A 60,948-nucleotide genomic window follows, 5' to 3' on the forward strand; every position below is an offset into this window, starting at 1 on the left:
AGACTCATATGAAGTTCCTGCAGTCCCAAAGAGCTAAACTGAGTCGGTATCTCTCTAAGTTATGGTGCATTTAGCACAAATTTAACTATTTTCCTTCCTGGTTACCCATAACTCTATATGGCTAGTTCAGGTTAGCCAAACAGCTACGTAGTTCAGGTTAGCCATACGTTATAAGCATGTGCAGTTATGGGCATTTTATGCATGTATTTTACCACTACACAGCAGTTGGGTGCAAAAAAAACATGTAACATGGGGTATTCTAGGAATCTTAACAATTAAAATTGATTGCCATTTTTCAAAATCGATCAATTAAAATGCACAGAAACAATGATCGTTCCATAAATAATGCTTACCAGAGAAATTAGCAGAAAGTCATTTTTATTGAACAAATTAAAATGATTGAAACTAGCTAACTGTAACTGCTAAGTAACTGTTAATGCCAGCTGCATCCTCCACTTCCACTGCATGGCACTGTTGGCAGTACTTATTTTTTCCATACTAAAAATGACTGCAAAATCATACAGATTTTTTTGGTAATTAATTTAACAAAGCTGCACAATATGTCCACAAATTCCCTTCTTATTATCTGGGTTTGCTAGTGTAGCTGTAGGTTATGTTTAGAACGAATGAGACCTATTGACAGGATTGAGCTTTGAGTTCCAGCAGTGCCATGAAGTCCTTAACACTGAACTCCCACCACTCTGGCACCATGCAAGCAGTCAGATCAATCAGTGTTCTCTTTCAAGCAAATTAAAGTATTTCATAGCTTAAAAATCTTGATCTTCATAGCTTAAATTTTTTTTTTTACTTTACCTATTTAATAGTTCTTGGATTAGCATTCTACTGGAAAATGAGGCAAACATTGTATTAAAACAATGTGAAATCATTGAATGAATTTCAAATCCATTCCTTATTGTTCATATGTATTCAATTAGATTGACCACATGTCATAATACACTAATAAATAAAATCTTCTATATTTTTTTCATTATTCTGTGAAAGCCTGTGGCCTCCTGTGTGCAGAAGGTAAAGGTGGATTCTTTGGCAACAAAGGCTGGAGAGAGAGAGAGTGAGAGAGAGAGAGAGAGAGAGAGAGAGAGAGAGAGAGAGACTGCCCAATAGGCATCTAATCCCTTCTGGACCACTCTGGTCTGACATCTGCATCTCACGTTGCCATGGGGACCATGTTGCTATGAGATCAATCTATTTGTGCCACCGTGGATGGCACTGAGTGCCTTTGTGAAAGCAGTGGGTGGCAGTGAGTCTGGTTAGTGGTACTTCGTTTTATTCTCTTTCATTTTTAAAATTTTCAGATGTACCCATATTTATCATGGTGGATTATATAAAGAATTATGCCATGACTTATGGTCGTATTTAGGGAAATTTTTACAGTTTGTAGCACTTTACAGTTATGTAAGTATGTTCTGGTTTTATATGAGACAATGATAAATAATAATACTCCCCACAATGTTTTCCCTTTTCTTTCTTTCTTTCTTTTTTTTTTTTTTAATGTGCGTCATAGAAGCATTTTGAGATTTTGGTCCAGAATTTCTGATTGAAGTTGTTTGTCAGCCATCTATGGTCACAAAGGTGATTATTCAGTCAGATTATAAGCAATCTGAGTCTAATTTTAAAGCACAAAACAAACTCTTTCTGGATTTTTATCTATTATTACATGAAGAACCATCTAGCCTAGTAAGCTTCATCAGGAATACACATACTTTACACACTAAAAGTTGAGAAGCTACTTTAATAGGTTATCCGTTTAAATGCATTTAAAGATATGATAGGAAATATTTCAGCTATAATGTATATATAGCCATGTTATCTATCTTATTGTATCTTAGTGATTTTTGTAGTATATATTAGTGAGCACTATAGGCTTATCCAGCACAATATTACATAACCTTGTAAATTATATTCCAAACAATGCTTGGCACAGTGCAGGCAGAACCCGTATTACTTTGAGCTTCTTTGCCATTGGCACGATTTCTTTACTGTGCTCTGGCTGTAGAACTCCTCATTAAAGCAACACTATGCCGTGAAATTAGGCAGGTTTGCCTTGAACCCAAGTATGTCCTTAATTATTCTACTTTTTCATACAGCTTCCTTTAGGTTGCTAGAATTACAGTTCATTTATGCATGTTGCTATTAAAATGTGTTTGCACTTTCAGTTCTGAAATTCAGGGTAGTGGGGTCACATATGTCAGCTGTCACATTTTTCAAAGGTATGCTTTTATGGTCCCTGATTTGTTTTTCTTATTATTTTTGTTGTTTTTATTGTTGTTTTTACACAGTTTTACACATGTAATGTTCCTGTTAATATCAAAGGATATTAAAGTAAATCAATGTTTCAATTTAATTCAACATGATTTATGCTAATTTAATTCAATATTTCTGGAAATTTCTAACTTTATGTGCACAATATTTAAACAAATCATTGGCAATCAGACGGTATCAGATCTGAAGAAACTGATCAGTAATCCAATTTACAACAGATTCATATACTGTAACTGATATAATTTCTTTAACATTATCCTTGTTACAGGTAAAAAAAGAACATTAATTTTAAGTATAATATTTTGTTTGATTATGACATTTCTTTATTATGTTTCATTAACCCTTAGGAGTCTGACTTGCCGCCGGCGGAAAAAATGCATTTTTTTCTGGTAACCGTGAAAAGAGTTTAAAATGCTCCGTCATGATTAATCATACACATTAGTGTAGTACATCATTTGAATCTGTAAAGGGTCTACTTTTTTTCATGTATACTCACAATATCCACAAAACATTGTGCTTTTGTAAAATAAAGAAAATAAACAGGGTGCGTTTTCATCCGTCTCAGTCTCCGTGAAAATCTTTTTGAAACACGTCACTAAAATGAACTGAAACTCCGCGAATACTGCACAGACAGACATGAGACATATATCTATAGAAAGCTTAAAGGGTCTACTTTTAAATGATGCAATTCACATTGAAAACAAATATTCTCAGTTTATGTAATCCGTATGAAACCAAGGAGAGGCACAGAATTTCTGTCGCACTTCATTATCTGCTAATGACCCGAGGCAGGACACGCCCACACGCCATTCACACGGAGATCAGTCCCGGGGTAATCTACATACGAGGCCACGCCCCCCGGGTAACGGCACGAAAACACACACAGACAGACAGGCTAAAAAAACACTCAGATTTAGTGAGTTTTCTGCACGTTTGGAAGATGGCACGCGCTGTACAGCAGAGGAAACTCTTCAGATGATTTTGGGCAGTGAGGAGGAGTTTGCATTTACCTCAGGAGAAGACTGTGTGACTCCGAGGACGAACGGGAGCATTTTGAGGAAAGAACAGATCCAGCAGTGGACATTGAAGCAAACTGCTGTGACACTGGGTAAGTTATTAAGTCTTATATAACTCTTATTCTGATAATATTAAACTAATTTTAGTAAATATTTCCCTCACTTCAGCTAGCTCTTGTCTGTTGTGTGACACATTGGCTTTCAATGCCATTTATATAGTTTAGTGTAGCATGTAGATAACACTGCTAACATGCTGCCTTATGTAGCAAACATGATATTTCCCGGTGGCTAAGCTAATGTCTTATGGAGTTTACAGATGTTTATAAATGTTCTAATGTATTTCACCTCGTTTTAAATAGCTTTAGATTATGGTTGCTAATATATATTTGTATCCGTTTTGGTTAGCTTATAACACTGCTATCGGTAATGTTATTTAGCACAAACAAGCTAGCTCCAGTTGACTAAATACTGCCTTATGTAGCTAAGAGACATAATGAATTTATGAATGTTTATAAATATTTCTGTGGTGTAAATGTTCATAATGCCTTTTGTTAAGCTTGTATTTACAAATACCTGTTTGGAATGTGTTAAATATGTGTGTAAAGCATGTCAGGTGGATGGTGTTTGCTAATGCCTCAGGTGTAAATGTTTAAGATGCACTAGACTTGTCTAGTCTATTGTCCATCAACAGACACAGAGGGGCACAAAATGTATACACTTCATACCTATTAAGCGTCCATACCTATTAATTGCACATCCATTTACTATGAACAGTATAGGCTAACTTTTTTATTTATTTATTTGTTTGTTTTTAGGAATGTGTCTGCATCACCCTTGCCTTTACCAGCACCTCACATCAGGACACCACATCAGGTTTGCACCATTTTACCATGAATGTTGTTTGCACTTTTTGCACTTTTTATTTATTTGGAACTGTTTCTGGAATTTTTGCAAGTGAATCTTAAGTTATTCTAAATAAACCACAAACAAAGTAATATGTTTCTGTCTTCTAATTATTTTCTTGTAACACTTTCCTCTGTGTAACACTTTCACATGAAAGGGGTAATTATACAGCTCATTATGCGAACCGCATAATGAGCTGTATAATTACCCCTTTCATGTGAACTTTGTTTGTCTTCTCTGGCGTGAATTACAGCATTATTCATGATCATTCACGCCTCCTCGCATACTGCCTTTCTAAACAAAAAGTGTCTTACAAAATTTAAATTAATGTATTGTTTTCTGTAAATGAGTAAGGAAGGTGATTGTCACATCATTTTGAAGTAAAAACTCTACATTATAAGCTCCAGGTCACAAAAGTCTTGTGCACAAATGTTATGAATGTGTTTTGTGGTCTTATTTCAGTGAGTTGTTTTTTTGTTGTTTTCAAAAATCACGCATAACATTTTTTTTCTCCAATATACAAACTTGTACATGCATGCTGCTCATATATTATTCTTGCCCAGTTTGTGCTGAATAAAATGATATCAGACTTTAGACATTTATAAGTTTATAAGTAACTGAAAAATACACAAATGTCAGGACATGTCAGAATCTCTTCAGAGCTCCAAAACACCCTCAGACTCCTAAGGGTTAAGATTATACCATAACTTTAAGTTGGAGCTAGTTTTATTGAAAAGTTAGCTTTATTTTTATCACAACATTGCTAATTGTTTAATCCTGATTTTTGCGGAGGTTTTTTAAAAAGTGTTTTGATGCTTTTACTTACAGATGTGTAAAAGCAGAACAAACAGAACAAACACAGAAGATTCTTTAGTAACAGACACCTGTTTTTTGCCATTTTAAAATCCACCAGCTGTGCATTTAAAAATACTTTTCTGTTCTACACAGGTGAAACGAGTAGTTATCTAAGTTAGCTTGCGAGTCAGTTCAGTTTAACTAGACTTCCCATTCTTTTCCAAAGCCTCTCATCATCAATGCATTTCTACCCACAGAAATGCTGCTCGGTTAATGTTTTTTTTTTCCACCATCTGTGTAAAATCTAGATATTGTTGAGTGAAAATCCTAGAGCGTAATCGGTTACTGAACAAACTAAATCATTCTTGCCACAAAATGATCAAAGTCACTCAGATTATGTCTGACCACTTTGATGCTTTTCCATAAAACTCATATTAATCTATAAGATACATGGATTGTTTACTGCAAAGTTCCAAACAATTTAAACTGTGTTATACTTTACTGCAAGTCCTTACATCATCCTGTAGGACAAATAAACAGACCTACAGTGATTTAGTATTATTTTGTCCTTTAGAAAGTAGCTTGCACCAAACATGTTGCATACTTTGTTTAGGAAATAGTTTAATTTGTATATACTGTATGTAGGTACTTAAGTTTGTCTTTAAATTTCAAGGTTACTTTATCCTCCCTATATTTGTTCTCATGACTGTGGGAGAGTTTTAGCAATGCCATTCATGAACAAGTTTAGCTTAGCGTACATACCCTGGACTTGATCCTGTGCTTTAAACTGTGGCTGGTCTTCTTATTTAAATGTCCAGCTGCCTAAAACACAGTATGACTGAAAAAACACCCTGCTATCGGTTATCACCCAAATGAGGATAGTTTCCTTTTGAGTCCGGTTCCTCTCAAGGTTTCCTTCTTCTGCCATCTCAGGGAGCTTTTCCTTGCCACTGTCACCCTCGGCTTGCTCATCAGGGACAATCTAATCATTTTGATTTGGATACATTTTTCACATTTCATACACATTATAGAATTTTCTTTTGATTCTGTAAAGCTCCTTTGCAACAAAATAAAATTTATTTGGATTAAAATGAACTGAATTTTTCTCAGCTAAGGATAATCCACCACTTTCTTATAGTAAAATATCCCTAGATTCCATAAACCTCACTTATACACTTTTATTGATGCTTTTCTTGTATTAAAATAACAACACATCAATACTTTATGTGAATAATAGTAATCGGTCACTGAGGAACACAAGGAAAATGTGCTTCTGTGCCACACCTATTGTAAAACTATAATAAAATGATAATTATTTCAAAATAATGTTACTTACAATAACTTACATCATACAGCCATCTTTCCCTGAAACCTTCTTGCTGAATCAACTATGGTCACAAATAACAAGGAACCCTGGTGGTTAGAGATTAGCATTGCACTCACACAACTGACAGGGGTGATGGTATCCTTGTAGGATGTTATCCTTGTCTAAATAATGACCAGAAAGTAGGATTGCTACACATGCGGTCGAATTGCTTGTCATGCTAGGGGTTTGAGGCTTGTATTTCGATATGCTATGGTAAAATTTCCCACTATTCAGACAGCCTCCCTCTGTTTAAACAAGAAAGCCTCATATTTTTCGTCCATGGCTGCATCTTGCAAAGCCTCATAAGTTAAGTTAAATTAAGCCCTAATGAAGGGCACAGTTGTGATTATGCCGCTTCCACCAAGACTCCTTGACCCCTTTTAACTTTTTTCTATTGTCAAAACCATGGTTTTGTAACAAAGCAATAATTTCGTTGCGATTTCAATAAGGTATTTAGTCAAGATAAGCCTGCATACCAGCTGTAACACTGTGGTCAGTGTGGCTATGCTGATGTAATGTTTCATCTGGTAAGACCACTAGTGACATGACACAGACATCAACAGCAAGCATATTGCCGTCGCTGTCTTACATGTGATTCATCACATTAGACAAAATACGTACCACAGACTGCGGGTGAGCTGGGGCCTGCAGACATAGTATCTGCTTCTGATAAGGAAATGAAAGAGATTACGTTAATCCAAATGTATGAATAAAAGAACAGAAATGATTGTTTAAATCTGTTATTCATACATTCTCTTACACAAACTGCAGATCTGCCTTTATTTCTTGGTGGCCTCTAAATTTGCCTCTCAAATGAAAAACATCTGTTGTCCTTTTAAAGATAGAAATTAATTGTTAGGATATAAAAAAGTGAGAAAGTAAGCGGATGAAGACTGTGCATATAATGATGAGGTATTTGGCTTATTGTGCTTGTCGTTAATCATTTCTCCTTCTCAAGGCAAACAGAATAACAATAAGGACGTTATAAGGATAAGTGTGAAGCCATCTTGGTCCCCAGGAATATTAGGAAGTACTTCCAAAAATAACTGTGTTGACCTGCTCTGTTGTTGTTCAGTAAGACTGAGTGTACAAAGTCTCTGTGTCCTCAATACACCTTTTACTTGGCCTAAGTTGACTGCTCAAACCTCTCCTGCTGATTGGATTAGTGAAGAAGAAACCGATGGAGCTTCAGTATTATTCCCTTTCCTAGCTTGTCTATAGTTAGCCATTCCTGATCTCAGCTGGATCATCAACAAGCTGGATTATCTGACCATGAAACGGCTTTCACAATGAAAAAGGTACTCCTGGGATTGAAGTTTAAGACATGGTTGACCAATAAAACAGATCTCTAACTGAGAATTAAACAGATCACAAGATATATCAGATTGAAAAAATAGTTTTTAGCACAGACACACACACACACACAGTCGTCTTGTACCTACAGGGTCGAGGGGTCGATTCCTGTCCCGGGTCTGCGTGCATCGAGTTTGCATCTGGTTTCCTCCCACATTCCAAAGACATGCAGGTTAGGCTAATTGGCGTTCCCAAATTGCCCGTAGTGTGTGAATGAGTGAGTATGTGTATGTGTATGGCCTGGATGGATTGGCATGCACCCCATCCACAATGTACTCGGCCTCATGCCCTATGCCCCAGGCTCCAGGCCCTCCTAAACAGGATAAAGTGTTATAGATGATGAGAGGACAATGAGGGCAGTATAATTAACCCTGAATAAATTTGATCAGTTCATCATCAAAACAGACATTATAACTATACTTTATAGTCATTTTCTTACTTTGCATATTTTATAATTGTTTTCATTTCAAAAGACCATACTCCCTCTACATAGAAAGTGTGCATACAGGTCAATTATATTTAATAATTCTATAAAATGTAGATAACTGAATTCTCTTGATAAAAAAAAAAATATCTACACCAGAAAGATATGGTCCAGCTTAATGGCAGTTTAAAACATTTTCATGCAAGAATTATATAATATATAAATAGCATTAAATAATTGTCTTAAAACTTTACATCATCGAAAGAGATTTATTTTTATAAATGCATCTAACTTTAAAAACCTTGGCTAATTTTTGTATTTAAATGATTTGACATAACTGAAACTGACAAATGTGCCCTGAATTAGAGGCTTATCATGAGGAAAGAAACAGGGTGGTGTGTGGGAGTCCAGTCTGCTAGCTGTTGTGTCCTGCAGGTTTTCTGGTTAAGAATAACTTTGCAGCTTTTTGCTATGGTTATTGTAAATATGGGTGCCATTTCATATTCATCTGATTCATTTCCTATATTCACATCCAGATGATCTTGGCTACAGGCAGAAATAGCAGAAAATTAGCAGGAAAAAAATTATCTTTCTGGTTACCTTACAACAAATAATGAGAATAGTCAAAGTGAATAATAAAACTGTGAGTAATAAAGATGATTTCGAGATAAAACTGCAGAAATAATCAAATATTAAACATTATGTTGGATATCAAAGATAAAATATCTGCACAACACTTTGTGAGTCGATGAGAGAATACTGTGGCAGCAGCGTGTCGGCTTGCTCTTTCAGGAAAAAAGTCACTTGCTTTCTTCTTTTCCCTCTCCCTCCTCCTTCCCTCGCTGCGTTCACCTCAGAAGAACTGCGTCAGTCTCGGGCCCAAATAACCAAATCTGGGAGCCTTTTACATAAGCAACAAGCAGAAAGTAGGCCAGCATGAACTGAACTGGAAATAAGGCACATGGTCTGGTGGAAGAGCAGCTGCTGGTAGCTGTGTAGGTCCGGACCTTGTGGGATTGGTGTGTGTGTGTGTGAAGAGACAAGGAGAGATGAAAATGATGATGGGGTAGGGATATGACCATGCTGGTGAAGTCTAGCCATCCCCAGGGCTAGTGTGACTCAGAATCCCTTTGCTCACTCTCTTCCGCTCATCGCCTCTCTATTCTCCTACTCTGCCTTTCCCTCTCGGGGGAGTGGAAACCCTCCCTCCACTTCTCCCTACCCTTTCTGTTTCATCCGGATGTGGAGTGCAAGAAGCTGAGTCACAGAATGGTGGGGGTGGATCTCAGTAAGAGAGTGAGACAAAGAGAAAGAGAGAGAGAGAGAGAGAAAGAGACAAACAGCTGATATGTGTTGGTGGATTTTGTTTTTGCTTCAAAATGATTGGACGCGTTCATAGTGAGGTTGAAGCTTAAAAGTTCTGAAGCTTGTTACCATGGAAATAAGAGCTGACACCATCCTTTTCTGGTGTTTTTTGGATCCAGGGGACATGAGGCTTTTGGTTGCAATACCACTGAAGCAGACGTGGGGGGAGATAATAATAATAATAATAATAATAAAGCATATACAGTATCTGTGTTGAAAATGCACCAGAATGTGCTTTAACAAACAAATGGGTCGGGTTAAGTGACATGTTGAACAAGAGAGGATTCTTTAAAAAAAAAAAAAAAGAAAGAAAAAGAAAAGACTGAGACAGAATCATACAGATAAAAGAGAATGGAAGACTATAAAAATACACACTTCAACTCATATGACCTCGTTCTCACTCACTCACTCTCGCTCTCTTTCTCTTACTCACTCTTGCTTGCTCTCTATTTCTCTCCATGCATCCATTTTTTTGGTCACAAAAAGCATGTCTTTATTCTCAACACCATTATGTGTAATGCAATTTATTGAGAACAAATACTTAAAAGAAGTCAATTCATTATGATTAATCTGTTTATGCAAAAGAACTTCTTTTTAAACAACTCGCTTGTCTGGATTGTTATTTTCTTTTATCCTAATTGGTTCCTCGTATAAAAAGATATCTCTTCTGATTATAACTGTGAAGATGTCTTCTAATGCACTTTTACGCTTTCTATTAAAAAAAGAGCTTGGCTCTGGATTCATCATGAGCTGGACCTGCTTACATATCTTCTAAATCAACAGTGCAAAAGACTAGATGAGCAGCAGATGGGAAAATAAGCTTGAAATGAAGCTTGAAATCTTGTTCTTTGGGCAGATAATTGTTTCAGACGTTTATATTTAGAAAGAAAAGAAAGTATCTCCCTTTAGAACAGGACAGTTTTAAATTTGAAAATCTTCAGACATAGGCCTAATTAATTTATTGCAATCTTATAATGAAATATATGAAGAATATTCAATTCAACCCGGGACTTTTGATTGTGCAGAATACCAGAAAACTGTCACGAGAGTAAAAACTAACACAATTTCTCTATATAATCCTGTGTCACACTAATGCACCTTTTAATAAAAAAGCATTTTATTAGTGCTTAAATACCATCAAGGTAGAATGTTTTCTCAGAAGTCCTGATTAAACTGCCTGCCTTATGTCTGAAACTCTGGCTTCCCAGGAACCCACACATGTGAAAATGTCTTGGAGCGAGGATTATCTGTTTTGGTTGAAATTCCCTTTAAAAATCTTTTCATAAAGGGAAAGATTTTTTTTTAAATATAAGATTATTCAACAAGGTTAAAGGATTCTTTTTACACACAAAGCTTTAAATGATTTTATTCTTTATAGAAATTTTAATTTAATTACATTATCTATGTCAAGCTTGAAATAAAACCACATGGAAAGGAAAAATGTCTAATCTATTTAAAAAACCTTATACATGAGTATCTATATTTCTAATGATAAATAACATACATAGATATAACCATGTTAAGGATATTTTCACTTGTAGAGATCTAATTATTTTGTAATGCTCAGACTTCACTGGGTAATCCAATTACTATATGACTGAAATTTAGCAAGACAGCATTTGTCATACAGTTAGAGAATTTATATTATATAGAGTATTTGTAACAGTTGTAAAATAAACAAATGTTCTGTGTTACAAGTGACTAACTAGAGCAATCCTTTTCCAATTAAATCTATATAATTCTTTTTTTTTTAATAAAATAAAAAGTCACAAACTTTTCTGTCACCTTTGGTCCTTAGATTGTCTAACACTAGAGTATTAACCATTTGACTGGCAATGTGTAAACCTCTATACAGATAATTTATCAAAAAATATATTTAGCTGAGAATAAGATGGCATAAATGTAATTATCCACATAATAGATGTGACCTGGCTTTGATTGCTCTGGATTCTCCAGTTAACGTGCCAGTTGCTAGACCAGCTTCTCTACATTGCCTCTATGAAAAAATGTGTGTGTGTGTAAGTGTGCATTTGCATAGAGCTCTATGATTGACTGTTGTTCTATTCAGGGGAATATTCCAGCCTTACCCCCAATTTAGGGCAGACTAGTGTATTTGATCACCAGTACAAACAAGCCTCCACACTGAGATCTTGTTATTGTGTAGCAGAAGGCGGCAATTCTGGTCTATATTTAAATCTAGTGGGATCTTTCATGTTTAATCATACAGTACATAGAATTCACAAAGGATGCAAACCTCAATAAAATTTTTAATGAAGGGATTTTGCATCAACACACTTCTTTTGACATTAAAAAAGAGTCAAGATTTCGAATCCGATAAATTCCCTTTTAAAACTTTACCCTAAGTGAACTGAACTAAAGCTCAAATGCTTGTGTTTTCAAATCTACCCCCCCCCCCCCCCAACCACCCACCTACAGCATGAGTCCACGGTTGTTTATTATCCTGATGCAATTACTGTATGTCACAACTAACATAAAATCTTCCCAAATGCATTCTATTTATTTTCTTAATATCTTCAAATTAATGATTTATCTCCATGGATTGTATTGCAGAAGATTTACCATGGCAGTTTAAAAACAATAAAAATAAAAATAAGAATTCTTAAGCATGTACTTAAAGAAGAATAATGATGAGCACAAGATGGCAGCATAGAGCCAAACATATTATGCACATCACACTGAACCATCATTATGGGCATATCTTTTGAGTCTTCAGTGATTAGTGTTTCTATCTTCTGTATGTAGTATACAAGATGTAGCAGAGACAAAACATACCTCATTAAATGATGATCATGCCTATAACTACATTAGTATAAAGAAACAAATGCATTTAGAATATTCTGTGTAATAATATAAAGTAATGTAAGCCTTTAAGATCAGCCGTGCGATCTGATGCTGTTCGACATTACAGATGTTCTTACATTATTTATGGAGAGTTCGACTGCAGTAACACCCTGAGCGCTCTCACTCTGAGTGAAGGTGCATGTTCATGTCTGTGTAGGTGATTTCTCTTTTGTTGAGGTTCCTTATTGCTTAAAGGTGTGTACATTTTTGTGTTTGGCTCTCAGTGTGTCGTTGAGTGTGTGGATTTGAGTGTGCTTTCTTTTTATAGCTCTTTTGTGTTGCCCTTATATCAATCTGATACTGGTTTCTTACAGCAGATGTGTAACTGTATAGTCAGACCAGACAATGTTTGTATCTTTCATCAGTCCTCTTTAACAAAAAATTTTAAGGAAATTAAGCAGTCTTAAGCATTCCAAGCAGACAGTTGGCAGATTAAACTCTAAGTCACTCCAAGGCTTTTCAGAGGGATTAAGGTCAGAGTTTTGACGTCTGGCTACTCAAGCACATGTACGTTGCGGAGATGTGCTGCTGGCGCTGTAGTGCGGTTCTTAAGGTCACTCCTGGGATCATTTAAGTTTCACAGACGTTATACAGCATCTACAGCTGCTTTTTAAGTATGTTATTTACTTTGGTTTTTCTTTTACTTAATAATTTTTTTGCTTCTATTTCAAAATAAATCTCATTTTACTTAGCCTATTACATTCTTATCTCACCTCTCTATAAATCCACAGTGAGACTTTAGTATCACATTCATATAATGAATTTAACTCCTAACCTTAATTTTAACTGAAGGGACAGCAAGAATGAGTGCCAATACTACTTCTTATTGTGAACTCTCTGTGACCTCTAAAGGTATCCTGCTTGCTAACATTTGAGAGATTAGGAATAAAGCTGTTGTTAGTTAGCATTTCAACATGTTTCTTGGTCGAAGAAACAATAATTTGTACCAGAATCAATGCGGAATAAGTTTTCCTTCAAGATTATATATTTTATACATGTAATGCCTTTGCAGTGTTGAATATGTGAACCAAGCAGTTGCTGTATGGTATATTCAGTGCCTTGTAACCATCTTCAGCGCTTTTACAAGCTTCCCAAACAGAAACTCGTTCACAGAGGTATGCTACTGGCATGACATGTCCCATGACCCAAAAAAAAATATATATATATTTTTGGATTTTTTTTTTTAAAGCTAAACAAATGGCTCAAAGGCTTATGGCTGTTTAGCATTAAACCAGATCTAGTCTGCTAACTATGAGTGAGTACTGGAATGGATCAAATCTTAAACATATACTTCAGTTGTTGATAGGCTGATATGCCAGTGCCAGTCAAATATTGTGTAACAAGTGTGATGTTTCTTGCAATGATGCTCGTTCCATCCAATTTTATGCCACAATGACTTCTGCAGGTCAGGATCTTTGGTTTAGATAGATTTTGCATGTTCAATGTAAGGATTTTTTTTTTTTATTAAACAGCCTAAAATGTAGTTCTTCTTTTCTAAAAAAAAAAAAATCATCATATATCTACAGGTAGGGTGCCATGCAGATAGCATTATAGGGGATGCTTTCACTGCCACCAATTCTGGTCCTTCCAGACATGTGCTGACAATTGCTGCGACTTCTACTTTGTTTGGATCAGCTCCCAAGTATAGCCAGTTTATCGGCTGGTTACAATGATAATGTCATATAAATCTTACATTCATTCAACAGTGGTATTAGAGAAAACATGCTTACAGGTGAACATCCACCACCTTGAAGTGAAGGCACAATTAACAGAGGTGGCAAAGGTATCCAAGATTATCTAGAAAGGGATGGGGTGGGTGGAGGATTTAATTCCAACCAAGCAGAAGCCACACCTTTCTACTGAAAGTCTAGCGAAAATCAAGATCAACTGACAGACAGGTGGAAACACGTACAACCTCTGATGGATTGAAACGAAAACCTGCAACCGTGCTAACCCTTTGAAGATAAGATCGAGCACCTGCGAGTTCATTGGCAAACATACTTGCTGCATTAAACTGGCAAAAAAAAAAAAAAAAAAAAAAAAAGTGTCCTCTAATAGATTTCTGCACTACAAGAGATCACTCATTTTCTCACACAGGCACAAACGGAACATTGACAAAAGGTATAAATAATTACATTTGGTCTCTGCATGAAAATATAAAACTCACCAATTTTCTTTATTTACTATAGATGTACACCAGTTGAGAATGGTTAAGAGCACACACGAAGGCTAACGTATGACAGATCGCATCACAGATGACAGAATTCGGAAATAAAAAGTTCTGAATTACAAATTGATAAAAATAGCATTTAAACTCTAAACATTTCTAATGCAAATAGCAACATGTACAGATGTTTGTGCCACTTTATCGACTGTATGTACTGTAGTTGCTAATAACGTTTTCATCTGTACATGAGAATTTGTACAAAGTAAGAGATCTACCATTTAATAATAGATAGAAGATAAAATAATAGTACATAATATGTACAATATTAAATGAAGCCATGGAGCAGGGGTGCATACTAAAGGACACTTTACAATGGTGGTTTCATCAAGAGAAAAAGCCTCCAGAGATGTTCATTTAAAGCCATTTAATGCTGAAAACAAGCTCTGGTGTGCAGAGGAAAGGATGACGCACACACACACACACACACTGTAGTAGTGCTCTAATACACTACTTACCTCTTGCAGAGCACTAGAATATAGATGGTTGAGGGGGGAAAATGCATTAGCCTTTAGAAACGGCTGAACATACCAGAAATATGGAACAAATAATTGGTGATTGCTATTTTGACAATTAAAAAGACTGATCACTGTAGTCCTATTTACAAACTTGCACATTCAATTCGAACAAGCTAATGCAAGCAAAAAAGAAAAAACAAAAATACTTTGTCATTATAGAACAATTCCCAAAGACATACAAGACCCCCAGAATGTTATGAGCCTCTCCTCAGCACCTAATGGAAGTTCAAACAATGGCCCAGGTTTTTAACCTAACTTAAAAAAGAAGAAGAAAAAAAAAAAGGAAACGCATCAAAGTCTTTTGAACTCACAATATAGACCACACTAGGCAAACGTGGCCTGGTCGCCACAGTTCATTAGATTATCGCCCAACTCAGAGTCACATAGTGACTCCTTCAGCCACTGGTCAGGTGGCCTAATTCGACCCACAGTGCACATTTTACCAAAGGTCACTGGATATTACTCTTAATTAACTAATCTCCATTAACTAATCTGGAGATATTTTGTAACAGAAAATCTTAAATTAGAAAACATTTGGCCTTAATATTTGCTTATCTTACATTATTTCACCAAGGTTGTCAATCAGCTACAAGGCACTCGGTGTAAATAAACACTTCGTTTGACTTTTTTTTTTTTTTTTTTTTTAACAAGTGGTGTTTCTACATATCCATAAACTGTAAGTCAGTGGATATGAACGCACGGGCTGTTTCAGGTCAATTAGAGTAAACACTTAGTTACGACCTAGCAAAATGGATAATGCAAAATAAAAGAAATCAGCCAAAATACTGTACAACACTGTGTAGAATAAAAGCCTAGGAGCTTTCTCACCATGAAGACAGTTCCAGGCAGTTCTTTCATTGTAAGGTACTCCTTGAAACCGCCATCACAGTCGATGAAACATGGAAGCAAAACAATTATTTACCATTGTTTGAACATCCATACAGGCTGGGTGAACCTATAGCCAGGTGTACTGAATAGCATCTAAAAATATATTACAACAAAATAAATTGGCACAAGACCTAATTTCTACAGTGGAATCTTTTCCTTTAGATATCCATCAAGGTTAGGTGCTTCCAATAGTCTGGCAAACTGATTTTAACATTAAAATATATAACGTGAATCTTGCTCCTTTTGCCGAACAGTGACACTTGGCTGACAGTCCCCATTGCTGGACCAGATAACACACAAAACAAACATCACACATAAACTGACAAACAACCAGTCTGAGGCACAAAGCTGGAGGCAATAGCAGCTATGTCCTAGCATCTGAGAGAAAAAAAAAGTTAAAGATGTATACACATTTTCATTTAGAATCTGCACTCTCCCATCTTCATGTGGGGCGAAAGGCTTTGCTCAATTAAAACACAAATGGTCAGCAGTCAAACTGCAAGTGCTCCTGTGCTGAAAATGACCCGTTCATGGTTTATTTTTTTTTGCCCTAGCACCTACTCTTTTAATGACGATTAATGGTAAGTGATGGGTAGGGGGAAAGTCAGTGCAGATGTATGTAACAAGAAAGGGAGAGATTTGTGGAAAAAAAAAAAACCCACAAAAATAACGAAAAAGTACACCTGAGAAGGTCTAAAATAAAAACTCCAGCGTAGGGGCACTGGCCGAGGGAGGGTCACTGTGGCTCTTTATGGGAGCAGAGCTAAGTGTGTGTCCAGGTTTCCGAGTCACACCAGGCCATCCTGTGCTGCTGCTGCCTCTGCTGCTGTGCACTGGGCGCGCTGTTCTCGGCCTTTGCCTCTGAGCTGCTTTGCTCCTTTAGTGGCCATCCCGGGTGGTTATCATGTCCTCCGCACGCCGGTGGCCTTCCAGGGCCTTTACTGTGGACATATCATGAGGAAGCTCCGATTTACGACGCATTAGTGGCCGTTCTTTTCGCTGCTCCCTCTGGATCTACAGTATAAACATAAGCAGGTTAGTTGAGGTAACAAAAAAAGTGGCTTCTCTGTGTGTATAATGGTTATGTTCGGCCTGACATCACTATTTAACACTATAATTCATATGGGTTATTAACTACAAACTCCAGAATACAGTCAACCTCCAAAATTACTGTGTTACATTTCTAGAGCACCCGCTAATTGTGAAAAACAGAAAGTTTCTTTGGTATGCGCAGTAAATTTCTTTGGTATGAGTAATGTAGGGTAAACACAGAAATAATTCATTATCCCAATCTGTGTTTTTTTTCTCTACAGTACTAAAAAATGTATACAGTATTCAATTTTATATAGAAAAAGTGCTAAATTTACATGAATATGTATGATAAACAAATTTGTAAATTATATTGTTCTTAATACTTTAGCATTAAAACGCATGAAAACATTTAGGCCTATTGCTGCAAAAACAAGCCACTGAATGTTTTAACCTTTCAGGTAAGTACAGCAGGATGCACTAAAACTGTGTGTAAAAATGTTTTAACATACAGGTTTACATAAAAAAAATAATTGTAACCATACCCAAGATTTCCATTTACACTCAACAGCAATCATTAGTCAGGCAATTAAAATAATAATAATAATAATAATAATAATAATAATAAATAATAACTGATTATTATTATCATCACCACATGTACCTTGCAGCACAGTGACCCCCCAAAATAGTAATTGTGCCCATTATTATTATTATTATTATTATTAATGATAACAATAATATATATATATATATATATATATATATATATATATATATATATATATATATATATATATATAATAATTTCATAATATTTACCTGTACAGCTTCTTCTTCTACCGTCTTTTTGAGTACTGAAACATCATCCATTCCTACGCCATCTGTTTCAATCTCCATTGGGCTACTCAAGCTGGTTGAGTCAATATACAGGAGGAACTGCATTAAAAATAAATAAATAAATAAATAAATTGACACAAACAGAAATAAACTAAACAGCAGCTAAATCCTACACATTTATGAGGCCTAATTTTCAGTGATCTCTCACTAGTGTGGGATTGGCAAGCATGCTTGTGTTAGACAGACACATCAAAATACACCCACACCCCAAGTACTAGTTGAGGGCGTGGAGTGACACTCGTGCCACACTCAATCTGTTTAAGCCATATCTGTTCACGCCATATATTAAAGCTGATATGTTACAATACATTTCCTAGGAAATTTTTTTATTAAGCAAATACTTGTTCCAAAGAATCAAGAAACGATGTGACTGTCACCAATGTTTAAAAAAAAGACTGCTTTGTCACTTACAGCTTAAGGAGGTCTTTCAAACTTTAGGAGCAAAACTGAGCTTTGCTTAGTACCTTAGTGAGAAACCACATCAGGTTGCTATCAACCACTGCTATCCATTTTAATTTTACAAATGAAAAACATAAGGAGAAGCCACTGACCTGGGGGTTTGACTTGGCGAGGTTTTCTATCTTTATCCAGGCTTCCTCACGCTCTTTCCACTTTAGCTTCTCTCTAGAAAAAGAAAGGAAAAAAAAAAAAGATTTGAGTGCAAATAGCAAAACAAGTCCAAATGAGAACATTTAATGAACACTTTCATACTTGTTTTTCTCTGCTCTGAACTGCTGTGTGCAATCATCAAAGAGTTTTTGATTCATCTCCATAAAGAGCTTTAAAGCATTGTAGATTAAACCATGGATTGTCCTGGAAGAAAAGAAAGGTGAAAGAATTTAATGTCTGTCCAAGTTTAAGGTCTAATATGAAAAAAAAAAAAAAAAAAAAAAACACTGTAAAGAAAAAGAAACAATCATGCATAAATTATTAGAAAATGCAGCTTAGCCACTGTATATTTACTAAAAAACTATTTGTTTAAAAATATTTTCAAAAGTAAATTCTAAGTAAGTACATTTTCATAGGATGTGCTTATTTTTCGCTATGAAGAAAGGTTTCAAAGCAAACGTTTTTTTCCCACCTCCTGAAATGACTTTGAAACTTCTTACATAATTCATTTCAGAATTTTAAGAGCCCAAAAAAACGTCTACTGTAACAGAACGTGACTCACTTGTTCCAGTGGGTTTTGGAATTGCGGTAGAGAGACGGAAACATGATGGGCAGGATTCTGGCTGCATTGTCACTGATCAGACTCATGATGTACTCATTGTTCCAGTAATACAGGGCCCGCTCTGCAACCTGTTTTAACACAGCAAGTTAGAGCTTGGCAAACACAAACCCACAACCGCAAAAATGCAGTGTGATTGTCCTTATGAACATCTCTTATTACCATTTTATAAGACATATAACATCCTTTAAAAAAATAAATAAATAAAACAATAATCCAAATGAAACAGTCCACTAAGCAAACATAATGACTTGGTGTCAAAGTATAAGATGTTAAATAACCCACATAAGTGAAAGAACTCTTCCCTTGATAAACCTGATAAATTACTGTCAACACAAGTGCAGGTAAAATGTTGTATATGGCAGATACCCTGGATGCCTTTACATCTTTAGCACTGAAGAATCAGTGTTAAAATCTTTAGTAAGAAGACATTTTTTCTGGATGGATCAATACTTCATATATATATATATATATATATATATGTATAAAAAAACGTGAAGACTGACCTGAAAGTGGGGACTGGAGACACATTTTGCCAGCTGCCTGAAGAGAGGCTCCATGACTTTGACAAACTCAGAGGGCTCAATCACATCCAGGATCTCCTCAAGTTCATTAAGGAACATCACCTCCTTTGGGCTGTGGGTCTTCGGCCAGTACTTCAGAAGAGCCATGACAACCTGTTGAAATTTCAGTTCCAAGTAGCCAATGTAAAAATTTGAATCACCAAGGGGATAAAATATTACAATGTGTCTTACTTAAAAGGATGCTCTCAGGTCCATAAGTATTTGGACAGCGACAATTTTAAAACGTTTTCTGTACACCATCACAATGAAATTGAAATAAAGCCCCTCACATACGATTAAAGTAAAAACATTCCGGTTTAACTTAAGTGGTTTTACGAATTTGTATACATTTTTTAGGAATTACAGGCATGTTTTGTACAAATTCCAAAATTTTTAGAGGATAAAATGAAACTGGAAAAAATCTATGATTTTTTTTTATTTCATGATTAATATTATGATTAATATTTGTATGTAAATCCTTTGCGATCAGTAATTGCTTGAAGTCAGAAAATGTTTTAAACTTTGTTGTTTCTTTTTTGTATAGAATAGATAGTTTTAGGTTAACTTTAAGATGTAAATCTGTTATATCTGAGCTAGTCAGCTAATTAGATCTCTTAGTTAGCTAGCTGGTGCCGGTAAAGTGTGTTGTTAATTTATGTTGTATTGTTAATTTATGTTGTTGTATGCATGTAGCACCTTGGTCCTGGAGGAACGTTGTTTCGTTTCACTGTGTACTAAACTGTACATGGTTGGAATGACAATAAAAGCCTACTTGACTTGACAAAGACTGACAACACCAAAAGCAATATTTTCATTGCAAGGTCTTTACTGCAGCTGCTTTCAGTGGCTGATTGTTTCTTTCCACCTATCTGACTTTATTTTTACATCTCTTTGGCCTTTATATGAAGGGCTCTTTTGAACAGCTACCAGATGCAAATGAAAAACTTGGAATCAATTCTGGAACTTCATCTCCTTAATTCGTCATGCTATAATAAAGTAACTAGCCATGCCCAGCCACGAAACTACTCATCAGTCATTCGACCAATTACTTTTGGGCCTGAGAAAATAGAGAAACTTTGTAATGGCATAAACAAGTGTCATGTCATGAAGTCTGAATATTCCATAAATATGTCTGTAGGAGTGTGTGTCTAACGACAAGTCACACTTTGCTTATCAAGTGTCAGAAGGAGGCTGAACGTACCGGCTCAGTGAGGGTGCTGTCCTTCTCTAAGAACTGTACCACACAGTATGCCAGCTACAAAAAAAAAACAGCACAAAAAGCACAGATTTAGTGCAGTTGAACACAGTTAGAGCAGTTGCATATAATCCTATACCCATGCAAAACCATGTAACTTTACCAACACTGCCTTTTACAAATACACACACGTCAATATGCACACACAATAAACCATATTATTGGTGTGGATATTTCACATATGTATAAATTTAAGGGAGACATCTCTGTACATTTTGGTAAAAGCAGTACCATGTGGTGCCTTCCATATAAAAAACTATATTGCCCCTTTTCATAGGCAATGTCTTTTTTAACATGTTTAATGTTTATTATAATGGGCAAGATTCATCTGGAATGATATCAAACAATTTTTATAAAACATAAAAAAAAAAAAAACTATTCTCAACAAAAACTACCTCTCATCCAAGCTTATTTAATACACAACATTTACATCGAGAATGTGATAAATAATAATTATTAAAAAAAAAAAAAAAGAAGAAAAAAAAAAAAAGGGGAATAAAGATGACATAGTTTATACCTGTGGGTGGTAAACACTGAGAGACTTGACTTTATGCAAAGGCAACAAAACCTTCAATAAGAATATCTTGTGCTCTTCTTTCAGTGGTAAGGCAAACCCGTTGATTATGCTGAAAAATGGCACAGATTAAATGAAAAACTATAACCGGATTTTTTTTTTCTTGTAGACCTTTTGTAATTCACAGAAATACCAAAATAAGAAACAAACAAAAAACGAAAGAATGCAGAAAGAAAGCTGGACATACAAACAAAACCTTACGATGCTGAAAAGATAATTAACAATAATTAGCATAAATATAGATAAAAAGCAGATAATTACCTTCCTAATATTTCAAGTAACTCTGCTATTCCATTGTGATGTTCTGTTTCATAAATGAACCTGAAATGTCAATTTAGATATTTAGTACTAGTATCAAACTTATTAAAAACAATATGCAACGAGTGCTTTTAAATGAATGTTTGTCTGTATGCATGTATGCAGGAACAGATATAATACACACCTATAGAATATGTTATTAATCTGCTTCCTGATGTATGCTCTAAGACCCAAAAATTTGCCATAAATGCGATGCAGAGTGGTTTTCAAGAAGTCTCTTTCTCGAGGGTCTTCACTGTCAAAGAGTTCTAAGAGCTGGGAAAAAAAAAAATTATAGAACTTACAATTTAAGCAGAAAACAACACTCTAGGTGCAAACATTGTAGAGCCATACCTGCATGACAAATCTCTGGTCGATGTACTTTTTGGCTATGTTTGGTTGGAAGTCTGAAGACTCTAAAAACCGAAGGAAGAATTCATAGACGAGCTGATGTAGGGGACAAAATAAAACAAAGCAAAAAAACAAAAAAATACAAAAAGGAGTTAGTTATTCTGGATAGGTTTTGATCGTTTGTAATGCCACATGCATGGACAGGAGTCCGTGTGCGTGTACCTGTAAGTGTGGCCAGGCAGCCTCTAATGTGGGCTCATCCTCCTCTGGGTCAAATTCTGCCCCAGTTGGGTTGGATGAGGGCGGTAATGTCCTGAACATGTTGATTGCAAACTAAAAAGAGGAATAGTTGATTAAGAATACAGTTAAATATGCAGTTAAAAATTAATAATGAATAAATAATACATGCCTCACTATCATATACATCATATTATATATATATATACACATACACACACATACACACACATACACACACATACACACACATACACACACATACACACACATACACACACACACACACACACAGGTACTCATTGCACAAGTACTGTCAAATAAGCACCAAATCTAGCATCATAAACCAGATTTAACAAAACTATACAGACCACTGATCAATCAGATAACATGTCATATATTCACTGCACTGATACTGTAGTTAAAAGCATGCATTTTTATTTCCCTTTTTCATTGTATTGCAAATGATTCCACTAGGGCTGTCCTGGATACTTGATTATAATAAACTTCGTGATTAATGGGGGGGGAAAATAAATAAATGAATTACCATATTTGCTAAGCCCTGAGAAACTAAGAGTGAATGTGTTCAGGTTTTACCTAAATGTTTTTCTGATAAGTGGACTACATACAGAAATCGGTTTGGGAGAACAGGTTTCTGTGTATCGGACACACTTTAGCATTCTATTCTTTCCAATTCAAACAGTATTATTCTTATTTAAATATTTATCAAAATTTTAGTAAAAAGAAAAATTTTCAAGGTTACATCAAACTATTACCAAATATGAGAATGCGCCACTACCTCTGACACTTCAAACTAAATATTTACACTTACTACAGTAGATATTTGGATAAAAACTTGATTTTTACTTTTGTATGTTTATTGGTAAACCAAGTTGAAAACTGCAAATGTTTTAACCCACATTTTAATAAATGAATTTAATCTCATGCTAAGGAGATTAAACTAAATGGTTATACACAGTTCACAAGTATCTATTCATCATCTTCCTCTGTGAAACCTTAGCCCAGAAACTATGGCCGGGAACTGGAACAGGGTGCCTACAGTTCCTTGTGCATTCTGTAGTCCTTGTGTCATCAACGTCAAAGCCACAACCACAGAAACAATACATGACCTTTAGAACACTGCTGCCTGAACCTGTGTTATGTTTTGATTTTAAGAACTCAGAACGCAAAGTCTGTGCTGCTACTCATTACCTTAAGGGAATTGCTGAAGTAAGTGTGTATTTTATAGTGGGAGATAAGTTTATAGGTATGTCACTTTACCCTGCTTTTCTGTCTTCTTACTAAACTTTAAAATAATTACTTGGAAAAATATTTCTCTGTCCAAAAGTGTGTCTTCAGAATTGTTCAGCATGAACATAGTTTGCAACATTAAATATATGCATATAATAACAGTTTTTTGTGCTGTGCACGCACAAGGGCAGTTGAACAGTCTAAGAACCATATAACTTTATTAAAGCACACAAACACAAAAAAGAGCATGTTTGGATTATGTCCATTCAGAGCTGAAAGTCTTTCTCACTGCTATCGAACTGTGCTAGAGTTCACTTAGAAAAACACCAAGATTGACTGGGAGAGGAGATGGTGTCAGTGCGTCACTACTGTGTTTTTACCAGAGCTTATGTTGATGGGAGATAAATATTGTATATGCCCCCTAACTGCTTCTCTAAAATGTAAAAACACATAAATCAAAAGGCCATAAAAGGCAAATGGGTAAAGTCAAACTTTTTTTTCATACTGTTAAAACTATTTTATAATATGAAAACTGTACAAAATTCATTATAACTACAGGAATATCTATGACTGTACAGTTTAAAGTAGGGCTTGATGTCTTAAATTTCTTTTATCATTTCATTTGAATTATTTAGTTTAAGGATGCTTTAGTTTAATATTTATCTTGTACATAAAAACTTTATTTAAACATAATCCAAAAAAATGTTCATCATTAATTACCTTAATAGCAAACAAATACACAATTTATGGTAGTGTTGCATTTAAAACTACATTATAATTACTTCAAAAGCAATTGTGCAAAATTGTGATGATTTTTTTGTCATAGTCCTAATTCCTAGTTTAGAGCCTGCATAAAAGTATTTTTGTCAATCTGAGAAGCATTTTTTAGCAGCACTTATATTATTCTGGCTTTCTGTCAGCAGAAAATTGGAGTTACGTGAAACCACAGGACCTGATTTTTTTTTCTACAGGTTTTCCATTACAAACGCTTGCCTATAGCATAATTTCTTGTAATACGCAATCTTACTATGCACAAAGAAAGGGAAACAAGCCTCATGACCTTGTGCTTAATAAACAGCATCTTTTCCATTAAACTGAGCCCTAATTACTATCTGGTCTGACAAAGGCAACACAGTCTACCCACAAAAATGATAAACATAAGATTTGCGCACACCGGGGTTCAGGCTCATCTTTATACTTTGATGATAAAAGCAAAGAACTTCAAAGTGTCCATGTTCTAAAGGAGACGGGACACGGGAACTCTAATGCACAAGTATATTATCATGCTGATATTGGAAGCTTTACAGTGTTTTTATGCTACACGGATTAAACGGGGGCAGAATAAGAAGAATGATTCAATTTGCACTTCGATTAAAAGTGGTTTCCTGCTTAACATGTAGGCCAGTGTTTGATAAATATCAAAGGGATCTTATTCAGCACAGAAATAGCTAATGCTGGCACCAGAGAGCTGTGGCTAGGTCAACTGAAGCACTCCAGCTGAACTAACAGTTCCGGACCAAAAAAATACTCCTTAAGATCTTCTGATTTTATTCTCACTGAAGCTCTATTATCAAAGTTTTTAAACAAGCCCTGGAGCAAGAGAGCGAGACCTCCAATAAGCACCCTGGGTAAAATAAAATTAAACAAGCAAGCACATTGTCTAGCTCTTTTAAAAAGACAAAAAAATTGTACAACAGTGGTAATTAGGTGGTATGAATTGTTTATATTGGTGGTATTGTTATATAGTTGTCACTGTACAGAAAAAAGGTGATGTCACTAATTAGTCCTGAAGAGCTTTGCTAATTAGAACCATGGTTGTGGAAGAACTTTTACTTTCTGAAGCCGAAAAGTTCACCTTTGCAAAAAAAGGCCTAAAAATAAAGAATTCTTAAGTGAATTGTCAACTTCTCAGCACATTTCTATACATGATCTTCAAAAAGCAATTAAGCAGGCATGGATTGAGCAAATGACACCCGAGTATGAAAGACACTTTTTTGACTCTTTGCCTACCAGGATCCAGCAGGTTTTGAACAATAAAAAGACTTCATACTAAACATTGTACATACCCCAATTCCCACAAGTAAGAATTCTTTTGTAATTAAATAGCAGTTGTATAGCCAAAAAATATATATATAAATACATTTGGCCACCACATTAAAATGAGATGATTTAAATATTTATCTGACTGTCCCGTCAAACCATTTTCTAAATACATCAGACCAGTGATACCCATAACTCCCATTAGCTTATGGGAGGACTGGGAGTGAGGATTTTGATACCTAGTCAAGTAGATCTCTGGTGAATCATTTTGCTCTTTACTTTAGTATTTTTGTTAATAAAATTACTTCTTCTGTAGTAACTATACACAACATTTTAGTCACCTCTAAAAACCACCTATGTTTTTTATTATTTTAACTGGGCTACAAACAAAGGAATCAAATTAGTGTTAAACCCACATTGCTCAGATAATTATTAAGACACCATATGATATTGGCTACTAACTTTGCTTTACAAACCTTAAAATGTAAACAACAAATGACTAAACACCTCTCATTCCCCTTTTTATCAGCATGGTTGTAGCTTCTTTCACACCAGAAGTTCTCATAAGCACAAGCGAATACAGAGGATACAGTCATGTGAAAAAATTAGGACACCCTTTGAAAGCATGTGGTTTTTTGTAACATTTTTAATAAATGGTTATTTCATCTCCGTTTCAACAATACAGAGAGATTAAAGTAATCCAACTAAACAAAGAAAACTGAAGAAAAGTCTTTTCAAGATCTTCTGTAAATGTCATTCTACAAAAATGCCTATTCTAACTGAGGAAAAAGATAGGACACCCTCACATGTATTCCCTCTTAAATTGGCTCAGATCTCACACAGGTATATCACACCAGGTGCACATAATTAGTAGATCGTTACTCTGCATGTTGAATGAGGCTTGCCCTATTTAAACCTCAGACATTTAGTTTGGTGTGCTCCTGACTGTTGAAGTGAGAGTGAGCACCATGGTGAGAACAAAAGAGCTGTCAGAGGACTTCAGAAAAAAGATTGTAGCAGCCTATGAGTCTGGGAAGGGATTTAAAAAGATCTCAAAAGATTTTGAAATCAGCCATTCCACTGTCCGGAAGATAGTCTACAAGTGGAGGGCTTTCAAAACAACTGCCAACATGCCCAGGACTGGTCGCCCCAGCAAGTTCACCCCAAGAGCAGACCGCAAGATGCTAAAAGAGGTCTCCAAAAACCCTAAAGTGTCATCTCGAGAACTACAGCAGGCTCTGACTACTGTTGATGTAGAAGTACATGCCTCTACAATCAGAAAGAGACTGTACAAGTTTAACTTGCATGGGAGGTGTGCAAGGAGGAAACCTTTGCTTTCCAAGAGAAACATCGAGGCCAGACTGACATTTGCCAGAGATAAAGTTGACAAAGACCAGGACTTCTGGAATAATGTTCTTTGGACAAATGAGTCCAAAATTGAATTATTTGGACACAACAGCAGAGGACATGTTTGGCGTAAACCAAACACAGCATTCCAAGAAAAGAACCTCATACCAACTGTGAAGCATGGAGGTGGAAGTGTCATGGTTTGGGGCTGCTTTGCTGCAGCAGGACCTGGTCAGCTCACCATCATAGAATCCACGATGAATTCTACTGTGTATCAGAAGGTGCTTGAAGAACATGTGAGACCATCAGTTAGAAAATTAAAGCTGAAGCGGAACTGGACCATGCAACATGACAATGACCCAAAACATACTAGTAAATCAACCAAAGATTGGCTGAAAAAGAAGAAATGGAGAGTCCTGGAATGGCCAAGTCAAAGTCCAGATTTGAATCCCATTGAGATGCTGTGGGGTGACTTGAAAAGGGCTGTACGCGCAAGAAACCCCTCAAACATCTCACAGCTGAAAAAGTTCTGCATTGAGGAGTGGGGTAAAATTTCCTCAGACCGATGTCGAAGACTGGTAGATGGCTACAAGAACCGTCTCACTGCAGTTATTTCAGCCAAAGGAGGTAACACTCGCTATTAGGGGCAAGGGTGTCCTATCTTTTTCCTCAGTTAGAATAGGCATTTTTGTAGAATGACATTTACAGAAGATCTTGAAAAGACTTTTCTTCAGTTTTCTTTGTTTAGTTGGATTACTTTAATCTATCTGTATTGTTGAAACGGAGATGAAATAACCATTTATTAAAAATGTTACAAAAAACCACATGCTTTCAAAGGGTGTCCTAATTTTTTCACATGACTGTATATGAATAATATATTGTGTTAAGTGGCAATTGTAAACTTCCACTCAATGAATCCATGCAGAGAGGTAGTAATTATCAAAAAAGTGGCTTTGTTGTCCATCTGTTCAAATTACATCTAACTGGAGAAAGTCAAACATGGGCACTTGTAATTATGATGTGCCTGTGTTTGTCTATCTATTTATTAAAGGGATCAAAATGAGACAGCCTTACAATCTTACTTCACAAGCTGTAATCCTGAATTGTTCTAAAATATTATTTAATTGCAAATTTTTATGGAAAAAAAAGAGGAAACTAATAATTCTGTATTTTTCCCCCTGGCTGCTTCTCTTGTAATTAAATATTTTCAACAATAACAATTACAGCATATCACGAGAATGTAACATGGTGCATAATTAAGTCGATCATCCCAAGTTTTGTAATGTGGGACTGTGCAGTCATAATGTGTATCTCAGCATTCTAATAAGCTTGCATTTAATGCAACTGCACTATTTGAACACCAGAGGTCTCAAATGACACAATTCAAAAAATATATAATGGGTACAAGAACCGATAGATCCGACACGCATTGTGGCTTATACAGTTACGCAACCATGTTAACAGTTAAAACACCAGCTGTGAGATCAGTCACCACCACCTAAGAACGAGACTATGTCTGCTGCTGCAGAACTGTTTTATGTTTCAATACAGTATTTTCCCAGCTCACATCCTTTTTATTTATCAATCTCGTGGGAAACAAGAGTGAAGAAGCAGTTTAAAATTGTGTTATTTTTTTATTTTAGAATTTATACGGACAAACACACTATTTTACCCCCTTCATAAAAGCAAAAGGGTTTTCCAGTTATTATTTTTTGTTTAAAATACTGACAATCAAATTGAATCACGAATTGTGAAGCCATTATCTTAAATTTAATTGAATGCGATCAGGGTGCACAGCTGTGTTGTTTTCTGGCTGCGCCACAGTCGCTTGAAGTTACAGCTGCCACTCTAGTCAATGCTCATGTTTTCACCAGGTGTGGCGAGTTTCAGAAGCGGTTTTCTGCACAGCTTCTTCGCTAAAGATATGTGCCTAATCTATTTTTAACTGAAAAGCAACAACCCACCAATCGGGTAGCGCTCTCCTCATGAAAAGTTGTACCAGGCCAATTGTGAAGGAGAGCTGATCAGTGGCTGAAAATGCTCCTGATGGGGCATGAAGCCTCACGCAAAGGTGACAAAAACCCTTGCTACAAACCACACTTAGATCTGCTCCAGTTAAAAATCCGAAGTTACACCAAGTCACTTCCTGTCAGCTAGCGTGTTATAGAAACAGTTTGACATAACCGAGTAGGCGAAAGGCGGATAGTCACCTGAAACAAGTCTACCTGTTAAAGACTACACATCTCTGGAAGCTAATACATGTTCATGATATACAGAGAACTCGTTCTAGTACTTCAGGTAAAAAAATTATAAAAGATCATCTTTGGATTACAACAATGCTTGTTTAGTCAATATTTTATGTTATTTATTAAAAGGTATGTTTTACTTCAACAGTAATAAAGAAATCCTTTAAATCCGGTTCATACAGTCGTTTATCAAAGATGTAAATGATTACAATAAACTTACCATGTGCACCACCTCTGGGTAGATGGGTTCTGTAATGACATTCCGGTTATGCGTGATGTATTCAACCATCTCGCTGAGCGCCGCCCGCTTTACCTCCTTCCATTTCAGGTCACTCAGAGGGTCAGATACAAAGTCAAAGAGTACGCAGCACTGGCGCAGCTTCTGCACAAACAAATTCTCCTGCTCCGCTGGGGGCACATCTACACCAACAGAAAGGCAGAGAGGTAAAGGTGAGTTTTAATTGTTGGGTAAAAAGCAGTCTGCTTGTCTGAATGTTTGGAACTATTTTACATTCATCTGTTATGTTTCAAACATGTCTGAATGAGCACCCTGGTCGGTTTCTTACATTCTTATAAAGTCGGAATTAAATAGGTTTCGACACCACACAAATTTGCTGAAGTCACAATAATGGATAGAATAATGGATAGACTAATAATGCACAAGATTACGACATACTGGCCTATCAATTACAACAGTCATAATCCAAAACAAAACTTGATGGTGTCACTGCAACAAAAGAAATTTGTTGGACTTGAGCAAAAGGAAACAATGTCTAGAAATTAGTCGGACAACAAGATCAGGGATCTTTTTCTTTGCACAAAGGGGCGAGGTTTTGACAGCTGAACTGTACAGTAAAAGGTGTGACGTGTGTCATGTGTGACATGACCACCATCCTGCAGAAAGGAGGTGTGCAGAAATGCAAGGCCCAAATCATTTGCAAACTCTCAGTATTAAAGGACCACATTCATTCACCATGTTGTATTAAGATAACTCTGGTCTCATATATTGTACGTCACAAATATCAAATGAACAATGTGTATCTTTTAAAGTGTGAGGATTTTTTTTGAAAAAAAATGAAGCCAGCAATGTTATAAACCCGTGTCTGAGAAGAGCTTTAGACAGAAGTTTCATTTAGTTACAGTTTGCCATAATCTTTGGTGCCTTTGTTAGCAGTCATGTTTAATAAATTTTACAATATTCTAGTTGTAAAAGTAGCAGCAATGTAACAACAGTAGATAACAGTTTTAGGTATGCTGTATTTAAAATTCCTATGTAGTAGCAATTCAGTTTAAAAAAAAATAATAATGCCCTCTCTCTTCTCGTCATCTCAACTTTTGCTCTAATATCCCACTTCTCTGGGATTGTTGGAAGCATGGTTGCTAATTACAACTCGCGCACTTCGTCAAGCTCTCCAGAAAAGTGGTAGAAACTTTAACCACGCTCGAGCCCTGAAGCTCATTGTGAGAAAAAACGAAAATCAGGAAATGTAACAAATTACACAGCCAAAGGATTTTCATATTGTTTGCATTTCCTGCGAAGAGAATCAGAAGCTGCTGTAGTATGATTTAGGGGAAATACTGAGAGAAGGAGTAGCAAAGTTTTTGGGGAGTCATATGCAGACAAAGATGAGTACTGCTTCATTACTGCTTCAGTACAACCTCAGGTTTATATATATATATATATATATATATATATATATATATATATATTAAAAAAATATATAAGTTAACCAGTAGACAGTAACAAATGGAAATCTATTTCAATTGGTAACTTAAAATTGGTGGTGAGGTTAGCACCCAATTACAGACCATGATCCTATTAAATATACCAGTGATTGTATTAACTGAATGACTGGCCTGAGTGATGAATGCACATACCGACACAATCCTGTGGGTGAGCTAGCCAGGTAAAGCAGACATTTAAAGGCTGCTTTACATCATCATAAATATACCATGGTCACCTGAAGTAATGTCTGGCTTTTAAACAAATTAATTAGCAGTGTCCTTTCTGCTGAGACACTGCAGTCCAGGAACTCGAACCTAAAACCAAACCAAGTGATTTCGATTTCCTGATGCAGTACAACTGGATTTACGCCCTAAGTCTTGACAAATTTAGACAAAGTGCAATAACTGGTAAGAAATGAATCATTAGTGTAGTATGATGGTCAGTCAGTTAATGCAAACATGATGCGGAAAATTTCACATTCAATCTCGTACACAAATATGACACTGAAATTGTTGAAGTAAGTTTGCAAATATTTTCATGTTACTGGCTCAACAGCTAAAATGAAGCAAAAAGCATTCCTGGTAGTGTTCCTCTTTACAAGGCTGCTCACACCCCACCCAACCCCACCCCCATCATATATCACATGTAACATCAGGAGGGAGCAGAAATTGGTGTGCGCGCGCGTGCGCATGTGTGCGAGTTCTACTTCTAATACAATCTACCTACCACGTCTGATCCATAAGTCATGCCTAGCCCGCTTGTGACAATTAAATGAATTATGGATTAACTTTTTGAAAATAAAAATAAACGCCCATTAAGTCCCTTCTGTCTATAGGTGTTTTGCTAAAGAGCACAGAGGCCACTTTTTTCCTGCTGGGGAGGATATAAAACATTTGCATAAACCGTTTGAAATATATAAACAAGTTTGCAGGTGCCTAAAGTTCCAATCATCATCAGGAGCATTGAACATAGCTGGGTTTCTAGCTAACATTTTCGAATAATAATAAAACAATGTAAAAAAAAAAACTGTCAGAAAACTATTTCATTTTCAAACAGCAATAAAAAGGTAAAAGTTTCAGGCAGAAATGAAAGCCTGCCCTACGTTTTTAGAGGTGACTATTCTATGCTTTCATGCCATGACGTCTGCGTGCACTGCAACTTTTCCTCAGAAACTGTATTGAGTTTTGAATACAGTTTCATTTTCTCAGTATATGTATGCAAATTAAATTTATAAAAAATAAATCCTTGCCAATGTTGCTTAATTCCATCCTAACTATGTCTATGGTCTCACCTTATTATATACTACTGATGTGCAATATCCTCACTATGATAAAACTATTCACATGAAGTCAGTAACATTTGATTGTGTGGTTAGTTACAGTTGACTAATGTATCACATGAGGAATCAGCAGGTATGCAAGTTTGAAAAATTAGTTTACATGGCTGAAATTTTACAGTAAAAGGAATGCTCTTGGTTTGGCTCCACAACTGCAGGGACAACTGAAAACTTTAAACCATGCAGCACTAGAACGGCCGCATAAATTGACGTGCCTACATTTTGTTCTGGTGCCGTGTTTACTTTTATTTTTTTTACAGATTTAATGCATGTTGTTCACGATACTGCAATTAACTACATGAACTGACAAGCTAAACTATAACACTGTGCGAAATGACAGTAAATTAATAAATATAATAGGACTGTGTTTAATGTTTTAAACACATGGGATGCGTAGTTTTACGTCTGACCTCATATTTCAAGTAACAACGGAAACACTAAGGATTCCAAGCTTAACAAAAATAACATTTCTACCCGGTTGACATGCCTGACTGCTCACCTCACCTTCATACAGCAGCTGGGCTTGTTTTTGCATGTTTTTCTGCTAATGTATGTGAAAGATCACAGGATTGATAAAGGGGTCCTGTTACAAACTACTGCAGGGTGTGTGTTACATACCAAACTACCAGAAGTATTGTACGAACACAACAGATTTCACAGTTCTGGCAGGATTGTTTTAAAATAGATAAGAACGGATATAACTGAGTAAGGTAGAAGGTGACTGATGCTCATGATTGGGTATGATACACGTGAACGCCCTTCCAAACGACAGATGAGACGCAGGGCATCACCACAACTGGTATATCAAATTAGAAAGCAATGCTGAACCACAGTTATCAAAGCTTAAGCGTCTCATATGATAAAAATGTATACAAAAAAGTATGTAATGTTAAACAAATAGACCCTCGATAATAAAGGAACAGGAAATTTCAACATGCTTGGTGACCTGGAGAAGGTGTTGAGACAGGAAAAAAGCACATTCCTCTTTCCTCCATCATAACACAAACAGCAGCCTACTCAAAATCCTATTGCTTTACAGATCCAGCCCCCCTTCCACACACACTTCCCAGAGCTGTGACCTCACTTCCTTTGACATCAGAGTCTCGGTGGGGGATGGGAGACGCAGGAGACAGTAAAACTGCTTCAACCCCCTTCTCTTCTTAGTATCTCTTTGCTGACACTTAACATTACAAGTGAGCCTTTTCCATCTGTTTATTTTCAACATGCAGCACACTACCTGTCTCTTTTTTACGTACGCATGCAGACAAAAAAAAAAAACGCATGAAGATGCAACAAGGTAAACTATCCCTTACAACAATCAAATATATATATATATTTTTTAAAATCCTTAAGCCGAAATATCCTTTTTATTACAGCAAACACAGGCACTGCGTTTTTAAGCGGCAGAGTCTCATCCCTACCCCCATCCAAAGACAATGAAGCGTAACGGCTCACCTCTGAAATACGTGAGGGCCAAAGGCTGGAAAGGCCCATTTGAGCTCGGTGTGTCCAAAACCATCTTGCTCCCCTCCTTAGAGCATGTCAACACCTATCTGTCCGTCCAAGAGGGAGGGAGTTGTGAAGGGTAGGAGGGAGAAGGCGGATCACCTACAGCGATTCGAGCTAGCCTCCATTTCAGCACCAGCACTCTCAGCAGAAAATGAAGCTCCACCGCAAGCTGGAGGGAAACAGCTCGCTAGTGATGTCATCCACAAAGAGCTACTTGCCATTGGCTGGCCTGATTCACATGACCGGACCTCACGACTGCAAGCTGAGGAGGTCTCTGATTGGCTGCTAGGTTTAAAGGAGGGCGGGATATTGACAATAAAGTGAAGACGTTCAGATTTCAACAGAAAGTACAGATGACTATCTGCAAAAGTTCTCCAGCTAATGCAGCGGGATAACGAACAGCTAAAATAAGCATCTGAGGGAAATGTAAAATACACAAGACAAGGGATTTTTATTAATCGTTGCTGCTATATATAAAGCAACATCACATGTCGATTTTCTCAGCTTATTCACGATATACATGACCCAGGCGACACTGCCTATTATAGATCACTTTTAATCCTCTAACAGTTCAGCTGTAGCTCTGTAATGTTTAGTTACATAAGCCAGAGTCAGCCGTGACTAGACAGAAGACACTTACATATGTGCCAAAATTAGCCCAAACACTTTTACTGGTGACTGTGAAATGAAACGAATGATTTCTCTCCGGGTGCAACGCTGAAACATTTTTCTCATGTATGATAAACAAGCGACCACACAGAAGCAGCAAAGTGCTGACAGGAAACCGCATCATCAGCAGCGCATTCGCTGCAGCAAGTCTTCAGCTGAACAGACACAGATGATCCGGTACAAAAGGAACACACCCAATCGTCATCACCGAGGGAAACAAGACTTCAGCTTAGAGCTGAGGATCATGGTTTTATTGCAAATGTATCTGTGATATAACATACCATACTACAAGTTATGGAATATGAAAAAAAAAAAATCTTTAAAAATACTATAAATTCTATTTTAATTGGTAAAGATGAAAATAAAAAAAAAGTCAAAAAAAAAAAAATTAAGTGCACTACACATATATATATATAATGACTATCAGTAAGTGCCAAAGCAGGTGATGGCATGAAGTTAGTCTGTCATCAGTGCAGGTATATACTATAATAAGATACAAAAGTTTGATTCATTTATTTAATTCATTTAATTAACACATGAATATATTAGCCAATCTTAATCTGCTTTGATGTTACACTAAGAGGAGGAATAAAGTTAAAAATAAAAAAGCACACTGATCTGCATCAAACCTCATGACCTGATCATAATGCTGTTTAAAAAGAAAGATGCAATCCAGGGTAAATATAATCAGAGACTGTGTACTGGTGAAAAGCCCACTGATAAAAGGCTCGTCTATGCTGTGATTCAGTCTAAAAGAGCTTTTGTTCATCAGGGCACTTTACTACAGTCATGGACTGCTCTTAGAGGCCTGTTACTTGATGTTTTGTTCTTCAGGTCAAATTCTTAGAAACAAAATTAGAATCTAAAAATTCTCTACTCAAATAAGGCAGGACCCTGATGTTCACAAATTTCTTGGAATTCTCCTTTAAAAATGGCTATTTGTCATTTTCTTTACTAAACTTGAACATTACTCAGCCTCAGTGTTTTAAAGAAAAAAAAAAAAAAATTTATCCTGTACTTAATCATAACAGACACAGGAGAATTTAACTTGTGTGCCCAGTAACAAAGGTTCAGAGTATCTCTGAGAAAGTAAAGTGAAACATTAGAAAGATTAGCAAAACTAACAAAAACATTTATTCAATTTGAACCATTAGCAAGTTTGCTTACTGCAATACTCAGCATCCATCATCAAATATGCCAGGCAATCAGTAAATGCTTTATGCTTTTAACAATCATATTTGTTGCCAAAACAGGCATTTATTTTTTTCTAACAAACCTGTGGGTGGCACCTGAGCAACAAAATTACACACAGGTAAAAGGCTGGTTTTTACCTTTTCTGACAACAAAATCGTGTAATAGCTTTGTGTGTAAAGGCTTTTAAAAAGCCTAAATAGTTTTTAAAAAGTATTTTTAAAAGGTACAGGTAGCTTCTGACCAAGATTGTGAGAACGTTCTGAAATTTTGAAAATTCAACCCAAAGACAACAAGGCAAACTTTTTTCCAAACTCAAAACACCAGACATGGCAGGCTGATGGTATTACTGCATTTCACTTTCTGTTTTATGAATTGTTTCTGTGAGCTTTCTGTTTTAGAATAGTTTGTTGTCGTCTTTGATTAGGCTTTGCACATATGAAGTGTAAATAAACATGTTAATTAGCATGGACTATATAATTAAATCAACAAAACCTATTTATAATTAGCCATTATGATCTCTGGTAGGAATTTGAGCTCAGCAAAAATAAGGCATTAAAAGCACTAAAAGTTCATAATTTACCTTTAAAAATACCCCTCCTATTAAAATATTTAGGACTTTTAAACCTGTCCAAGAGATAACTGGGGGGAATTAAGAAAGTGCCACCTGTAATGTCTAACCACACTTTAACCAAATGAGCTGCTCAGAGAGGAGCTAGAACAAAAACATTCTAAACCTCAAGGCAGGTTTGCAAACAGCCCCACACTATGGTTAAAAAAAATAAATTAAGAAATTGCAAAGTGGTTGCTGAATACACAACATCTTTAATAAAATTTAATCCAACCAAGCTTTGTACTGACCACTTTCTTACTGTGAATAAAGGCAGTAATAAACGCTTACAGCTTTACTGGTGGTTAAAAATGAAATTTAAGTTATTTTTAGATTAGACAACATTTTCCAAATACCTAAATATTTGACGTCCTGTAGTAACCCACCACAGCAGTTCAAGTTATATATATATCACACACACACATTATATATATATATATATATATATATATATATACATATATACATATATATATACACATACATACATACACACACACACATATATATATATATACATACAGTATATATATATATATAATATTGGATTTTGGTAACAGAAATAAAAACACACCAGATTAGGTAGATGTGTCATAAAAAAAAAAAAACTTTTTCCATGTAAAACTGTCTCATTAGCGCAAAATATTTAGTGTTGGGTTGCTATGTAACAACTGAAATAAATAATAAACGGTAAAAGAGAAACTAGAGGACGTGTTGCTTAAAATTATCTACACAGCTTAAAAATTAACTTTTTTGTGTAAATAACAGGTTTTAATCTTAATGATGCAGTATGCCTTTGTTATAGACTGTCACAAACATTGTGTAAAACAGAAGCTCTACTGATGTTACTGACCATCTACTAACAGCTACTACTCTTTAACTTTCATAAAAATATGAGACAACAAGAGTGGACAAATCAGTCGTCCATGTAGAAATGCCGCCTTAAAAACATGTTTAAATGTCAGGCAGGTGAGCCCCCGCGACTGCCCGACTAACACCGCATTTCACTGCGAGCTAAACCGCATAGGTGAGATAGGGGGGTATAAGCTATTCCTTGTATTGTGAATAATGACAATGTTTATTTTTGATAAAATGCTATAATTATTCTTTTTATCAATTAATCTTTGTTTCTTTTATATATTTTACATTGCTGTTTATTTAAGCAAAAGTACATTTTATCCGATTACTCAATTAATCGGTTAAATTTTTGGTAGAATATTCGATTAGTAAACTAAACGTGACTGGGCAGCACACTGGAGCTTTTAACTTCCTGCTAGTTGTCCACTCCTGAAGAACATGACTGGAATATTTTTCAAAATGTTCCCATTTGCATTTATTTAACATGAATAAAATATATAACACAAAAATAAGTAAATGAAGTGTGCTAGTCATCACTCCATGAACATTAAGCGGTTAATTTACAATTCATGCACAATTAGGGCAGCTCCCGTTTAATGTTGCTGTTTAAAAATAAATAAATAAACAATTTGGATAAATATCTATAAATTGAAGCTGTATATTTTAAATGTGTTAAACCTTACATATTTGAAAGAGCTAAAATCAATAGTAAGAGATTAAAGACAATTTTATAGATTAATTTCTTTCAATGCTTTTTAAACTATTGAAAATAAACACTAACAAAAAACTATTTTAGAAAATGCTTGGATGTTTCCTTTTTTTTTTGTTTGATGAAGACAATATTTACCAAATTAGATGTCATAGCTTGCATGAACTGATGCAGATACAGAAACATACCTTTGAAAGCAGGCAGTTTCTGAAGCTCCCGGTTATTGCTGAGGCTAAAGCGAGAGGAGCTTTGCCTTTTCTCCTTTTTGACAGGAGCTTGAGTCCCGGACTGTTTCCCCTTCAGCATCTGTGTGGTGGGCGGCGCACTATTGCTGCCTTTCCTGTTAGATCCCTGTAAGAAGGAGAGAAGCTCACGTGTATAAACTTTTCTTTAGCATTTTTACATATCTAAATCATCTTTTGGTATCTCAGGGAACAGTGAATTCAAAGAGTACACCTATTTGTGTACCTAAAATGTGTTTGTGTGTCAAACTGATTTGAACTCTGATCTGTCTAAAGCTACAGGCGCGTCAGAATAATGTAACTTACCCGGTCATGTAAAAGAAAGATCAGACCACACTTACATTTCTACATGTCTTAGATCAAAAGCAGACACTTCAGCGTTGCTTCATATTTACTACAATCACAAATCAAATCAATTTATTATAATAAATTAATAAAATTTTTGCTAAAATTTGTCATTGTGAAAGATTAGACACTGGAATTGATGAATCAATGCAGATGTTCCAATTGTTTTTGCACATGACCATGGTTGCGCAAACAGCTTTGTGGTTATGTTCCAGAATTAAAAATTCTAAAAAAAAAAAAAACAAAAAAAAAACCACTATTAATTTATCCTGTCTGGGACAAAATAAATAAATAAATAAATTCCTTTTATATTTAAACAGACAAATATTTAAGACCCTATGACAATAGTTACTGCAGTTAGGAATTTGTTTAGTGACGCGATGCTTCTCATTTCTTAAATAACCACGTCAGTCATTATATGTTTTCAGAAGGGACTACTGTTTATGATTACTGGAACTGTTTTTAATTTATTATTACTTATTTAATTTGGTTATTAAAACCTAAAAAAGGTACTGCTAAACTGTCAACTATGCAGTGTAGTCAGACAAAAACCTTAACAGACCACAAAGATCACCTGAATGCTTGATTAAGCTGCATTGAGAAAAAAAAGAAAGAAAAAAAAAGAAGGAAAAAAAAAATCAACAGCTGAAATCACAGCTATGTTTAACAGTGAAAGTAAGAGCACTTCCAGAGACACAAATATGATGTAAACTCTTAAGATTGGGGCTAAACCACATGTTAGTGAGGCTATTTGGGTAAAAAGGCTTCAATTTGTTAGCTAGCATAAACATTGGACTTTGGTGCAATAAAAAAGGTCATGTTCTCGGAAGAGTCCAGACTGACAGCATTCCAGAGAGATAGGCGCGTCGGGGTAAAAAGAAAATTGCATGCAGCGATGCGCTCATCACGCATAGTGGCAACTGTACAAGCCTCTGGAGGCAGTGTTATTATATGGGATTGCTTCAGTTGGTCAGGTCTAGGCTTAGTAACGTTATGTGGCAATAAAATGAAGATAGCTGGCTATCTAAATGTGATGAATTACCAAGTTATCCCATCAATGAGGTTTTTCTTTTCTGGTGGCACAGGAATATTTCAGGACAACTATGCAATAATTGTTTAGGCTCAAATTGTTGGTAGGGGCAATAGTAGTTCAGTGATTAAAGCGTTGGACTACTGATTACACTCATACAGCATGTATAAAGACATTTTTAAAAAAGCAAATCGCTCTGGATAAGGGCACTTGCCAAATGCTGTAATGCAAATTGTTCTAGGAGCAAAAAAAAAACATTTCCATACATTGACTGGCCACGACAGATCCTGACCTAAACCTGATCGAACATCTTTGGGATGTGCTGAAGACTTTATGGAGTGGTTTGACTCTTTTGTCTTAAAGTTGGCTATTTACTTAATTTGTTTGCCAGGTTCAGCACTCTTATCCAGAGCGACTTACAAAATATTAATAATGCAATCTAATTAATAACAGTGTAAAAAGTAAACAAGTAATAAAGCAAATAAAACAGAAACACCTACATTGATTGAAGTAAAAAAGCAGCTTGAATGAATAACTATATTGTCGAACAACTTCACACAACTGAAGACATTTTAAAAGGTAAAACTATTTAAAAGTGTAAAATAACTCATCTGAGTAGGGTAAACATCTACAAGAATTATTTCAAATAAATTATAGATGACAGTGTACAAGGGTGTCAAAACAAGCCCATAAAGAATTTGCACTGGAATCAAAACTAAAAGCAATCAAACTAAATATTAATATATATTTGATTTAAAAAGGGGACTAAATACATAAAAGTAAAACAAGACTGAATGAGAAGTCAGACAAGTTCCCACCCCAAGCAGCTCATCCTTCTTTACATATCAGCAGCGTAACAGACACACTGAGTAACTTCCTTACTGGGATTTTCGTGAAAATGCACATCACTGATAACTTCACACATTCCCTAAGAACCTTAAAATTACTGAAGCACTACAGCACCTCTATTTCTTAAGGAGCTTGAAGAGGACCAACAGGTGCACACGTGTCCTTACCTGGTTCCACAGAGGCTTCACAGAAAGCATTTTTATGCTCTCTGTATATATGCTGTTGAGGACATCTCTACTGAGCGGTGTAATAAAATACATCAGGAAGGATCCTGCTCACCCCTCCCTGTTCACAGGAAGACATCCATGACAGATCCCAAGTTCCCATTTCATGAGCAGCAACTTCCCACACGACCCCTGACTAGATCCGCCCGAAAGCCACTATGTTTCACTTTAATCTGCCACTGTACCCACTGTACTCAGTCACTTTACATAAAGTATGTTATATTTCAGAATTCATAATTATGTACATAACTTACTTAACGAGTTCATATAGCTAACAGATTACATGATCACATTACTACCGTGCAATAAAGTTTATTGTGTGAGTCAGTGTTTGCTGTGCAGTTTATAATAACAGTTCATTGTACAGCCTTGTCTATTTTGATTGCGTATGTACTCTCAGTCACTGAGTTTTACTTCTCCTCATCTCTGTGGGATAATCTGATTGCGCATGTTGAAGCATTAACTTAAAACATAAATCAAAGAGAAGTTCAAGTCAAAGTGCTTGTCACATAACTACTTGTTCAGTCTCTGGTATGAATGAACTTCACTGGGAGCAGTTGGAAAAGGAAAGAGTGTGTGGGAAGATACACAGCCAAACGTATGCCAGAGAACCATGTTTGTTGCTAATGTAGAGCAGGTCCCGCCAATGATGTGTACGTCATATGCAGCATTTATGTAAATCAAGACCAGAATAAGTCCACGAAACAATCTGAATGATTTTCCATGAAGTAAAGACAACCTATATAACCATGACCATCCCAAAAACTAATTTTTCCCTAGAAATGCTTCCTCACAGATGAAACAAACACCAAAGGCATACTCAGACTTTGCAAAGTTGCCTTGTACCACGCCCAGGAACTATTGTCCCCTTTTTCCCCCACTTCCCTGTAGTCTGCATTTACATCGAACTTAAAGTTCCTGGCCTGAGCGCACACACACACCTTTGTGTTTAATATAAGTGCTCTCGGATAAAACAATGGCACTCTCAATTTTAATCATTGGTGCTATTTTTTTTTTCATTCATTCACTTATCTTCTATACAACTTAATCTATACAACGTTGCAGGGGGCCTGGATCATAGCTGTCAGGAAACTAGTAGGCAAATACACTGAAGGGCACACACACACACTAATTCACAAACTACGGGTAATTTGGGAACACCAATTAGCCTAATCTGCACGTCTTTAGACTGTGGGAGGAAACCAAAATAAAAATCCATCAAGCACCCTTGACCCTGAAGGTGTGAGGCTGCAGTGCTAACCACTAAGCCTCCGTGCTGCCAGTTATTTTTCTTCTGGCTTTCTTGGAGTGATTTTGGGCACAGTGAAACCTCTTGTGTGTTTTAGGGATTTTGTCAATCATGCAACAAAATTTTCAGCAAATCGTTAATTAAAATTATTTTAAATATTTTAATAGGACAGTTGCCTAATCGAAGTTATGGCGTCAGAGTTCTGTGCTGCCTGAAAACATCTCTGAAATCCGAATGATGCCCGAGTTCAGTACAGGGTCTGTCAAACAAATCGGACTTTGGGTAAATCAATCATGTTCAGGTCTTGTGCGAGTACACTCTAAAGGACAGTTATATTTATAAAAAAGTTTTTAAAAAGCCACAAAACACAGAATTTAAAATCAAAAGGAACTTTAAGTGCAGGACCAAAATTCTACAGTAACTATATTTAGTTGCTAACACGGCTTCCGTTTCTGATAAGTGAAATCACTAGCCCTACTTGACGACCAAACCTATTATCGAAATTGCAATGGAGCGTCAGGACAAGGTTTGATGTGATTTTACAAAGCAGATTAAACTACGATGCAGGCCCAGGAATAGCAGGATCAGATGCACTACTGCACACTGAAGCAGCCATAACATTTGGACTAATATTGGGTAGGTCCCAATGACTGAGCCTTGGCCACCCACGACCCTGTCTCCAGTTCACCAGGTTTACCTTCCCTGGGATCACTTTTTGTATGTCCTGACGACTGCATCTTGAGAACATCCCACAAGAGCTACAGTTTTGGAGTTGCTCTGACGCAATTTTCTAGCCATTACAATTTGAACCTTCTCACAATAGCTACAATAGCTATTTTCAATATCGCATTACAATGGCTGCTGGAAGTGAGTGGGATATATTAGGCAGCAAGTGAAGATTTTCTTTTCCTGAAGTTGATGTGTTGGAAGCAATTAAAAAGGGGGGGCAGGCATAAGGATTTAAGTGACTTAAACAAGGGCCAAACTGTATTGGAAAACAACTGAGAACTGGGTCGGAAAACCCAGAAAGCATTTCTTTTAACAACCTTTAGGGCACTAGAAAACACCCTGCAGTTAGTGAGCTGTTTATGAGAGAGAGTGGACATAATTTACGGATTCCCCCTTATATAAGTTTTTTTTTTTTTTTTTCGGATAGTAGTGTACATATGTCGAACAACTTGGGTTTCTATGCATTATTGGATATTAACTACATACTACATTACCTCATGATCTGAATTTTCTTGTCCTGCAGTTTTACTGACTTTTCCAGACTTCGGTGATTCCTGATAAAGAACAAAAACGGAAGAGACAAAAAAAAAAAACAAGTGACGCTTGTATATCCATAATTCAACAATAAATGCTGGTTCATTAAGTGGAGAGTTAACACCAGAGGAGTGTCGTTTTATTTGAATCAGGCTGTTAGCTAGCTAACTTGTAGCCGGCTAGTCAGGAACTTACAACTAACGTTAGGCTTTTGCTGCAAAGCTCGGATTTTCATAATAGTATGAGTAATTTAAAAAAAAAAGGCTTTTAAGTAAATACAAGACTTATCTTGCAAACTAAAAACAGGATAACCTGCTCAACATCCAGAGCTAACTATAGCAGCCAGTTCAAACCAATGTAGCCGTTTTAGCGCAAGCTAACTCGCTAACTACGGAATTAGCTACCCACCCTAATTGGCTTCAGAAACACCGCAAGCAAATCTAAAACGTTTTGGATTTTAATATGTGAAACAAGCTTAAACGTGCTCACTGGCTCATTAAAACAAAGCCGCTTATTATTTTGTATTAGTACGTAAACGGCAGGCTTATTTGAAAGAATCTCCTTAGCGTTGCCTAGCACCGAGCTAGCCAGCATTAGCACAGTAGATCAAATTAAGAACAGGAAGCTCGGCTATTAGTTCACAAGTGCGCGAGCCTTTGTTTTATGCCTAATCTCAGACATCTATTTCTACAAGGAGAGAAAATAACGTGCCTAAGAGCGAACACGAACTTGTGGTGGAGTGTGTATATCATTACCTTGTCCTTTTTTGTTTTGTTCGGCATCGCACTCATATGTCCGACCCAAGCCTCAGACTGAGAGCCCACTCCCCGACTGGCGCTTACACACACACTTTCCCCCTCATATCTCCTCTGATAGGCGGCTCGTGTTCACCTCGGACTGTCACTGTCACTGCGCCGATCTGTCAAACATCTCCACACACCCAGTAACAAATCACACACAACCCATTTCACAATCATCAGACAAGGATTTGGTTCCCTGTGGGTAGAACAAAGTTTTTAATTTCCCTCTTTGATAGTGCTTGTTCATGGTTTAACCTTTTTGCTTAAAGTGGAACTGTACACTTTTCTCTCTATAGTTACTTAGCTCTTTCCAGTTGTCATTCTCAAGACAGATTTAAGGTTAATGCATCTGCTACATCCCACTTAGGTATTTATATTACACAGCATTCGATTACATTACGTTTATTATTTTCTATTACACTGATTCACAGCACCAGGGTCCCAGGTTCAAACCTGAGCTCAGTCTACTGTCTGGGTGGCGTTGGTTCTCTGCATGGGGGTTCCCCTAGGTTCTCAGGTTTTCCCTTCCATCTCCCAAAAGACATAACAGTGTGGGATTAGGTGACCTGAGCCCTAAGTGTGTGTGTGTGGTCCGCTTAGATGGACGGGAGCCTCATTCAGGTTGTGGTCATGCACCATGCCCAATGTTCCTTGGATAAGCTCCAGATCTACCTTGTGATCCGCGCCTTAAAAAAAGTTGTAGGTCCCAGGATAGCTTCGTTGTTTAGGTGTTGGACTGCTGATCGGAAGATCTTCGGTTCAAGCCTCGGCGCTGTCAGGCTGCCACTGTTAGATCATTAAGCTGGATACGATTGGGCATTAAGCTGGCAACCCAACCCCATTAGTAACTTCCACAGAAATTATGGATATATTGTATCTCCAGGGAGGGGAGAGTCCTTCATTCGATGTAACGGATGGAACATAAACATGGTGGCATGTTGGATTTGTGGTTAGCATTGTTACCAGGGTCTGGGTTTGATTTACACCTTGGGTCTGTGTGCATAGAGTTTGCATGTTTTCCCCGTGCTTGGTGGGTTCTCCGTAAAAGATTCAATTTGTCTAGATGTATAGATGAAAAGTTGAATTCACTCTGTAACATAACATCCATTTCTTATTTTCAGTCATACCTGATGACAAAATCGGCGGCATGGTGGCATAGTAGTTAGCACTTTGGCCTCCTACCTCCAGGGTTGAAAGTTCCCTTCTCTGGTCTGTGTGTGTGTGTGTGTGTGTAATTTGCATGGTCTCCCTGTGCTTGGTTAGTTTTATCCCGGTACTCCAGTTTTCTTTCACAGTTGAAAAACATGCAAATTAGATTAATAGGCGCTCCCAAATTGACTGTAGTGTGTTTGTGTGTGTGTGTGCCCTATGATGGACTGGCACCCTGTCCATGATGTACGACGTCCCGTGTCTTAAGTCCTGTAGGATAGGCTCCAGGTTCCCTGCGGCCCTGCACAGGATAAGTGGTATAGAAGATGAATGATCACACATCATCATACCGGCTGGTAGGTTGCATCCCCAGACAAGTGTTTTTATATGCTTTTACCCTAACCCTTACATCAATTCTTGTAATACTGTCAATCTACCATGGTTGGGTTGCTAATGATTTTAGGATTTTAAGGAAACATTGACTACACAACATTTAGTTTTGTAATCAATGAAATTGCAAATGTTATAAGACATACTGTTTATTTTTTTTATTTAATAACAACAACACCCCTTTTGCACAAGGTTGAGGTCCATGACTTTTGTCCATCCATGATTGGCTACAGTGGTACAAATCATAACCATTAGTTCATTCATTTTCTATACCACTTATCCTGTACAGGGGCACCTTTGCCCTATCCCAGGAGACTTAGGGCACAAGGTGGGGGACAGCTTGGACAGGGTGCCAATCAATCGCAGAGCACACACTATGGACGATTTGGGAACACCTATTAGACTATCTTGCATGTCTTTGGACTGGGAGGAAACCAGAATACCCAAAGGAAACATTTTTTAATGTTCAGATGTTAGCCCTTTATTTGGTCACTATTAATAACTATTATTGTTATGATTCATGCTTTATCTTAAGATGAAAGGGGGGAAGTATGTGTTCTGGTGCCATCTGCTGTTTAAAATAAGAACTGAAAAAGCATTTGAGGACCTGACATGAATATTGCCAATCTTTATTTATGGTTTGATGTCATGTACTCACGTGTTAGTGTTAGTTTATATTTATGAAGATTATACATGCATCTCTCAATTATCAAATTTATCTTCTACATACGCAGACTTTGTCATGTAGAATGAACTCTACATAACCCATCTGTTAGACAGCATGTGTCACCCCCCTCCAGTCTTAGCCTCAGATGCTCTGCCCACAGCAACACATCTCACCTCCAGCATGGCTCAAGACCAAATCCCACTCCACCCCATCATCTATTAATGGAAATGGACCATGATTAGACCAGTTATCACAGCAATATAACATGGCATTGCCATATGGAGCTGCGTTCATGTACCTATAATGCAGTTCCTTGCTTAACTATTCCATTAATCAAGGCAGCTGTCTGCAGCATTTTAAATGAAAGACAAAGTCAATCGCTTATTTTAAATCAAATTTATTTGGACTTTTAACAACAAAGTTACAGTGTTAGAGACACTTTATTACACTTTCCAAAAAAAACTGTGGAATGAAAATAAATATAAAAATGCATACAACCTATTACAAATAAAAGCAAACAGGGAAAGAAAACAGAACAGGCGCACCTATAATCAACAATCCTGATAACAGAACAGTCAGGAAGAGGGCAAGAACATCAGGAAAAAAAAATCAGAATCGATCCAAAGTGGGCTTAATCAGCACCCAGGCACCTGGCCAGGTACAGCTGCACAACCAAGTAGCAGTCTCCAACATAACTATTTCAAGTACTTGAGTGTTCCATGTGACCATCATTCACTTATTCTTTATACACTGATCTACATTTTCAGGCACAGGTTGAGTCTAAGAGTTTGCAATTATTACATTTAGACAATCAGTGTCTGGACAACTATGCCCTTATTTTTAGATACAGTCTTACTGATGAATACATGCATCTTTTAACACATGGGAACTCATGCAGTCACATTTCTATTAACTGTCACAAACTATACAACTGCAGCCGCCGTGGTGCAATCTCAAGCCCACCCGTTTAAACCTGTACAATTTATACAGAACTATGAACTGAAAGCAGTTTTAATCAACTTCCTCCATGCGAGATGTGTCATCGTCCCCTTCCAAGGGGGGCATTTCCTCAATCGGAGCAGAGCTGGGCTCTTCGGTTGACAGGTCATCCTCATCAATTCCTAAAACGGAAAGGTCCGGATAATTAAATACACATACATTATATATTCTCATTTTTAAATGAGCTTGGTTGGGTGAGGTTTGCTGGACCAATCTTGTGTATTTGACATGCTGTATTTCTTACCCAAGCCCAGCTTGATCATCCTATAGATGCGGTTTGAATGTGTTTGAGGATCATCAAGAGTGAACCCTGATGAGAGCAGTGCAGTCTCGAATAGCAAGATGACCAGATCCTTTACAGACTTGTCATTCTTGTCAGCCTCTGCTTTTTGCCGCAAGGTTTCAATGATTGGGTGATCTGGGTTGATCTCTAGATGCTTTTTGGCAGCCATGTAGCCCATGGTGGAGTTGTCTCTCAGCGCCTGGGCTTTCATGATCCTCTCCATGTTGGCCGTCCAACCATATGTACTAGTCACAATACAGCAAGGGGAAGCAACCAGACGGTTGGAGACAGTAACCTGGAAGAAGAAAAATTAATTAATCATTAAAAGAGATCTACTAATTCATCAAAAAATGCATCACTGAACTGGTCAAATTATTATTATTATTTTTTTTGCAGTTTTTTTTTTACCTTCTCCACCTTCTTTTCAAGGATGTCCTTCATAATTTTGCACAGATTCTCAAACTGTGCCTTCTTCTCCTCCTGCTTTTTCTTTTCCTCCTCATCCTCAGGCAGTTCCAGCCCTTCCTTGGTAACTGACACCAGGTTTTTGCCCTCAAATTCCTTTAGCTGCTGAACACAGTATTCATCTATGGGTTCAATCATGTAGATCACCTCAAGGCCAGCTTTGCGCAAGCGTTCCACAAAAGCAGAGTTGGCCACCTGTTCTTTGGTCTCACCTGGAAACATTTAACAATGCACTTTAAAACAAAGCTCTAAAACAAAGCTCTAAACATCGTAAACATACATTCCTGATTCAAAACTAAATTATATTTACAGTGTTCCTGTTAAAGTCCTCACCAGTAATGTAGTAGATATGCTTTTGGGTGTCCTTCATGCGGGTGACGTAATCTTTAAGGGACACCATCTCATCCCCTGAGGCCGAGGTGTAGTAGCGCAGCAGCTCAGACAGTTTCTTTCTATTCTGAGAGTCCTCATGAATACCAAGCTGTTGGATAGTGAATACGCAAATATTATTTAAAAATGACAAGCAGTTTTCAGTGTATTAGAAGCCTGCATGAGCGCTAATCAGCTTTGGGCAGGTTTACAGGATCAAACCAGGAAACAGATGGCAATCAGATGACATGCAATGAATGGGGCATATGGTAGCCTTCTTCAATTACAGTTCTAAAGAATATGAGCAGTGTTTTTTCCCCCAATCAGACCTAATGAAAAATTTCCTGTGTTGATTCTCTGAAACTGGTATTTCACAATTAAAAATAACAGTCCTTAAGTCCTTTAACACAGGAGTTTAATACAGGCCAATGTAAGGTTTCGTGCAATTTTTACTACGGGTCTAAATGACTTTAAAGTGGCAACTATTTATTTAATTCAATTTTTATTTATATAGCACAAATGGTGACTGTCACAAAGCAGCTATTTACAACAATTAAATATAGTATCATTTAATGCATGAAAAAGAAACTGAATTGCTTAACTTCAGCAACATACCTTGATATTCTTGGAGAACTGTTCATAATACTTCTTGTAGTTGTCCTTGTCTTCAGAAAGTTCAGTGAAGAGCTCAAGGCACTTCTTTACGAGGTTCTTTCGAATGACTTTAAGGATCTTACTCTGTTGCAGCATTTCTCTGGAGATGTTTAGAGGCAAGTCCTCAGAGTCTACTACACCCTTGATAAAGTCTAAAGAAAATATTAAATAAAAACATTAGAAACATAAAGCAATAAATGCATTAATATCTATAATTCCTACTTTTATATGCTGTATTAGAGGCATTTAACAGAATATGTGTACAATTTTTTAGATATCACCTATTAACTTACTGAGATACTCTGGAATGAGTTCATCACAGTTGTCCATGATGAAGACTCTGCGAACATAGAGCTTAATGTTGTTCTTCTTTTTCTTATTCTCAAAAAGATCAAAAGGAGCTCTGCGAGGTACAAAGAGCAGGGCACGAAACTCCAGCTGCCCTTCAACTGAAAAATGCTACAAGAAGAAGCAGAAGTTAGTGCTGAGATGTGATGAGTAATAAATGTGATAAAAAATGATAAATTAGTAGTTATAATGATCATCACACTTATGCCATGGCACAAAGATGGTTTAAGAACTTACCTTAACAGCAAGGTGATCCTCCCAATCATTTGTGAGGCTCTTGTAAAATTCTCCATACTCTTCATTAGTGATGTCATCAGGGTTGCGGGTCCACAAAGGCTTTGTCTTATTGAGCTCTTCCTGATCAATATACTTCTCCTTGATTTTCTTCTTCTTCTTATCAGTACTTTTGTCATGGTCCTCATCATCTGAACCAACATCTTCAATCTCTGGCTTATCCTCATCTTTCTCTCCTTCCTCTTCATTTTTATCCTTTTCTTTCTCTTCTTCAGCCTCATCATCACTCACCTCCTTGTCCCGTTCTTTCTCCACCTGTACATTACGAAAACAAATCAAGGTTAACCATAAGAAAACTTAATAGATTTACACAACAAAACACAAAAGCTAATATATTAAATATAGGTTAAATATTAATTTTAATTACAATAGCTACTTACATATAACGTGATGGGGTAGCCAATAAACTGAGAGTGCTTCTTTACGATCTCCTTAATACGCCTCTCCTCAATGTATTCTGTCTGATCCTCCTTCAAATGCAAAACTACCTTGGTGCCACGCTTAATTGGTTCAGCTATAAAAACATGAATATTTATTTAATAATTGCACAAATATCTAAGACAGTAATCATATTTATGTAACAGCTTTATCACACTTATGATCTTTTCTTTTTTGTTACAACATAAAATGCTAAACATAGCAATCATTCCTTAAATACTAGAAATAAAAGTTTCTAGTGCATGACAAACACTCAGCAATGCTGTTTTCTGTTTTGTAATAGAAGAAACTTTTAACAGTTAAAACAAATTGTATATATAAAGTGCAGTGTTACTTACAGCTGTCCACCTTCACAGTGAACGAGCCGCCAGCAGATGATTCCCATGCATACTGTTCATCATCGTTGTGTTTGGTGATAACCGTGACTTTCTCAGCTACCAGGTAGGCAGAGTAAAAACCCACGCCAAACTGACCAATCATAGAGATGTCAGCTCCAGCCTGCAGAGCCTCCATGAATGCCTTGGTTCCAGATTTGGCAATGGTCCCCAAGTTGTTGATAAGGTCAGCTTTAGTCATCCCAATGCCAGTGTCAATGATGGTCAGTGTGCGATCCTCTTTGTTGGGAATGATTTCGATCTTCAGGTCTTTTCCAGAATCAAGCTTACTTGGGTCTGTCAGACTCTCATATCGGATTTTGTCCAATGCCTAAATTAAAATAAAAACAACAAGGAAACGTTTATACAAAATTATGTCTAGCGTTTCGTTTTCATTTGGTTTCAAGACGGTAGAGTACATCTTTTTTTTTTTTCATGCAACATTGTATTTCTTATTACATGATGATATCTGGATCATTGCTTACATCGGAGGAGTTGGAGATCAGCTCCCTGAGAAAGATTTCTTTGTTTGAGTAGAATGTGTTGATGATCAGTGACATCAGCTGGGCAATTTCTGCCTGGAATGCAAAGGTCTCTGTGTCCTCCTCCATTGGCTGGTCGTGTGCTTCAGGCATCTGTATGAGACAGGAAGATCACTGAGATGTAATACACCACTAAACTTAAATCCAAGAGTCAATGGACGTGTTTGAGCAACTGTCCAACAGAAAGTAAAACCATACTGTTTTTTTAACGACACAGCTAGTAGTTTACCCAAAAGCTCCACCATACACCTAATGATGATCTGGTAATCAAATGAAAATATATTATTACCTTACAGTAATAGTAAAAGTTGATGACGATGCTGCCTACTGTTACAGATGGCGAGGAAAGCCTGTGACATGCTCACAAGGCTACCTACTGTTACATTCTGTAAAATACCTGTGACAAATGGTTGTGACAAACCACTGGCAACAGAAACCAAATTTCTGCTTTTCATATAGAAGATTTAAGGTAAGACCATTAACATAACATGCTTTATTTTCAATTATGTTCCTAGAAAGCAAAATGCACTATTTGTGCAGAGACAAAATGTTACATGTATATAATTAGGTATACGTGATAAGGGATGTGTTTGTTCTTCAACATAAGACACGAATCCTATTACTGTACATACTCATCAGTTTAACCATTTGGTTCGATGTACTATGGCGAAAGCCTGAACCCAACTGGTTGCTTTTGATTAGCTGAGGAAAGTCAAAAGGTTAAAATAATATCCTAGTTAAGCTGAAGGTATTAGGTTTTCATGTTGTTGGTCTTTCGGCTGCTCCCGACAAGAGGGTCGCCACAGCGGATTATGTGTATAGATTAATTTCCAGAACAATCCACGACCACAGGTCTTGACTGGTGCAGCGGTGCGCACGCGCCCCCTACCGGCTGCCGCGATTAACTACACCCTTCTAGAAAGCTCCACAGTCTCACGCCATGAGCCGCACCGGGCACATCTTTTAATAAGGACTACATTGAACATAAGTAATTCGGCGGTTATTTCACCCGAGCGGACTAATTTAAGTTATACGCCCGGTGAAGCATTAGTTATACTTATCAAGTTAAATTACACAATTTTTAAGTTAGGTGTATTCTGTCAATAGTTAAGTTACTTAGGCAATCGATTTTCGTTATTTTGTAGGTGAACTTGGTTAGTAGTCAGGTTAAAAAACTATTAAAACTAACTTTTACATATGACACATAATAAATATTAACAGACACACGGATCATTGTTTCCCGATTACAAATAGACAGCTTTGTTTTGACACAAAGCTCAAGATGTTGTTTACCTTCACCTTGTTTTCCACCCTAAAGGAAGGGTGTTTCATATCCCCATGGTAAAAATAATTTTTCTCTCAATCTAGCAAATCATCTGTCAGACCGGCTAGCTAACTAGCAAGCTATGAAAACCTCTCCACCCCTTAACACCTCAGGACATTACATTAACGTTAAACTGATTCTATTTTAATAACGTATAAAATGTTTTCTCGAACTCGCGAGCACATTTTTACGCTACGCCCTGGTTATGACATTGATGTGTTAAAGTTAACCGAATTAATAGCATGTATGCCGTAAAAATGCCCAGAGCCTTACCTTGACCGTTAAGGATCTTTTAATGTGGAACGCTGAGGACTTTTATCGCAACTGCTTTCGAAGCCTGTCGGAAAGGACGAGTGTGCACTGAGGAGGAGCAGCGCGCGCGGCTTTATATAGAGCGCTTCCACCGAGTGTTCGAGAAACGGGCCTGCTCGAGAAACATCTCGAATCTTCGCGGCGCACGCTTTGTTGCGCGCTAGGCAGGTCTTACCTGTCAGTGCGTCAGTCATCATCAGAGCTTCTTGAAATCTAAATTGCAGTGGTTTATACATCTTAATTGATGTATAGTTTGGGAATAATAACGATAGGCTAAGTTTGGAAAGTTGAACACTTTAATTTTCCACGAGGAACAACATCACTCTGGACAGCCTTTTCATTGCTTTATAAATAATATTTTATTAAAAATATTAAGTTCCATATTTCTTTTAATAAAAAACTTTTAAACTTAAAAACAGCAGAAATTTCTCATGACTAAATCAAAAAGCCAAAAATAAAAATAAAACACTACATTTCAAAGGAAAAAAGATTAAATAGGCTAGTTACAAACGGATCCTCCATAAAGCCTTTACTTGTTACAAAGCTGACAAAAACTGCCATAAGAATGTATTTCCAGATAAATGCATTAACATTTTATTTTTCTACAGTACATACAAGCTTGAAATCTCAGTCAACTTCCTCCATCCGCGACGTGTCTTCATCACCCTCCAGAACTGGCATGTCTTCCTCACTAGGCTGAATGATATCCTCCACCGCCGAATCATCGTCATCAATGCCTGCGATAGGGTGAAAGATGCGTATTAGAAATTCTACCTATTATGTTACATTTTTAAGCATCAATCAAGTATAATAACACACCTAGACCAAGTTTGATCATCCTGTAGATACGGTTGGCATGTGTCTGTGGGTCCTCCAGGGTGAATCCAGAAGACAGCAAAGCGGTTTCAAACAGCAGTATCACAAGGTCTTTCACAGCTTTGTCATTCTTGTCAGCCTCTGCCTTCTCTCTAAGAGTCTCGATAATCGGGTGCAAAGGGTTGATCTCCAGGTGCTTCTTAGCCGTCATGTAACCCATAGTAGAATTGTCCCTCAAGGCCTGAGACTTCATGATCCTCTCCATGTTGGCTGTCCAGCCGTATGTACTGGTCACAATGCAGCAGGGGGAGGCAACCAGGCGGTTGGACACAACAACCTTATTAGGAGGAATAAGGAAGCATGATTAAAAATGTTGAATAATGATCACTATATTTGAACATCCTTTATAATTACAGTGTTCTGTTTTACCTTTTCAATCTTTTTATCTAAAATATCCTTCATGATCTTGCAAAGGCTTTCAAATTTGGATTTAAGCTCTTCCTGCGTTTTCTTTTCTTCTTCATCCTCAGGCAGCTCCAGACCCTCCTTGGTCACTGACACCAAGGTTTTGCCATCATATTCCTTAAGCTGCTGAACACAGTACTCATCAATGGGCTCAATCATGTAGATCACCTCCAAGCCAGCTTTGCGCAACCGTTCGACAAAGGCTGAGTTGGCCACTTGTTCCTTTGTCTCACCTTTGGAAGTGGGAAAAGATGCTTTAATTAAGTTGTATTTAAGACAGTGTTAATGTGTTATATACCTAAATCACAGTCTGGTACTAACCAGTGATGTAATAGATGTGCTTCTGGTTCTCCTTCATGCGAGAGGCATAGTCCTTGAGAGACACCATCTCATCTGCAGAGTTAGAAGTATAGTAGCGCAAAAGCTCTGAGAGCTTCTTGCGGTTCTGAGAGTCTTCATGAATACCAAGCTAAAAATATGAACAGAACAGAAAAGTTTTCATTTTGTAAATGTAATATATATGGTAATAAAAATACATTTACTTAGAATTAATGTAAATCTACCTTGATATTTTTGGAAAACTGCTCATAGTACTTCTTGTAGTTGTCCTTGTCCTCAGAGATTTCGGTGAAGAGCTCAAGGCACTTCTTGACCAGGTTCTTTCGGATGACTTTAAGAATCTTGCTCTGTTGCAGCATCTCTCTGGAAATGTTTAGGGGCAGATCCTCAGAGTCTACCACACCCTTGATAAAGTCTAAATAGGACATTTTTAAAGATACAAGTTAAAAATGTACAGCAATGTAAAGTGCATATCTATAATTCATAATATCTATAATTCATACTTTTATTGGGTGCCTGGAAAAAAACATTTAATTGTAAGCTTGTACAATTCATTGGATACCCACACCCTTTCCAAAATCAAATTAAATAAAAAGTATGTTATGAAATGGGCCATTCTACCATCTTACTGTATTTTTCTATTAAGATCTAATTGTTACAAAAATCAAGTGATATTTTGGCACACTTACTGAGATACTCAGGTATTAGCTCTTCACAGTTATCCATAATAAAGACTCTGCGCACATAGAGCTTGATGTTGTTTCTTTTCTTCTTATTCTCAAAGAGGTCAAAAGCTGCTCTTCTTGGGACAAACAGCAGAGCACGGAACTCCAGTTGGCCCTCTACTGAGAAGTGCTATGTACATATTTATATATAAAAATCTGTCAAATATATTAAGCATATACATTTTTTTTTATTTTTTTTATTTATTAATATTAACTAACCTTGACTGCAAGGTGATCTTCCCAGTCATTAGTAAGGCTCTTGTAGAACTCTCCATATTCCTCATTGGTGATGTCATCAGGATTACGGGTCCAGATAGGTTTGGTCTTGTTTAGCTCCTGAGCATCAGTGTACTTTTCCTTGATCTTTTTCTTCCTTTTGTTTTTGCCATCCTTGCTGTCCTCATCCTCATCAGCTCCTACATCCTCAATATTTGGTTTATCCTTGTCATCACCAGCTGGAACTTCCTCCTCCTGCTCTCCTTCTTCTAGATCAACTTCTTTTTCTCTCTGTTTCTCAATCTACGGTAAGATGATTAGAAAAATCAATATTAAATCCCTGTTAAATTTAAAGAGGGGGAAAGAAATAAAGAGAATTATAGTATACTTATAGTATACTTACAAACAGAGTGATTGGGTAGCCGATGAACTGAGAGTGCTTCTTCACAACCTCCTTAATACGTTTCTCCTCTGTATATTCTGACTGGTCCTCTTTCAGATGAAGAATCACCTTTGTGCCACGACCCAGTGGTGCGCCTGTAAATAAAAAAAAAGTTAAAATAAGTGGCCATTTTAGATAGATATATACATAGATAGATAATTTGTAAAGAAATCTTACCATTATCAGGCCTCACTGTAAAGGAGCCCCCTGCGGCTGATTCCCAGATATACTGCTCATCATCGTTGTGTTTGGTAATAACAGTGACTTTCTCAGCTACCAGGTAGGCAGAGTAGAAACCCACGCCAAACTGACCAATCATAGAGATGTCAGCTCCCGCCTGCAGAGCCTCCATGAATGCCTTGGTTCCAGATTTGGCAATGGTTCCTAAGTTATTGATGAGATCAGCTTTAGTCATGCCAATGCCAGTGTCGATGATGGTCAGTGTGCGATCCTTCTGGTCGGGAATGATGTCAATCTTCAAATCCTTGCAGGAATCAAGTTTGCTTGGATCTGTTAAACTTTCATATCTGATCTTGTCCAAGGCCTGCAAACATGACATAAACCAAAATTATTATAAATTTAGAAAACCATGTGTTTCATTTACTAACCTTTTTGTCCTCCTTAAATTTAATATGAGTATTAACTTACATCAGAAGAGTTAGAGATAAGTTCTCTGAGGAATATTTCCTTGTTAGAATAGAAAGTGTTGATGATCAGAGACATCAGCTGAGCAATTTCTGCCTGAAAGGCAAAAGTCTCCACTTCCTCTTCCATCATGGGTTGTGCAGCTTTCTCAGGCATCTATGTTAATATATGGAAAATATAATAAAAAGAATATAAAAATATATCAATTATTTATGTAATTTAGGTATTATTTTACAGTATTTTTAAGTCTGAAATATACATTTACCTTATTTTAATTACTCTTTTCTAAAGATAATGCTATAATTTTAATATATGCGTAAGAATAACACATTTATAATATCAAAAGGCATAGACACTAATGAAAAATCTGTAAATAATCTTATAAATAATAATATTGTTATGATTTTCTTTTTCTTTTTTATATTCTTTTATTTAAAAATGACTGCTATTTTAATCTTAAATTATTTCCTAGTGATTCTAAAAGGGTGAAAGGAAAGAGGCTAATAAGATGTAAGGCAGCTGCTGTAATAATTCCTTTAGAAATGTGACACCAACTGACATGTTACACCTGTGAATAGGGGAGAAATGTTCAAAGTTTCTTTATATGGATATAAAAATTATTAATTATGTGAATTACCACTTCTGTTGAGTTATTACTTGGGGCTGCAATTCAATCCATCTATTCTGGCTTATACACATTTTATAGTTGGTGGACTTTCAACTACTGGCTGCAGCTGCCAGGCAGCCATATTGCCATATGGCCTGTGCCATGTGCTTGCTGCCTGACCTTTCTCATTTCATAATTAAAGTTAGAAACCTTGCATCAATATTGCATTCAAAATACAGAAAGCATTGAAAGAATACCAAATATATTATAGCTTTTTAGCAAAGATTTATTGTATCAATAATATTTGATCTTGTTTAATCTTAAAAATTACATTAGACAGGTCAATTTAAAGTACTGACAATACATTATTTATACAATTATATGCAAAAGAATTTGTTCCTAACAAATGTATCAGTGTTTTAAATTATTAATTTTCTGAAATGATTTAATTTTCATTCCCATTGTCACCCATACTGTAACTTTTAGTGTAACTTTAAAATCCCAGTATAGGTCTTCAGTTAGTTTTAGCATCTTACCTTTTCGAAGGTCTTCTTTGTGAACAGATATATAAATCTTCTTGTGTATGGAGTTATACTCCGCTCGTGGTGAATCGTCTAGTGTCTTGTCAGTTGCGTGCTCTCTCTTGAGTGCTATCTACGGATCTGTAGGCCTGGTGCAGTCTTTTTATACTTTTAGGACACGTTTCTTGAAACTTCCATCCCGAAAGTTCCAGAAGGAATACCCCTACGGTGGATAGGGAAGGCACAAATGGGTTTAGGGCGGTCTCTGCCCATACACCATGTGTCCATTTAGGGTCAAGCAGATACAGGAGGTGTCTGTCAGTCATATCAAGCACCTTCCTGACAGTCAGTGGCACATGGGCCTGTCAGTGTCACAGCTGTGGGTAGAGTTTGCTTCGCAGAAGTAGTTTGCCCACAATATTAGCTAAATGTTATTAATCTTGATTTAGTTGTCACAATAAAGAATTCTGATGTTTTCACAAGGCTTGCCCTAAATTTATAAGAGAATTATCTTATGCATTGACCAGCAAAATATTTTTCGGGTAACAATGATCATTCAGTATGGTAGACAAGAAAAGTGCTGGAGCTTTGATGGAAATGAATAAATAAATACTGTAATAATATTATTAATATCATTGTTGGATGAAAGTAGTATCATTCATTAATTTATTGATTCATTCATTTTCTTTACTGAAGCCTAGAGCCTACATTCACACACTACGGTCAATTTGGAAACACCATTTAACCCACTCTGCATGTCTTTGGACTGTTGAAGAAAACCAGATTACCCAGAGACAGGAAAACCAAGCATAAGGACATGCAAACTCCATGCACACAGATCTAAAGTGGAAAAGGAAGTACCAGTAAAATAAAAAGAAAGCAATTTGATTTACGTTTCATTCCCATGGTCACTCATGTTGTGACATCAGTGGTAAACTTGTAGCTTACTGCTGACATTTGAAAAGCCTAGACCAAAGATGTTCAGTTCAAAGCGATCACTGTCTAATGTAAAGGTTTGACCCACTCTTTTTAGTTTGGAGCTCCTTGGACCAGTCAAATATAGGATATTAAATTGGGATGAAGAAGTTTTGTGGTCATTTAGTAATATGACAAGCTTAGTTTATGTGTGAGAATGACTACAGCAAAAGATGAGTACAGCAAAGGGCATTGGTGGCTCTGTAGGTTTCGTGCCTACCATACCGTGGCAACCTCTTGATGGGAGCAGCTGAAAGAGTGTAACAACAATAAATACAATCATAAGTGAATAAACTTATAATTGAAGTAATTGCTATTTATGATTAATTAATTTATCTGAGTCACACATCAAATAAAAAGAACCACATCACACGTTTATTTTGCTTATTATTGCTTATATATACCTGTAGTTGTTTGCCTCTATTTATTAATTTTTTGACATTGTATACAAATAAAATAAACAAAAGATAGCTAATATCTAATTATTTATAAAACATTAAGGGTTTTCTGTTTTGTGACACAAATATACAGTGTAATGTCATGTAATGTAACATTGTAAACACACCCCGGTGTGTTTTTATTCTTTCCGGTTCCAGAACAGTCCTGATCAGTGAATCAGTTTCTTCACGCATGCGCAGAACGACTTCTTTAATGGCAGAGGACGCCTTGGTCATGTTTTATTACGCAAACTAGATACCTGCGTTTCCAGAAGTTTTTAACTCTCTCTAAAGCTCAAACAGAGTTAGAAATCTCAATGCGGAACGCTGAGGACCTGAGGGGTCCGTGCTATCAGCTGGCACACACAGACTGTACAACGGATTTGCACAGAATGTAGTCTAATAGTTGCTTAATTATTTTTGCCTATGAGCGGTGACTGTTTTTTTTTTCTTTTTTACCTCAAAACATTTCAACTACTGCAAAAATCACTGCGCCTATTGCACATAAAAATATATACAATGGGTATGTACATTTTGCAGGCAAAATCAAGGATTAAACGTACACCACAGAAAACGCGAGAAAAAACGGTAGTCACTGAGAGAAAGTGCGCATGCGCGACCCAGCAGGCACATGGCCACCGGATGAGGATTTAAACCGAAGTAAAAACAAAATATTTCTAGATGGAGTCTTACGTTTTTTTTTTGATCCAATACAAAAACACAATTGAACATATTTGTTTTATTAAATATTTTAAACAGATGTGCACAATCGAGTATCTACAAATTATTTTATCGAGCCACCCCTTATTTATTAATATCATATTTTATTAAATTATACAGATTAAATTAAAGACATGGGAACAAAAGACATGAACAAAAAATGACAGCCAAAACTTGCCCAAAAAAAAAAATAAATAAATAAATAAATGCAAAAAGTCCTTTAAATAAATAAATAAATAAAATTTCAAATTCAAATTTTAAACACTGTCACTTTGGAAGCAAAATATAAAGAAATGAGGGTAGGCTCGTGACTTTTGCACTGTATAAGTGCTGTATATTTAATTTTATTTATACATATGATGTACTACTGTAACACAAAAAGCACCAACATAGTCCATGTTAATTAGCACATACATAAAAAAAAAATATTTCCAACGAAGTAAAACATTACCAAATAAACTGATCAACTTTTGGTCTCTCAACTTAACCTATGATGCATGAAAGTGGCTTCTTTAAGAGTATGCTATATCATTTTATTATTATTATTATTATTATTAATGTCAAGAAAGCTTAGACAAGGTGAAAACTAGCTCCTGCTAGTTTTTACATGTCATACGTTCTCTTTATTTATTGCTTGTCTTCAGTTCAACTGCTTTGTATATCATGGTAACTGCATCTTTTTTGTGGTCTGTCTCTATTTCACGGTATACAAATAAAATAAAAAGAAGACGTGATAGCTAATACCTAATTCTTAATGATAAAAAAGCTAACACGAATAAACATGGTAATGAAATGTAATGTAAACGGTAACTAATTAATCACATCAAATGGTTAGTTCCTTTAAACTGCACACCCCGATGTGTGTTCATTCCTTGAGCCTCTAGAACAGTCCAGAACGTGGAGAAGTTTCCATTTAACGCATGCGCAGCAAGACTGCTGCCGGAAGACTGGTCGATCATGTTTCCTTTCGTAAACTAAAACTTTCAGAACTTCTACACTCTCTAATGTTCTCTCGATGTTTCTGGAACTCTCGATGAAGGACGTGGGGGATCTTGAGGTTTTCCGGCTGAGTGACTGACACAGCATGTAGTCTTCTCTTTATTTACGCATACCCGTACATAATACATTTCGGGGTTTTCCATACATCTAATCTCCTCCAAGAAGCTCGTCAGCAGGTCCACCTATTAAAGCATCATAAAGAAGCACCGTAGAATTCGCAGAAAACAACTCTGAGGACTTAAACCTACAAGTTGTCTTACGTGAGAAAACGAGAGTAAATTAATTATATTTACTCTAACAGGACAGATGTTTTGTATTGTATGGCATATAAAAGAAAAAGAAAAATATAAATCGTATTAGTCAATAAAAGTTTATTAAGTGGCCACTATGAGAAACAGTACATGCATCTGGCACATTTTCATACTGTTAATACAATTCTGATCAATAGATTAACATGAATATACAAAGATTTTCCAATGACTATATTACAGTAAAATATAATTAATGAATA

At 36.5% G+C, this 60,948-nt stretch overlaps 3 protein-coding genes across 5 annotated transcripts; all 3 read right to left on the reverse strand.

Annotated features, from left to right (window-relative positions):
- Window positions 1-14,513: 14,513 nt before the first annotated feature.
- ppp2r5cb (protein phosphatase 2, regulatory subunit B', gamma b) lies at window positions 14,514-44,042 on the reverse strand. 2 transcript variants are annotated; one of them, XM_053488905.1, is made up of 16 exons: window positions 43,878-44,042; window positions 43,083-43,142; window positions 38,109-38,271; window positions 29,533-29,732; window positions 22,414-22,524; window positions 22,195-22,287; window positions 21,986-22,116; window positions 21,805-21,864; window positions 21,487-21,595; window positions 20,916-20,969; window positions 19,658-19,828; window positions 19,095-19,222; window positions 18,635-18,736; window positions 18,475-18,547; window positions 17,846-17,962; window positions 14,514-17,008 (listed from the first exon to the last, which is right to left on the reverse strand). In XM_053488905.1, the coding sequence occupies exons 1-16, from the start codon at window positions 43,911-43,913 to the stop codon at window positions 16,874-16,876; spliced, it is 1,743 nt and encodes a 580-aa protein (XP_053344880.1). In that variant the 5' UTR covers window positions 43,914-44,042; the 3' UTR covers window positions 14,514-16,873. The 2 variants fall into 2 exon arrangements, with proteins under 2 accessions (XP_053344880.1, XP_053344881.1); XM_053488906.1 differs by lacking the exons at window positions 38,109-38,271; window positions 43,083-43,142; window positions 43,878-44,042 and adding an exon at window positions 33,830-34,065.
- A 2,545-nt stretch (window positions 44,043-46,587) lies between these two features.
- hsp90aa1.2 (heat shock protein 90, alpha (cytosolic), class A member 1, tandem duplicate 2) lies at window positions 46,588-52,667 on the reverse strand. 2 transcript variants are annotated; one of them, XM_053489068.1, is made up of 11 exons: window positions 52,492-52,667; window positions 50,838-50,987; window positions 50,317-50,683; window positions 49,921-50,054; window positions 49,484-49,795; window positions 49,192-49,357; window positions 48,860-49,050; window positions 48,209-48,356; window positions 47,819-48,087; window positions 47,372-47,705; window positions 46,588-47,249 (listed from the first exon to the last, which is right to left on the reverse strand). In XM_053489068.1, exons 2-11 carry the CDS (start codon window positions 50,985-50,987, stop codon window positions 47,140-47,142), a joined length of 2,181 nt encoding a protein of 726 aa, XP_053345043.1. In that variant the 5' UTR covers window positions 52,492-52,667; the 3' UTR covers window positions 46,588-47,139. The 2 variants fall into 2 exon arrangements, with proteins under 2 accessions (XP_053345043.1, XP_053345042.1); XM_053489067.1 differs by lacking the exon at window positions 52,492-52,667 and adding an exon at window positions 52,188-52,273.
- A 217-nt stretch (window positions 52,668-52,884) lies between these two features.
- Window positions 52,885-57,526, reverse strand: hsp90aa1.1 (heat shock protein 90, alpha (cytosolic), class A member 1, tandem duplicate 1). Its single transcript, XM_053489070.1, has 11 exons — window positions 57,322-57,526; window positions 56,182-56,334; window positions 55,711-56,077; window positions 55,495-55,628; window positions 55,095-55,394; window positions 54,840-55,005; window positions 54,375-54,565; window positions 54,133-54,280; window positions 53,776-54,044; window positions 53,350-53,683; window positions 52,885-53,267 (listed from the first exon to the last, which is right to left on the reverse strand). The coding sequence occupies exons 2-11, from the start codon at window positions 56,332-56,334 to the stop codon at window positions 53,158-53,160; spliced, it is 2,172 nt and encodes a 723-aa protein (XP_053345045.1). The 5' UTR covers window positions 57,322-57,526; the 3' UTR covers window positions 52,885-53,157.
- Between the last annotated feature and the right edge of the window lie 3,422 nt (window positions 57,527-60,948).

The sequence above is a fragment of the Clarias gariepinus genome, chromosome 27 (assembly GCF_024256425.1).
Source record: "Clarias gariepinus isolate MV-2021 ecotype Netherlands chromosome 27, CGAR_prim_01v2, whole genome shotgun sequence".
Taxonomy (NCBI): domain Eukaryota; kingdom Metazoa; phylum Chordata; class Actinopteri; order Siluriformes; family Clariidae; genus Clarias; species Clarias gariepinus.

Excerpts from the sequence above, each read along its gene's own strand:
- ppp2r5cb (XM_053488905.1), bottom strand. The coding sequence starts at position 43,913 with ATGAGTGCGATGCCGAACAAAACAAAAAAGGACAAG. Across the intron at positions 21,865-21,985 it reads ATTAATAACATATTCTATAG|GTTCATTTATGAAACAGAAC; the intron begins GTGTGTATTATA and ends TTGACATTTCAG. Across the intron at positions 17,963-18,474 it reads TCGCCAAGTCAAACCCCCAG|TTCCTCCTGTATATTGACTC; the intron begins GTCAGTGGCTTC and ends TTTTTAATGCAG.
- hsp90aa1.2 (XM_053489067.1), bottom strand. The coding sequence starts at position 52,226 with ATGAAACACCCTTCCTTTAGGGTGGAAAACAAGGTGAAG. Across the intron at positions 50,684-50,837 it reads TGATCTCCAACTCCTCCGAT|GCATTGGACAAAATCCGATA; the intron begins GTAAGCAATGAT and ends ATTTTAATTTAG. Across the intron at positions 47,250-47,371 it reads GATGATCAAGCTGGGCTTGG|GAATTGATGAGGATGACCTG; the intron begins GTAAGAAATACA and ends TTTCCGTTTTAG.
- hsp90aa1.1 (XM_053489070.1), bottom strand. The coding sequence starts at position 56,334 with ATGCCTGAGAAAGCTGCACAACCCATGATGGAAGAGGAAGTGGAGACT. Across the intron at positions 55,395-55,494 it reads GCTACCCAATCACTCTGTTT|ATTGAGAAACAGAGAGAAAA; the intron begins GTAAGTATACTA and ends ATCTTACCGTAG. Across the intron at positions 53,268-53,349 it reads GATGATCAAACTTGGTCTAG|GCATTGATGACGATGATTCG; the intron begins GTGTGTTATTAT and ends ACCCTATCGCAG.